The 71,619-nt window shown below is 35.9% G+C and overlaps 7 protein-coding genes across 8 annotated transcripts; 2 read left to right on the plus strand and 5 right to left on the minus strand.

Annotated features, from left to right (window-relative positions):
* The first annotated feature begins 15,637 nt into the window (after window positions 1-15,637).
* LOC141666342 (uncharacterized) lies at window positions 15,638-17,638 on the plus strand. The gene is made up of 4 exons (XM_074472333.1): window positions 15,638-15,951; window positions 16,262-16,424; window positions 16,718-16,861; window positions 17,540-17,638. The coding sequence occupies exons 1-4, from the start codon at window positions 15,638-15,640 to the stop codon at window positions 17,636-17,638; spliced, it is 720 nt and encodes a 239-aa protein (XP_074328434.1).
* Window positions 17,639-17,797: 159 nt separating this feature from the next.
* Window positions 17,798-20,061, minus strand: LOC141666343 (protein NRT1/ PTR FAMILY 4.5-like). Its single transcript, XM_074472334.1, has 5 exons — window positions 19,953-20,061; window positions 19,604-19,821; window positions 19,036-19,464; window positions 18,809-18,936; window positions 17,798-18,698 (listed from the first exon to the last, which is right to left on the minus strand). Exons 1-5 carry the CDS (start codon window positions 20,059-20,061, stop codon window positions 17,798-17,800), a joined length of 1,785 nt encoding a protein of 594 aa, XP_074328435.1.
* Window positions 20,062-21,435: 1,374 nt separating this feature from the next.
* LOC141668614 (germin-like protein subfamily 2 member 1) lies at window positions 21,436-23,676 on the minus strand. The gene is made up of 2 exons (XM_074475567.1): window positions 23,465-23,676; window positions 21,436-22,144 (listed from the first exon to the last, which is right to left on the minus strand). Exons 1-2 carry the CDS (start codon window positions 23,580-23,582, stop codon window positions 21,609-21,611), a joined length of 654 nt encoding a protein of 217 aa, XP_074331668.1. The 5' UTR covers window positions 23,583-23,676; the 3' UTR covers window positions 21,436-21,608.
* Window positions 23,677-27,106: 3,430 nt separating this feature from the next.
* Window positions 27,107-33,438, minus strand: LOC141668613 (phytochrome A). The gene is made up of 5 exons (XM_074475566.1): window positions 33,078-33,438; window positions 30,201-32,277; window positions 29,160-29,976; window positions 28,284-28,574; window positions 27,107-27,516 (listed from the first exon to the last, which is right to left on the minus strand). The coding sequence occupies exons 2-5, from the start codon at window positions 32,269-32,271 to the stop codon at window positions 27,306-27,308; spliced, it is 3,390 nt and encodes a 1,129-aa protein (XP_074331667.1). The 5' UTR covers window positions 32,272-32,277; window positions 33,078-33,438; the 3' UTR covers window positions 27,107-27,305.
* An 8,749-nt stretch (window positions 33,439-42,187) lies between these two features.
* LOC141666344 (uncharacterized) lies at window positions 42,188-43,852 on the plus strand. Its single transcript, XM_074472335.1, has 2 exons — window positions 42,188-42,965; window positions 43,071-43,852. The coding sequence occupies exons 1-2, from the start codon at window positions 42,188-42,190 to the stop codon at window positions 43,850-43,852; spliced, it is 1,560 nt and encodes a 519-aa protein (XP_074328436.1).
* Window positions 43,853-49,068: 5,216 nt separating this feature from the next.
* On the minus strand, window positions 49,069-49,714 carry LOC141667776 (uncharacterized). Its single transcript, XM_074474393.1, has one exon. The coding sequence runs from the start codon at window positions 49,573-49,575 to the stop codon at window positions 49,249-49,251; it is 327 nt and encodes a 108-aa protein (XP_074330494.1). The 5' UTR covers window positions 49,576-49,714; the 3' UTR covers window positions 49,069-49,248.
* Window positions 49,715-52,838: 3,124 nt separating this feature from the next.
* On the minus strand, window positions 52,839-59,190 carry LOC141668615 (uncharacterized). 2 transcript variants are annotated; one of them, XM_074475569.1, is made up of 8 exons: window positions 59,061-59,190; window positions 58,917-58,975; window positions 58,668-58,816; window positions 56,486-56,562; window positions 55,460-55,609; window positions 54,341-54,626; window positions 53,644-53,877; window positions 52,839-53,525 (listed from the first exon to the last, which is right to left on the minus strand). In XM_074475569.1, the coding sequence occupies exons 3-8, from the start codon at window positions 58,812-58,814 to the stop codon at window positions 53,151-53,153; spliced, it is 1,269 nt and encodes a 422-aa protein (XP_074331670.1). In that variant the 5' UTR covers window positions 58,815-58,816; window positions 58,917-58,975; window positions 59,061-59,190; the 3' UTR covers window positions 52,839-53,150. The 2 variants fall into 2 exon arrangements, with proteins under 2 accessions (XP_074331670.1, XP_074331669.1); XM_074475568.1 differs by having other exon boundaries at window positions 58,668-58,819.
* Window positions 59,191-71,619: the final 12,429 nt, after the last annotated feature.

Here is a 71,619-nt window from a genome sequence, read left to right on the forward strand (position 1 = left end):
GAAACTTCATTGATGTCTTGACTTATTGACAACTCTGAGTTCTCTAGTGAATTTTGGTTTATCGATAACTCAGAGTTCTCTAGTGGACTTTGCCTTATCGATAACTCAGAGTTCTCTAATGAATGTATACTTGTCGATATCTCTGAGTTCTCGAATGGGTATCTGACTTATCGATATCTCCAATAGCGTTTCCTGAGTTCTCGATAGACAATTCATGAGTTCTCGATAGGTCTTTCTGAGTTCTCGATAGGTCTTTCTGAGTTCTCGAATGACTTCTCTATAACACTAATTCCGTGACTTGTAGAGATCTTAACTTAGAATATTTTTCACCAAACAGATTTATTCAACTCCAAGCTTCTTCATAATTCTTCTGAGGCATGACCATCTTGATCTTCTTCCAGAAAGAATTCTTAGGCTTGACACTGTCTAGAGAAAAATGCTCCACTCTGCTCCATTTACATTTTACAGACATTAAATGTTACAAGTATGAATTACAGATTAAGGTTACAATACAACTAATCTTAGGGTTGTCAGTATGACTTAGTCTTGTTATGATACACGCATGTCTTGCACAACAATCTTCCCCAATTTGTGAGAAGATTGCTTATCACAAATTCATGCATGTTAACAAGACTAACCCTAAGTTAAAAAATGAAAGTAAAACAATACAAAAGCTGATACAACACTTGTATATTGAATATTTGACAGTTTACAATAATTAAGTAAAGACTGAGCTGTCTGATCCTTTCTCAATTATGTTCTTAATCTGCACAAGTATTTCCAATTCTTCTAGGATGGGGGTGTCAGTTAGAGCCTCTGTTAGTTTCTGCAAATCTGGATAAGGATAACCAGCTAACATCCCTATCATGTATCTTGACAAAGAGCCAGCTTTTACATACAGAAATTTTCCATCCTTTGATATTCTGCTCTTGCCTGCTGCCTTCAATTCTTCTGATCTTCTGATATACTCATCAATGTCATGCTCATACTTTCTCCTCTTTTCAGCTAGCAAATCTCTATGCTTATCCCTCATTTCCTCTCTGTTAACCACAAATACTGCTAATACTGTTCTCCATGCCTTAGTGGCTGAATCTTTACCATTCATCAAGCTTATCACCCTTTTTAGTTCAACAATTGAGAGGGAATCCATTAGTCTGTTTCCAAGCTTTTCAAAGGACCCATCACTGTAATAGATTCTAACTTCTTTGATGTGAACAACCCAAACTCTGACAATTCTTTCAGCTAGCTGTTGGAAGTAGTCTTCATCTGAATCCACAACATTTAGAGGTTGAAAATCATTTTGATCATATCTGTTCCAGATGGCCTTTTCACCAAATCCATGATCATTGAGAAATTCAGCTGTCAGTTGTCTTCTTTGTCTTCTGATTCTTCTCTTGACCTTGGCTTCTTTTGGACCTATTCCAACTGTTTTGAAGTGTGTTTTATGGGGTGGCTTGAATGAAGGTATAGTTTTGAGTCTTTTCAGAGAAGTATGGTTGTGAGTGATTTGAGTTTTGAGGAGAGATTTTGCAGTGAGCTTGTAGAAATATTTAGGCTTAGAGGTTTGAGGTTGAGCAGTTTTTGATGAGATTGAATGTGAAGGTTTAGCAATTGGTATTTGGATATTTAGGGTTTGGATAGGTTGTGAGGTATCATTCTTTTGTCTTTGTCTCCTTCCACCCCTCCTTTGAGTCTCAGATCCACTTTTCTTCTCCTTCTCTTTCTCACTATCACCTTTTCCACCAATTGCCTTGCTAGATTGACTTGAGTTTGAGCCAGAAGGATTTTGACCATCTTTCTTCTGCTCATCATCACCCAAGTCATCTGTGTTGATTTGAGTTTTAGGCAAATTGGCTTCAGGGTTATCAATGTATCTCCTCAGAATCTTGATCATAGCTTCATCTTCACCAGTCTTCAATTTCTTACTTTTCAGCTCAGACTCAAGCACCATTATCAGTCTTCTGTTGGCCATGACACAATTTTTGGGTACTTGGAAATGTTTCAGTTGCTTGGTTGTAGAGCAGATATAGTGCACACCTTTGCTTGGGTGTAGATAGGCTTCTGGGAATGCAGCTTCTTGAGCCTTCTTCAACTCTGCTAGTAACATTTTCTCTTCATTGTTGATTATCCTGACTTTGTTAATCAAAATATCTACTTCAGATGCTCTTCTGGAAATTAGATAATTGAAGTTGACTTGCATACATCTGTCTACACCAGAATCATTAAGATTGATCGCTATTCTTTTCTCCAAAAACTGGTCATTGACTGGAATCTGCAGCACCCTGATGTAATTGATAGTCTTTTCCAAGGTCTTTCTGTAAGTGAAGAAGTTGTTGTTGAGAGAGTTCCTTAATCCAGTGAGCAAGTTGTCAAACTCTTGTGTCATTCCTGGACCTTGAGCAGCCATAAGGAGCCTCTCTTGTTCTAGACCTTGTTCTTGACTTTTGAGTGTTGATTGTGCTAGCCTTGCATCTATCTCCCCCTTAGTCTTGGTGACAGGCATGAGTAGGGGAGTAGGAATCTCAGGTCTTATAGCTTCAGGAAATGCTGGCAGTGGTATGTTGAGTTTTCCTATAATGGCTCCCAAAGCAACTGTATTCTGCATTTGTAGATGCTTATGGGACTCCACTAGGGCCTGAATATCATGTTGTTGACTCTCAACCAATGTGGCTAGAGCTCTGACTTGTGAAGATAAATCTGAGTTGGAAGCTTGAAGTGAAGAAATTTGATCTTGAAGTTCTTGTATCTGAGGAGTAGAGGTTTTGGCTGAGAGGGACCCAAGGTGTTCATCAACAGCTTTTCTGACACCCTCCATAAGAAGAAATGAAGGCTCATACCTAGCAGTATACATTTGATTTAGCTTGACCCTGGTATCATTTGAATTTTTCATATGAGTTTGAACTTGATCAAACAGGGCCTTGAAAGAACTCTTCATTTTTTATACTTCCTTCTCAATGGAGGCCAGATCCATTCTTAAAATTTGCTCAGAGAAAGACTGGAATTGATTCTTGATGTCCTTTTGAGAAAGCACAATGTCATCCATCTTTTCCTTGATCAGCTTCCTGATTTTATCTTCATGTCCAGTTAATTTTACTTCAAGGGCCTTTCCAAAGAGGTGGAAAGCCTTGAGTTGAGCTTTGTGCACATCTATGATGGCATCATAGACTTTAGGAGGAGTGAGAGATTTAGCATTGCTTCCCATGATAGTTATGTACTCCCTCCTGAATCTAGCCAAAACTTCATCCATTTCTGCCACATGGTCATCAGACAATCAGGTATCTACATTTCCATCTTCTTCAGCCTCATCTACTATCTTCTCCTTCTGTTGTTCAACCTCTTCATTGAAGCATAGTAGTGTAGCTTGATAGTCCTGGTTCCCCATGTCTGAAGTGAGCAATTGCTGAGAGAGATTGGCCAAGCCTGATATTTGATCTACCAACATGTCATCAACTGTAGAAGGCTGAGCTTCCATATCTTGTAGCCATTGAGCCATGACATGTGGTTGACTGGATTGAGATGTGGATGGCTGCTGAGAAATGTCCAGATTACCACATGTGACTGAGGTCATAGTTTGACTCACAGACAAGTCTGTGGTTTTGACAGTTTGTTGTTCACCACATGTAGTAGGAACCTCCATTGGAATTGAAGAGGATTTGACTGGGTTACTGTCATGTACACCAGCCTCAAACCTTTGTGCAGCTTGCAGAGCACTGTCACATAAATGTGATGAAATTGCCTCTCCCATAATAGGATCATTGGCAATTATACTCCTAGCTTCAACTGTGGAGGCAATTTCAGCTAGAGTTTTGAGGGGAGTTGTTCCTTCTAGAAGAACCTCCAATTGAATTGGAGAGGATTTAGATAGCTCTCCCTCAAGAGTACTACCCTCAAACCTAGTCATCTGTGTAGATGATTGTGCACATGAAGGTGCAAGAGTGACCATGGGGTCTTCAGTAAAAACTGATGAAACCCTCATGTTTGTGATGGTGTCATCAAGGTCTACCCCAGCTAGTAGCCTCTCACCATCTAGATGTTGGTTCTGGGTGGTGAGCACAGTTTCATGAACCATGTCACTTGAGTGTTGGTGCACTTGAGAATCAGATTCAAGTGCTCTATATGATGAAGAAATTTGGGAGATTAGAGAAGTTTGCTCAGTTGTGAGTGTTGGCAGCTCCCCCTGAATGGATGAGGGAGCTTCAAGTGATGTGCCCTCACTGTGTGTACCATCCTTATTTCTTCTAACATACACTCTAGGTACAGGATGTGCTGACTCAGTACAGGATGCATTGGGGTGAATGCTCTTTTCAATAGATACACCCTGTTGAGAGGATGCATCTAGTAACTGTTTACTCCCCATTTGTTCAACTGTGCCCTTTTGGGAGGACACGGAGGTGTCTAGAGTGGTCAACTCTGGTAACTTACTCTTCTTTGGTTTCTTGACCAAGGGTGACTCTGGTTCAGTTTGAAATGTTTCACTCTCATTTACAACAGCAAGGGTTGGTTCCTTTCTCTTATTTTTACTCACTTCAGTCTTTTGAGAGACTAAAGTGGTTGGTTTGCTAACATCTAATGGTTTAAAAGAAAGGGTTGTAGCCTTGGAAGGTCCCTGTTGGTGTGCCTGTATTTGTGCTTCCACAGGATCAGGAACCATAGCTGAACTAGCAAATTTAGGAGCCCTCATGTCTGGCATAGGGTAAGGATAAGTCCTGAATCTATCCAACATAAATGGAGTGATTCTGAGACTTACACTCACCTTATTCTTTGAAGTAAGTGAGCCAAATATGATTTTGGACACTTGCTTGCAATTGCTAATTCTACTACTATCAATACCAGCTAACAAATGTATGTCATTTACTCTATGAGATAAAGTAGACATAATAAACCTTGGCAAAAAGATTTCTTTACCTCTATTCTTCAAAGTCATAGTAAGCCTGGTAGCCAGCTCCTCCAGAGTTAGAGCCCCAACATTCAGATGCCTGTTGTGAGCTATTGAGAACACCAGCTTCTGCACCACACTTGAGATGTTGTCAAAGCCAGTTTTTCTGCAAGTGAAAGCTCGCACTACAGAATCAAACACAAAGGACCATTCATTCCTAAGGTTTGTTATGTTCAGGCTTGCCAAGTTGATTGAGCTACTGTAGTTGATGAAGTCCATGAATTCACTCATCTCATCTGCAGTTGGCATCTCTCCATAATTCTCAGTTGGCAATCTCAAGGCTATATTCACATCAGCAGCTGAAAACTCAATTTTATGGCCTCCAATTGTGCATGTGACCACCATAGAAGTGACATTCTCTAGAACAACTGTCCTAGTTATAGCTGATGTCCAAAATTCATGAAGAACGTCCAAATACAGCACAGGACTTGCAGTTAAAGCACCTGCAATATAGGATTCAGAAAGAAACTTCACAAACCCCTTGAAACTATCAGGGGCTTGGTTAGCATCAAGAAAAACAATAAAGTTAGTTCCCTTCTCTGTAATGATAGCTCTAACAATGTTTTGTGCCATTGTAATGTTTAAAAGTAGTGGGTAAGAAAAAGTTTTGAGAAAGGAGCAAAAACGAGAGAGAAATCGCCTTTTGTCTGAAAGCTAGGTCACTTGAGATCTCGAGAAGGTGTAAGTACAATGTATGTATCGAGAAGTCTGGGTATTTATAGAAAAAGTAAAATACTTATCGAGAAGTCAAATAAACGTTTGATATTAAACTTATCGAGAAGTCAAAGATGACTTATCGAGAACTCTGATAAATACCCAGTTTGTCCGAAAATGAACTAAAATAATTCTAATTTATTTGAATTGAATCAAATTAAAATCAGAGTAAATTTTCCAAAAGTATTTGTCTAAAATAATTTATTGAATTAAATTATTTTAGTTCTGAGTTATTGATAAGTCTCAAAATATCCTTGTCGAGAACTCTGTGAATTAACACTATTAGAGAACTCTTTATGGTCTTATCGATAAGTCATAATAGAGCTTATCGAGAAGTCATTCGAGAAGTCTGTAAATAGACTTATCGAGGACTCACTCGAGAACTCTAAAATGACTTGTCGATAAGTCATTTTGACTTATCGAGAACTCAGTTCTCTATACCTTTGAGTACTGTTTTTCTGCCTTGTGTTAATTTTACATATTTAAGATGTAAATTAACAGCTAAGCAGTTTACTTAGAATTTTGAAATATTCTAAGTTAATTTATGAGTTTTTAAGAAAGATAAATATACATAATTTCTGAAATATTTATAATTCATATTTCAGTTAATTTCCAATTAAATCAAACTAGGTTGATTTATTAAAAATTAATCTGCTGCAACACATTAGCTGAGTTCTTGCCTTAGGATGAAGAATTGATCATTTCAATTTCACTCACAAGTCTAGTGAAGGTTGCTTCATCCAAAGGTTTAGTAAAAATGGTAGCTAATTGTTTCTCTGTTGGAACAAAAATGAGCTCAATGGTACCATTTGCAGCATGTCCCTGATAAAATGGTACATAACATCAATGTGCTTTGTTCTAGAATGATTAACTGGATTAACTACTATAGATATGACACTAGTATTGTCACACATAATAGGAATTTTGTGTAACACTAGACCATAGTCTATTAGCTGATTTCTAATCCAAAGCACCTGAGCACAACAACTTCCAGCAACTATATATTCAGCCTCAGCTGTAGAAGTTGACACAGATTGCTGTTTCTTACTATACCAGGACACAAGTCTTTGACCAAGAAATTGACAGCTTCCACTTGTACTTTTTATATCAACCCTGCATCCAGCAAAATCTGCATATGTGTATCCAACAGCTTCAAAACCAGTTCTCTTAGGATACCATAATCCCAAGTTTGGAGTTCCCTTTAAGTATCTGAAAATCCTTTTTACAGCCATCAAATGTGATTCCTTTGGATTGGCTTGAAATCTGGCACATAGAAAAGTAGCAAATATGATGTCTGGTCTACTAGCAGTCAAATAAAGCAATGATCCAATCATCCCTCTATAGCTTGAAATATCTACACTCTTGCCTTTCTTGTCTTCATCCAACTTGGTTGCAGTAGACATTGGTGTTTATGCTGGTGAGCTATCCACCATACCAAATTTCTTCAATAAGTCATTCACATATTTGGTTTGGCTGATGAAAATACCATCACTTCTTTGACTAACTTGAAGGCCAAGGAAGTAACTCAATTCTCCCATCATGCTCATTTCATACTCACTCTGCATTAGCCTAGAGAATCTTTGACAAAGTTTTTCATTAGTAGATCCAAAGATGATATCATCCACATAGATTTGAACTAGGATCATATCTTCACCATGCTTCTTGTAGAAGAGAGTCTTATCAATAGTACCTCTGGTAAAACCATGTTTGAGTAGAAATTCTGACAGTGTGTCATACCAGGCTCTAGGTGCCTGTTTTAGTCCATATAGAGCCTTAAGTAATTTGTAAACAAAGTTAGGGAATTCTGGATCTTCAAAGCCAGGTGGCTGTTGCACATAAACTTCTTCTTCTAGTTCACCTTTAAGAAAGGCACTCTTGACATCCATTTGATACACCTTGAAATTTGAGTGTGCAACAAATGTCAGAAAAAATCTTATTACTTATAGTCGTGCAACAGGAGCAAAAGTCTCATCATAGTAAATTCCCTCTTCTTGTGAGTAGCCTTTAGCAACCAGCCTTGCTTTATTTCTTGTAACAATTCCATTTTCATCCATTTTGTTCCTGTACACCCACTTAGTTCCAATTATGCTTCTATTCTTTGGTGCAGGAACTAATTTCCAAACTTTGTTTCTCTCAAACTGACTCAGCTCCTCCTGCATAGCACATATCCAATCAGGATCCAATAGGGCTCTACTTGAGATAGAAAACATGCATGTAGGCATTCATTAGCAGTCGCACTTCTAGTTCTCACACCAGCTGAGGGATCACCAATAATAGCTTCTACAGTATGACTCTTATCCCACTTTCTAGTGTGTGTCTATTGACTAGTGCCTTCATCATTTTCTTCAGTATTACCATGATTGTCATTTCCATTCTCTCCTTCTCCCCCTGAGTTTGTGCCATCAAATTCAGGTGTCTGAAGAGAGCTTTCATTTCCATGATTTTGTTCAGAGGTTTCTTCATTTGTCACTTGTTGTGTCACAACTTCATCTTCCTCATCAGAATCACTATCAATGGTTAGATTTTCAAATGAAAGGACTTCAGCATCATTTACATCAAGGCATTCCAAGCCTGGACACTTGCCATCATCAAAAGTCACATCTGTGCTTTCCATAATTTTCTTTTGATCAATCACATAAACTTTGTAGGCTGTTCTTTCCAATGAATATCCCATAAAAATTGCTTCAAAAACTTTAGAGTCAAATTTTCCCACATATTCAGAGTTGTCTTTTAAAATATAACACCTGCTTCAAAACACATGTAGATGCTTCACTGTAGGCTTCCTGTTAGACATGATTGAGTAGGGTGATTTGTCATGAGCTTTGTTGATGAGATATCTATTTTGGGTGTAGCATGCAGTATTAACAGCCTCTTCCCAAAAACTAGTTGGCAACTGAGCATCTTGTAGCAAAGTTCTAGCAGCTTCAACCAATGTTCTATTTTTCCTCTCAACTACTCCATTCTGTTGAGGTGTTCTAGCTGCTGAAAATTCTTGAACAATGCCTTTGCTTTTGCAGAATTCACTTAATGTTTAGTTTCTGAATTCTGTTCCATTATCACTTCTCAATCTTTTCACACTAACTTTTTCTTCAGCTTGCTTCTCAATTTTCTTGATGTGCTCAATTATAATGTTTGGAGTTTCATCTTTAGAGTACATGAACTCAACCCAAGTGTATCTTGAAAAATCATCAACCATGACAAGGGCATATTTGTTCCTTAAAATGGACAAGACATTTACTGGCCCAAACAAATCCATGTGAATAAGTTGCAGATGTGCACTTATGGAATTCACAGATTTTGACTTGTGACTTGATCTTTTCATCTTTCCTTTCTGACAAGCTTCACAAACTTCCAATTGAGCAAATTCCAGACTGGGCATGTCTCTCACAAGCTCCTTCTTGACTAAGGTGTTGATTGCTTTGAAATTCAGGTGAGATAGTTTCTTATGCCATAATTTTCTTTGCTCTTCTGATGCCTTGGTGTAGAAACAGCACACTCCATCCTTATTTGTTGAGTCTAAGTCTGCAACAAACAAGCTTCCCTTTCTTACTCCATTAAGAGCAATTTCACCGGTCTTTTTGCTAATAAAAGCACAATCTTCTTTGTTGAAAATAACGTGAAAACCTCTTTCTGCAAATTGACTAACACTTAGGAGATTTACTTCTAATCCAGCAACTAGTGCTACATCTTCAATGACAACATTTCCAGAAACAATGTTGCCATATCCCATTGTGAATCCTTTGTTGTTGTCTCCAAAGGTCACCAAAGGGCCAGCCATCTCCTCAAATTGTGATAGCAGGGCCTTATCACCTGTCATATGCCTGGAACATTCACTATCAATGATCCATATGACCTTGTTTCCTTTGTCCTGCACACAATGAGGATTAATTATGTTTAGCTACCCAAGCTGTGTTGGGTACTTTCTTCTTGTTAAATGATTTTGCAGAAGAAGAATGAGAATTTTGAGATAAAATAGAATTCATAGAATGTTAAGCATTTTCCATTTCAGATACATAACCATTTTTTGATTCTATGAGATCAATTCTCAATTTGTGGCAACTCTTCATCACTTTCATGTTGCAGGGAATGCAGTCAAACTTGTCACAGAATGAATAGGGATCATTAGCCTTAGCTTCATTGTACTTGCAGACTCCTTTAGGTGAATTGCTAACAGTCTTTTTACAAAAATGAATTATGTGATTCATTGATCCACAATTCTCACACATCTTTCTAGGAGCATCTGTAACATAAGTAAAATTATTGCTTTTGTTTATCCCAATCTTTCAATTTCTATTCTTCTTTTTCTTTTTGACATGTTCATCTTTAATCTCCTTCACAGGCTCCTTAGTTTCTTGATTGGCTTTTGGTGTTTCAACAGAGATGGAAGACTGAGTTGTCTCATCATTTTTCTTTTCCTTGTCCTCATCAGCTATCTCCTGTTTGATGATCAACTCTTCTTCACTGAAGTTCACTTCACATGCCTTAAACAAAGGTGATTCAACTTTATTCAAAATAATTGGAACATCTTCAGTTTCAGTTGATTTTCCTTTGTCACTGACAGACTTCTTTTTGTTGTTCAAACCCTCATAATCATGACCAATGGCAATGTTTGCACATGGCTTGTTCTTTTCATGATATTGGCCAATCAAATCAGAAGCATTTTTGAAGGTATTCAGCTTCACTTCATTCTTATCCAGCCTTTCTCTCAATACTGCTTCAATTTCACTTGCACACTTTAATTTGTTCTTTAAGTATGCATTTTCTTGCCTAGCAGCATCAAGCTCAACCAGCAACATCTCTTGTTTTTCACTCTCAAGTTTTTCATTGATCTTTTTCAATCTGTTAACTTCCTCATTTGCAGCAACCATGCTTGTATGAATGTGGAACATTTATGTGCTCATCTTTTCAACAGTTTCCTTATATTGACTCACATTTAAATCAATTGTGGTAAGAGTTGGTACCTGTGATTTAGATGATGAAGAGTCTCCTTGCTCCAAGGCCATGAGTGCATAGTTTCCAACTTCTTCATCCTCATCATTATCTGAATCATCCCAGCTCTTTCCCTCAGCAATATAAGCTTTCCCTTGTTGCTTCTTTAGAAGAGCATCATACTTTGCTTCCAATTCAAGATAGGCTTTGTCTTTCTTTGCCTTCTTGGGTTTCCTACATTCTGTAGCAAAATGGAACAACTCATCACAATTAAAGCACCTTATGTTTGATTTATCAACAATTCCAGTCTTGTAGCCATTTTTGCTATCAGGAGTGTACTTCCCTTTTCCTTTCCAGCTGCTGTCTTTGTTGAAGGACTGTCCTTTACTCTTGAAAAATCTTGGTTTCTTCACTCTAATGTTAGAGAATTTTCTAGCCAAGTAAGCCATTGATTTGTCTAGCTCATCAAGTTCATCAAGAGTGTAGAATTCATCTTCTTCATCCAATTTCAGTATGACTTGCTCTTTAGTGTCATTGACTCTTTTCTCACTTGTAGAAACTTCTGGAGTTTGGGATATTTGCTCATCATTAGAGGTCTGGCCATCATTCACAATTAGTGCACTTGAGCCGTCCAGTACATATCATTGACCAGCCCTTAATGATTTCTTTTGAATCATTTCAAGTTCATAAGTTTTCAGAACCCCATAGAGCACTTCTAGTGTGATTCTACTCAAATCCCTTCCTTCTCTGATTGCAGAGATCTTTTGTTCCAAATGGTCAGGGAGAGTAAGCAAGAACTTCAAATTCACTTCTTCGACATCATAAAATTTATCATGAAGCTGCAAGTCATTTATCAGCTTATTAAACCTTTCAAACACATCAGTAATACCCTCCTTTGGTTTAGCCATAAAACCCTCATACTGAGAAATCAATATCCTTCTTTGATTTAACCTAACCTCCTCAGTTCCTTCACAAAGTATTTCAATCTTTTCCCAGATCTGTTTAGCAGTGTCACAGTTGACAATGTTATTATACATTACATTGTCAAGTGACTCAATTAGTATCAGTTGCAAAGCACTGTCTAGGGAAACTTTCTCTCTTTCAGGTTCAGTATACTCAGAATGATCCTTGGGAGCTTAATGAGCTGGAATAACCATATCTCCATATGTGGTTTCCTCAACTCTAACTACATGAGTGAAGGGCCCATTCTTGAGGATACCAATGTAAAGATGATTGGCAATTCTTATAAACAGCAACGTTTTCTTTTTCCATAAAGTGTAATTGGCCTTATCAAAGGGAGGAATCTTGATACTACTGATTTTCAATGTATTCATTTTTCCAAGATCTAATCTGTTTACTTTCAGGTTTTGCTCTGATACCACTTGTTAGGTATGAATACAACACAGGGGGGGTGAATGTGTTTTGGCTTAAATGTTTGATTTTTGATCGACTTAGGCTTTAGCAGTTGGTTGTTATCAATGATTTAGTAGAATAGATGTTAAACATAAATAACTGTGCAAATATATATATAAAACAAAGATCTTCAAAACTCACTTAATTTTATATTAAAAATCAAGCAGTGTTTTGCTACAAAATCTCTAAGTTCTTGTTTTAGAACTTAGCTTCTTTCTTGAGAGAGAACACACAATTTTCTATCTAGATTGTTACATTTAACTAGAGGACCAGTGTTAACTTTATAACTCAGTTAACTGCTGGTTTACACAGTGGATAATAAATATGTTGTTAGCTTTTCTAAGCTGTCACTTGTCATTTCTATTTATAGAAAAGCAAATCTTCCATTTCTGGCTTAGCATATCCTTAGCAACCCGTGTTTACTTTAATCTTCCTCTGTCAGTTAATCTTTGCTATTGATCTTGCACATCTCTCAAGCTGCTTTTTGTAGACTTGACAATACAGCTGTGTGAATTGTTTGTTGATCTGCAACCTTAGATATTAAACTGTTCTGCAATTCTGTACTTAGAGAAATTTCTTCACTTCGAGATCCCCAATTAAGCTGTAGAGAACTCGACATCTCGATAGGTATGTTGGCTTGTCGATATCTATGAAACTTCATTGATTTCTTGACTTATCGACAACTCTGAGTTATCTAGTGAATTTTGGTTTATCGATAACTCAGAGTTCTCTACTGGACTTTGGCTTATCGATAACTCAGAGTTCTCTAATGAATGTATACTTGTCGATATCACTGAGTTCTCGAATGGGTATCTGACTTATCGATATCTCCAATAGCGTTTCCTGAGTTCTCGATAGACAATTCATGAGTTCTCGATAGGTCTTTCTGAGTTCTCGATAGGTCTTTCTGAGTTCTCGAATGACTTCTCCATAACACTAATTCTGTGACTTGTAGAGATCTTGACTTAGAATGTTTTTCACCAAACAGATTTATTCAACTCCAAGCTTCTTCATAATTCTTCTGAGGCGTGACCTTCTTGATCTTCTTCCAGATAGAATTCTTAGGCTTGACACTGTTTAGAGAAAAATGCTCCAGTCTGCTCCATTTACATTTTACAGACATTGAGTGTTACAAGTATGAATTACAGATTAAGGTTACAATACAACTAATCTTAGGGTTGTCAGTATGACTTAGTCTTGTTATGATACAGGCATGTCTTGCACAACATTCACTAAAATCAAAACGATTTGGGATGCAGTCAATGATGCAAATCCATTGCCTACTTGTACATGTTTGAAATGCACATGTAATCTGGAACATAGGGTTTTTCAGATGCAGTAAGATCAAAGAATGATTCAATTTATGATGAAACTAAATGAAGAATTTGCATATGTGAGAGGGAATATATTGATGCAATATCCTATGCCTAACATCACTAATGCTTATAGGTTCTTTGCTCAAGAAGAAAGACACAAGGAGTTATCATCTGTGACAAGTCAAACTGAATTTTTAGCCTGTTTTTCAGAGAAGAAAAATTTCAAGAATTTTAAGCCACAGTATACATTAACAGGAATCAGTTTGTATCTAACAAAACTACTGGAGGAGTTCCAGAAGGTGCTACTGGGAGAAAACCTCAATATTTCTGCACTTATTGCAAGATTCCTGGCCATTCTGTCGAAAGATGTTTCAAAATCCATGGTTTTCCACCAGGGTTCAAATCTAATAGGGATAAGAAGGTTGTTGCTACAGTTCAGGCTGATTTGAATAAAGAAGAAGGCTCATCCTCCTCCACTTTTTCTGCTGCTCAATACAATCAATTTCTGAAAATGTTCAACAAACATCAGCAATCTGGTTTTCCTTTTGTCAAGCGAAATGAAGACTCTCAGAACACTCATACTCTTCTAGCAGGTAAAATCTGTCTTATGTCTAAATATGATTAAGGCTGGATTATAGACAGTGGAGCAACATATCATATTTGCTCTAATATTGATCTGTTTGAAGATTACAAATCAATTACTAGTAGAAATAAGTTCAATACTGTTCTAGATGGGATAAAATTTCAGATAACTCATATAGGCAAAATATTCCTAAATAAGGACATCACTTTGTATGATGTACTTTATGTTCATGAGTTTCATTTCAATCTGATTTCGGTTAAGAGGTTATGTAAGGATTTGAGTTGTCAAGTAGTTTTCATTCATGACAAGTGTTATGTTTAGGGCCTTTCACTGAGGAATCAAATGGTTCTTGGTAGTCTTCACAATGGATTGTATCATACTGAACCTGAAGAAACTGAGTCACAAATATGTTGCACAACAGTTGAAGAAGCCCAGTTATGGCATCTAAGGATGGGGCATATACCATTTTCTCAGCTCAAGCTAGTGAATCCACAATGTGATACCAAAAATTGTGCCAATCAATTCATCTGTCAAGTTTGTCCTGCAGCAAGACAGACTAGGAAGTCTTTTTCTTCTAGTTGTATCAAAATAAAAGGTGTATTTGAATTGATCCATTTAGATATCTGGGGACCATATCAAACAAAAACTCCAAATGGTTGTAATCAGTTTTTAACTGTGGTTGATGATTACAGTCGATTTACTTGGGTTCATCTCTTAAAATCTAAATTTGAGGTTGTTTTTGTTTTGTTGAAATTTGCTGTCTATGTTGAAACTCAGTTCAAAACTAAGATTCAAAGTATAAGATCTGACAATGCAAAGGAGTTGTGTGAAGGTGATTTGCAAGTTTTCTGTCAAAAGCAAGGTATTCTACATCAATGAAGTTGTGCATACACACCCTAACAGAATGGGGTAGTAGAAAGAAAGCACAGACACTTGCTTGAAACTGCTCGATATTGGGGTGAATGTATTATTTGTGCAACCTATTTGATTAATCGAATGCCCTTAGCTAGTATCAATAATCGCTCTCCTTATTTCAAACTTTGTAATCAACCTCCAGAATTAGACCATCTTAGAACATTTGGTTGCTTATGTTTTGTTAACACTCCAACTGTCCACAGAACCAAATTTCATCCTCGAGCTATTCCTGGGGTATTTTTAGGATATTCTATACATAGTAAGGGATATAAGGTTTTAGATATTTCTACAAATAAAGTGACTACTTCCAGGGATGTCACATTCTTTGAAAAACATTTTCCCTTCTTAGCTCAAAAAGATAATTCAGCTTCATCTTATCCAACAGTCATTTATCTTCCTTCTGTCACTCCTTTTTCATCTATCATTGATCATGATGAAATGTTTCCTTGTTCTAATGGAAACACTAGTTCAGTTGATACTAACAGTCCAAATTTGAATTCTCACATTGATTTCTCAAATACTCCCAATTCTTCAAATACTCATGATACTGATAGTAATTCTTCCACTGACCCTTCTTTAGTGCATGATATCAGTACTTCTGTTCTTGATACTTATCTGTCTTCTTTAAGACAGTCAACCAGAAATCATAAGCCTCCTGAATACTTAAAAGATTCTTACTGCAAAACAGTTTTGCAGTCTAATCATTGGTGTAATCTAGTACAATTTTCTGACCTTCCTTGTGAAAAGAAATGTTTTATCTCCAAGATATGTGATATAATTGAACCTTCCTCCTATTAAGAAGCTTCACAACATCCTCTTTGGATTGAAGCAATGAACAAAGAATTAGTAGCTTTATCTGCTAACAATACTTGTGAATTGACTGATTTACCTAAAGGAAAAAAGGTAATTGGTTCTAAATGGGTATATAAAGTTAAACTTAAAGCAGATGGAACATTAGAGAGATGCAAGGCCCGTTTAGTAGCCAAGGGTTTTAACCAAAAATATGGTATTGATTATGAGGAGACTTTCTCTCATGTGGTTAAAATGGCTACTATTAGGTGTATTCTAGCTATTGTTGCTTCTTCTGATTGGTTTGTTCATCAACTCGATGTGAACAATGCATTTTTACATGGTGATCTATCCGAGTAAGTGTATATGAAAGTGCCAGATGGTGTTCCTAATCCTTTTAATAAGGTTTGCAGACTCAGGAAATCAATTTATGGGCTTAAGCAGGCTTCCAGAGAGTGGCATTCCAAAGTGACTCATACCCTTATTCTTCAAGGTTTTATTCAATCAAAAAATGATTATAGTCTCTATATCTGAAAGACTGCTGGTTTAATCTGCATTGCGGCAGTATATGTAGATGATGTTATCTTGACAGGTACTGATCAGGAAGCTATTTCTGCACTTAAAGTTTTTTTGCATCAGTCTTTTGGTATTAAAGACCTTGGGCAGATTAAACTATTTTATTGGCATAGAGGTCAGCTATCTCTCTACTAGTATATTTTTGAGTCAAAAGAAGTTTACTCATGAGCTACTTGATAATAGTGCTCTTGATCTTACCAAGAAGGCTACTACTCCATTGCCTTTAAATCCGAAACTTTCAGCTGGTGATGGTGTTTTTTGCCAAATCCTGATGACTATAGGTCTCTTGTTGGGAAATTAAATTTCTTAACAACTACTCGTCCTGATTTAGCCTATGTTGTGCAGTCTCTTAGTCAATTTATGCACAGTCCTTGTACTACTCATTTTGCTACTTTAACACACACTCTTCGATATGTGGCACATACTGTTGGTCAGGGTATTCTGCGTAAAGCAAATACTGATATAAAGCTTCAGCTTTTACTGATTCTGATTGAGCTACTTGTTCTAATTCAAGAAAATCTATTACAGGATATGTTCTTCAATTAGGTAATTCACCAGAAATCCAAGAAACAAAGTACCATTTCTAAGTCCTCTTCCGAGGCTGAATACAGGGCAATGGCGGTTGCTTCTTCTAAGGTCATTTGGCTTATTCGTTTATTGGAAGAATTGGGTGTTTCAGGTCTTACGATGGTTACTCTTCACTGTGACAATCAGTCCGCACTATATATAGCAAAAAATCATGTATTTCATGAACGTACGAAGCATATTGAGATTGACTGTCATTTTACGAGGACAAAGTTATGCAGGGCTTAATTCAACTCACGTATTTATCTACTCTTAGTCAACTTGCTGATGTGTTTACTAAGATTTTGCCTTCTCCACATTTCAAAGAGCTTCTTTTTAAGTTAGGATTTCATGATCCCCAGTCTCCTGCAATACCTAACTTGAGGGGGGTGTTGGTCCTATACGTTCAACCACCTCATCTTTGCCAGCTAATGCCCAGCTCAGCTAATTAAAGCTCAGGCATTCTATTACAATTTCTGTGGATACAATTTGTAGTATATATAATCATTGAGAAAGTGACAAAAGTAGTAGTAGTGTGTATAAGACTCTATTCTTCTTCATCATAAGTAGGTTAAATTGTAGTAGTGTGTATAAGACTCTATTCTTCTTCTTCATAAGTAGGTTAAGTTTGTAAAACAGATTCAAATAATAATAGCTTCTAGTTCTCATTTCCACATCTTCAATGCATTATATTTGCATTATCATCATTTAAATTATGCATTTTTTGCGCATCAGTACATAATCTATTCGATTAAATTGAGAATTCAATAACTAATCTTATTGTAAGAACATCCATAAACTCAGGTCAGTAAGCTTAAAGAACCATTAGGCATGTTCAGAGCATTGCACATTACAAAATTTTACGTTTCAGAGACGAGAAAAATAGAAATTAGACTACCGTAACAACCCTTCTAAATATGGGACTGGTCTACGACAAACATATGTTATAGCATATGCAGCGATAAATTAAAGTTTTTGTTGTAAATACATGAAGCCCGTATTACTGCATGCATTAGTATACGTTTGTCCCGAACCATCCATCGTAAAAGATGCAAACAGCTTTTACTCTTTTCCAGCTTTGCCATCATTCTTTTTTATTAGGAAAGCAGCACTTGTGGATACTGATTCTTGGGCCCTGGGCTCAAACATAACTTGTTCTGTTTTGTACTTGTACCAGTTGGCCCAATAGAGATAATTGATAAAGTTCAAGCAACTAAGAATGGCTAAAAACCAGTAAAAGAGATCCAAGTTGTTAGCATTAAGATCTTGTCCATGCAACCATCCTTTTTTGCTTGGTGTTACTTTCTTTGTGACAGAGTTGATCACATTGACAAAAATGGTGCTCAAGAAGTACCCGAACGACAACGAAATCCATGTAAACGAGGTCGATAAAGACCTCATTTTGATGGGGGCCTCCCTGTAGAAGAACTCCAGAAGGCCTACTAGAGTGAACATATCAGCAATACCGAAAATGCCAAACTGAAGCGAAAGCCAGAAAATGCTGATAGACTCTCCAGGGTGGTCAAGAGCATAGTTTCGTCTTTTTACTTCAACAATGCCTGCTACTGCCATTGATACCACTGATAGAATTAGCCCAACTCCGACACGTTGGAGTTGGGTAATGCCAGTAGGATGGTTGGTAAATTTACGTGCAAATGGCACGAAAACATACTCGTAGAGGGGAATGAGAATGCACATGAAGAAAAGAGGTATGACAGGAATTGTTGGAGCTTCAATTTGGAAAGAGCCCAGAAATCTGTCCATTATGAAGCCTTGTTCAACTGAGAATGTCTGCAGTTGAGCCAAGCATGTGTTCATGATTATGGTACTAAAAATAATAGGCAACATTCTTGTTATAATCTTTACTTCTTCAACTTGTGTCACTGTGCAAATTGTCCATCCAGTTAAGGCTGCAGGATCTTGTTTTGATTCCTTCCTCAGAATTGCAGCCTTGTCTAGCCAGCTGAAAAGACCACATCACAAGTTGAATAAAAACAAAGATATTAACAAGTGCTGTCTGAATTTAGGGTGGCAATCTTGGACAGGACTCGCGAACTCGACTGTTAGGCTTACCTGAATTGTTTGGTGTGTGGTATTCTGGGATCAGCTGAAAGTTCTGATTCTTTTTCACTCACCTCATGTAGTTCACCAGAGTTCTCTGCTAATGACAATTTTCTATTCTTAATGGCCACAACTATAACCTGTGACAAAACAAACATTGCAACTGTTTAATTTGTGAGTTTCTGGTAAAAAAAGATGGAACTTGTTGGATAGTTAAAGCATTTTTAAGAGAAGAAGACCTGTAGGACTTTAACAAGAGGGCTGTCTTCGGGTACTTGGAGGCGATAGAAAGGCTGGCCAATGTAAAGAACAACGAAAGCAATGCAGGAAAGAACGGTGGCCACGAAAAATCCCCAATACCAGTGAACATGCATGCTAAGATACACAACAAAGGTGACTCCAATACATGCACCAGCACTGGTGGCAAGAACAAGATAGTTGAAGTAGGATGCAAGAGCCTCGGCTTTTTTGGGATCCTTGGCGTCGAATTGGTCAGCTCCAAGTGCTGGAAGGGCACCCCTGACACCACCACTACCAAGTGCTAGTAGTGCAAGAGAACCATAAAACATCACAGAAATACCACCTTTTAAACAACTTGATTCTTCAATTTTACAAGAATCAGGTTGTAAACTTTTATAGCGAGCTTGAATGGTCACCAATGCCAAACCCTGCAGTTTATGTATGCAAAAAGATTAAAAAGAAGTCCTTAAATGATAACTATCAAAGCCTTTCTATTTGGAATTATGAGTGACTGTTGAATCAGTAGACTGAAATGCCAGGTACAACAAGCATTTTATGTAAATGTACCAGAACTTCGAGGATGCCAAATAAAAGGCAAGTGTGGAATCTGTTGATGTAAGTGTCCGAGATGAAGCCACCGATGAGAGAGAGCAAGAAAGTACAGCCCATGAAGTTGGTGAGTGTAGTGGATCCACCAGAGAGGTTGAAGTGCATCACTAATGTGAAGTACAGCACCATGCTTACCATGTTCGCGATAAATCCTATATTATCCAGAAACACAAACCCTACAACAACAAAGTAGCAATAACTTAAAACCATCCCTCTTTAGTTCACCTCTTTTCTTGATTCCTCTCTGTCTAACCAAACTGAACAAAAGGGCTACTATGGTAGCTGTTGATGGTTAATAGAAACATACCATAAACGAAGGAGGCGGCTCTGAATCCCCCTTTCTCTTTATTGATGTTCCATGGGCTGAGATACTTGTCTGCAGCTCCCTTGACCTCTTTCTCCGCCTGTTTCCACATTTGTAACACAATTATCAGACAACAAAACACAAAAGCGGAAAATTAAAAAAAGTAATCTAAGCAAACATGTCTTGCCATATCAGCCAAGGAATGATCAAGAGCAATGCAAGGTATAGCTAGCTGATACAAACTAAATACTCATGTCTGCTTTGATATATAGGTGCTGCTACCTTGTGATAAAGGCCAGAAGACACATTGTGTTAAACGAATTTCGCATAGGATCAATCGCCTAAACAACAAATCATCCCTCTCTACAACAATTTTATAAACACACATGCACTGAGATACATTTCAACATATATATGTCATACTGGATTTATACTAATCCAAATTGCTCTAGTACAAAATTTCGAATAAAATATGCATTGGAGGGAAACATTTCTAGTACAATCTACTTATTATACATATGATAAACTTGTTTGTAGAAATATAATATAAGCATTAGTCATTAGACATGAGATAAAGAGAAGAAATTGACATCATTTTTTATGCAAAAGAGGCCAAAAGTTTACTCAATTAGCTGTGTGAGCCTTTCTCAAGATTCTTTAGGTAAACAAACAAGCATATTTGAGTAGGCTGAGAGTACTCCCAGCTAGCACAAAATTATTTATATATATCAGGGAGAGATATTCTTCCCTGTTTTCGAGCTCTTGGCAAGTTAGGGTCGGAGACTCTGGAGTTAAAAAAACCAAATGCCAATCATTGTTGTCGTCTCAAAGTTGTTAAGATCGTTAAACTTTGTCTGTACTTAGTTCTATTAAATGTCATTCCCAGACATGTTTCTTTGATCATCTCCATCCAGAAGCATGTATAGGAGGTTTAATGTGCCAAAGTTGGTCATGAACTCGAAGGCTTTTGTCGTAGAATACTGAAAACAGAATGTTATAAGGGCATTTTACGATATTCCACCTTCAATGTGAATGAAGGATGCTGACATATATAAGATGTTACGCCTCAAATTAGCTTGTGCATTACATTTCCAAGCAAGCTGCATTGTATTTTCAGACATGTTACAATATATAAGGCTTAAACGTCTCTTTTACATGTGAGCTTAGATGCAGGCTCATTAACTTTCACTGTCACTTTTAATTAAATTTAAAAGTCACACTCAATGACAACTCGTGATCTCTCACGTTTCGTTTTGAAAGCGTATATCCACTTCTGGGATCAATGACAACACCCCCTCTGTTGTTATTTGTTTGAAATTTAGCGGAGTCTATACCAAGTCACTTCTCCCACACTACTTCCTTCTGTTAAAGAGTATAAGATCATGTTCGGGCATTTCTCTGACACCTTAAGATTTTAGTGCGACTGGTACTTAACACCTTCTATATGGACATAGTAGTGAGAAATTCACCATGGTTTCTTCACCAAGAACATTAACTTCGCACACTATTATTACTATTAAGAGAAGAAATTTTTTAAACAAGTTAAAGATCTTCAACACACAAGAGATTTTAGTAAACCTCGTCTACTAAACAACTGATATCACGGATCTTTTCAAAAAAACATTAAACTGATTTTGTACTTAAAATGTTAAATCAACATTACTTTGATGCAAATCCTGACTTGATTCTCTGAACATCTTGGGGGCCAACTTGGAATGCTTGTGCCAACACATAATCTGGTACTGGTGGCACTGCAGAAAACAATGTGGCGCCAATGGATTGTGTGCCAGGCAATTGACTACTAAACGCAACAATAGCTGCAGCAGGTACCCTGCCATTGTTCTTTTGGAAGTGGACAAGTCCTCTAGGAAACACAAAGATTTCACCGGTCTTAATGGTCTTGGTGTAGAGGGTATTTGTTGTCGTAATGAATCCAACCTCAAGCTCTCCATACAGCAAGAACGCGATTTCTGTGGCACGAGGGTGAGTGTGAGGCGGGTTCAGGCCACCAGGGGCAAAGTCTATGCGTGAAAGTGAGACACCGAGTGTGTTCAGTCCAGGGATCATTTGCACATTGGCTGCAGTCACCAGTGAACCAAATTTGTTGTTGGTGAGTCCTGGCCTGGACAATCCCGCGAAGAAGAAATCATCAGCTGTGAAGTTCTCTTTGCAGGCAAATCCATTTATCTTAACACCTGTTCAGACAGAAAATTAAATAGCTTGAATATAATCGAAACCTCATGTTAACAATTCATTGTCTATAATGCATAGTAGTTCACAAGTTGAAAAAGTTCCTAACATTCCTAAACAACCATATATGGACATAAGGTTGAGCTGCAAACACATTTGGACAAGGTCGGCCCTGAGTTATACGGGGCCCAAGTCAAATTCAGTTTTCGAGAACCTAACATACATATACTCCGGATATTCTACCAACTTATACCCTTGAGTTTTGAGTACCTATGCGCAAGTTTTACTCGCCTATAACCAGGGCTATAACTGTGTTTAGACCTATGTGCAAGTCTTACTCACCTGTAATCGGGATCATAAGTGCATTTGGACCTAAGTTTGCTTTATCTAACTACCCTTTTAATTAAGAGTTTCAAAATGGATGCTTTAATAGTAGAATGTTAAATACATAAGACCAATACTAACATTAAGAAAGAAACAAGAAAAGTGGATACAGCCTAACTACTAAGTATTAGCTTTGTCAGACTTACAGTTAATATTGGCATAATACATGCAGATATGAACAAAATCCTACTATCTAACTAATTTAAGATGAATAAATTCTTAGGTTAAGTAGATAGAAACATTAATTATTGTTGTTCAAGAAAGAAGAATAGAGATAAGCCATGAACTCATAAATGGCAAAACTGAAACAATAAGAATTTGTAAATGAAATTTGAACAGGCCTAAATCCTCAACAAATTGGCAAAAGAAAAATGCTAGATACCCCAAATTTTTACACCAAAAAATTTCCCAAATCTGATGTGTCATATGAATATTTGGCAACCTTTCTAATAATAATATGAGACCCCGCGTGCATTTATATGCGCTTACGAATCAAAATCAGCCATGTGTCAGCCACGTCATTTGGTAAATTTTTTGGGAAGATATTTGGGGTACCTAGCACTCCTCACAGCAAAAAAGTCTAAAACTCAAAACTAAAAAGATGATGAAATGAGAATCAATAAAACTGAAAGAATCAATGCAAAAAAATTGAGTTCTATGGACTAATTCGAGTTTCAAACGGAACTTGAACATTGCAAAATGTATTATTTTGTATATATGTTATGCAAAAACATATATGACATTCTAGTCAACCTGATAAAATTAGTATTTCATGAGAATTTTGTTATAGAATAACAAATCTCGAATCAAACTGATCGTGAACTACGAAGAAAATAATCATATATATGAGTATGTAAATTTCAAGAAACAATTTCCAAATTAAATAAAAGAAAGAATGAAGAAATGTATTTAAGATGTTAGGCATGTAAAGTTTAAAAAACCTGAGGTAAGATCAGCAACACAAACATCTTGAAGCAACTCAGGATCTGCTGAAACAGAGTTGAACAAAATGGCAGTTGCCACCAACATCACCACAAAAAATTTATCAAAATTACACATGATGATGATGTGTGTGTGTTGAGAAAAGGGGTGATGTAAAGAATGAGACACAAACAAAGAAAAATGTGAAATGTTGAAGTAGAGATGTGTTGAAAGGTGGTAGACTGGTAGGGAAGGTTATTTATAAGGTAAAGGTGATGGGGAAGTAAAGAATTTTGGAGATGGTTGTTTGTTGATGGGTAAAGGGTTAAACTTAAATTAATTTTGTTTAAAATTTTTAAGTTAACATATGTCATATATGTATCTTGTGCATATAACAACATTTTTAGTTCATATGCATGCAATATATGATTGTGAGGTATGGTTTGAATCATGAATTTCAACCCGATTAATGGAATCGGAATAAATTTCTTTACGGTTTATTTTATTTTAACGGAGTTGTATTTCGCATGATTGGAGATGTTTACTAAAATAAGGACTTAATAGCATTTTGATGTAAATTTATAATTGACTCGTCCAACTCAAAAGACTTTCGCTCATATCATTATACCCGGTGATAGAGTCAGACGAGAAATTTAGAGTGTCACTTTTAGCTTATAGTTTTAAAAGTTAAAAAAATAAAGTTTAATTATAAAAAACTATAAAATTAAAAAGAAAATAACTTACATCATTTTATTATGAACGATAAAATTTACTAGAATAATGATTACAAATATAATTATTAGAAATGCAAATAATTTTTAGAGAATGATGTCCCTACAACATGACTTAGGTGAGTATAAAGTGTTTTTTAATGTAAATGCAAGAGGGGTATTATTGTAATTATAGATTTTATTTTAAAAAAAATACATATTTACCATTAAAAATATAGTATTCAGGATTAAAAATATAATATTCAGGTAAGTCCCCTAAATATGTACTTAGGAGTTGAAAAATAGAGAAAAACTACTCCAAGAGTAAACTACTAAGGGCAACTCCAAGAGTTATCATATTTTTTTGCCTAAATCTTGACCTAAATTTGGACCGAAACAATTCTCTATTCTAACAGTTCGGTTTAAATTTTGGTCCAAATTCATATATCAATATTTTATTCTTTCAACAATTAGTATATTGTTATTTTAATATATTGATATTAATTTACATACCTATTAATTTAAGTGGACGCCAAATGAATAAGATCGTCTTAATTTCAAACTAAATAAATTTATTAAATTAGAAAAATATTACACTTAAACGAGAAAAATGAAGAAAAATTAATATTATATTTAATTAACTAAAAGAAAAATAACAAATATAAACTACTCGGAATTAGTATATTGTTCTCACAAATGCTCGATTAATGCATCTCGAAGAGTAATATGAGCTTCTTTATTTTTTATTTTTCGATATCGTCCAAGAAATTGTTGAAATCGAGCATTTTCATCATTTTCAACCGTCTCAACTTCTGGATCTGGAATTTCGATCGGCTCTTGAATTGAAGCACTCAAATCACGTTCATCTTCAATGATCATATTATGCATAATAATGCACGTCGTTATTATATCTTGTAATACATTTTTATTCCAAAATCGTGTGGGCCATGCGACAATTACAAAACTTGATTTTAATCCAAATTTAGGCCAATAGATCACTCTTGCAGATGGCCTAAAATACATTTTGGCCCATTTGATTTGATCTATTTCCCTTCTTCCACATTACTTTTCAAAATTTCGTAATCAACAATACTATACACATAAGATTGATAGAGTATTTGTTTACACTATATAATAAACAAATTTATGTGATGTGCTCATGGACAATCAATAAGAATTGATGTGTCAAATTTTGATTGATCTTTTTATCATAGAAGTTTTTAAACCCCTGCATTAACAACAACTTCATTAATAAAAACACTCGAAATTCATAAAAGTTAGTGCTCAATGTGTGCGCACAGACACACTAGACAACCCGTATAATAAATATTAATTTGAATACCGTAACAATAAATAAGTTATCAAAGTTACCCTTTTAAAGTATAAAAGGACATTCCCATTAGTTTCCGTGTCTCTCTAAAATTTTAACGTGCTAAAGGAAGACGAGTAATTTTCCTGTCTCTCTAAAACCTTAACGTGCTAAAGTAAGATGAGGATCTCAGGAAATAAGGTAAGTGTTGATGGAGGAATTTGTTAATAACAAAATTTGAGGTTCGTCGCCGGAATCAAGATCTACGATGGTGGTTCTTCGACGGAAAAGTGAGCGGAGTGTGGTGGTTGTGATGAATTGGGGGCTGAGATTACTTCGGGTTGGTGGTGGCTCCTTAAGGCTCTCGCTCCCAACCCCTTGTAATTTGCCTGTGTATCCCTATTTACAGGGAATCAAGCCAACGTAGTTTTTGGGAACAAGAAACCTAATAGGAAACCCACTGGAAACCGTCTTCTACTAGGTTTAGGAATGTCAGCCGATGAGGCCAGCCACTAAGGCCCAAGGCTCGTCCGCGGCTTCGAGACTTCGCGGATAAGGCATCTCCCCGGTCGAGGATAACCCTCCACTACCAGTTGTTTCTCTAGTCTGCCAACGCAGGTATAGCCGTGGTTCACCCCATATGTTGGACTCATCCTTGTCCCCCGGATAATGAGCCCCTGCCAGATTGCAGGACAAGTGATCCCAAACTTTTGGGTGCAAAGTGGAGGACACCCGTTGACTACAGAGACAGAGCTCCCAAAGCACATACCAAAATTTACCCTACATCCCCAATGAGGACACTCATTGACTACATGAGGATGTCTTCCGTCCAGGCATACCCCTGGAGGTCTCTGATCACGAACACCGTCTTCCTGGTGGTTGCATTACAGGAAAAAGTTCTTCAATAGAGTACCTGCAAAAAATATGTCAGTAAAATCTTCCATTGTCCTCCTGAAGTATCCAAAGAGTCCGTCCAAGTAGCATGTCAAAGTTGCATTTTGCCAAGTAGAAGTTAAGGGCGCGCCCAAACATTTCTGTATGTTGGCGCCGCTTTATGCCATCATCCTTCGATCTCTTCTTTTATCATTCTACATTATAGGGTGTGCCCTAACTTATTTAAACGGTTAGGACTCGCCTTAACCCCGTCCATGAAAATCCAAGGTATGAATCTGTCAAAATAATTATGTCCGAGAAATTCGTCCAAGAAATCTGTCAATCAAACATTTAGGGCTCGCCCTAACTTGTCCAAAGGTAAGTTCTTGCCCTGTCCAAGGGTTTTGGCGCGAGCCAAGCTGTCCAAGGAGTTTGGCTGGCGCCAGCCCGTCCACGAAAATCCATTTCCTTGGCATCCGTCCAAATTAAGTTATATTGACCCGAATTTGACCCGAATATTGCTTGTACTAAATTTTGGGCATAACATTAAGAAAGGGTCCAACAAAATCTTATGCTATTATGTTATTCAACACTCGGACGCTATGATCATTGTAGGGGCAGGAGTATATTATGACTAAAATTATGTTTATTTCCAGTCAAAGAAACAGAGCGTCGGAGAACTCAAAAAACACTATGTCAAGTGTCAACCAAGTTCCCAACCTGCTGGCTCGAAAGACTTGAAAAATTTAACAAAATGCAACTCATGATGATACTATTTAAAGATATTCATTCAAAGAAAGTTCTTCATGTTAATCTACCAATTATTCAGCATATACACAAACCCTCAACTGGCTTCAATTCAAAAGTACATAACAAAGCACAACATAGAGTAGCGTATGGCACAGCATTAAGCTACCACTACTCACTGCAATTGGGATTCGAAGAAAACTCGTTTCTCTGGTTCTAATTTTAAGATTCGCGCTTACTAGTTGCAGCAAGTTCAACGGTGATTATGAAAGTGGACTTCCCGGCCTCCCTCAGATAATGAACATCTCCATTCATGAGCTTCACCAATTTTCTGCTAATCAGCAAACTTATGCCCTCCTCAGATGTTTCAGACTCACTTCCGAACATCTGGCTCAACAAGTCTTCTGGTACCCCAGCTCCAGCATGCGTTATCCTGCATCAAGAAAGGAAATACTAATAAGTGATGACATGTTTTCAAAGGCATAAATATATCTCAGTATAGAAGGCAAACCCAATTTTAAAAGCTTTATAGATTGATTAATGACATAAAATTTTTACATTTTTTTTGTTGGAAAAAGGGGAGAGGGGAGGTATACACATTTGGAACCCTATCAGCACTTCAATGCTTTTAACGAACCAAAAGAAAAAACAACCGAATGTGTTGCATTGTCAATTACGTGTTAGAACTTCCGACAAAAAGATAAAAATAAATTACTTGTAAGAACTTATCAGATATGCATTTATTGGTCGGTTTCACAGTAAAAAAGCACACCCAGTTGTCTTTCAAAATTCTGAATAGTATCAGGATTACTAGTTAATGGAGAGGCCCCTACAAATCTGTGAAAAAGTTGGTTACTCCACATTTTAAAATTCATGCTTTTTTTGGCGAAACTGTGTAAAAGCTTCATTTTCAACCTTGTCTCTACTGTAAACATAAACCATATTTTCCTAATGGACCAACGTGCTTCTCTGTTTGAAACAGATGTTAGGTCAAAGATGACTTAAGTAACAAGAGACTTTCACAATTTTATTTTACGAAGTATGTGAATTTATGGAAATTAGGAACGGCTCTTTTCTTTATCTATATATTCTATATAAATTTACTTAAGGACCAACACTCAGTAAATATGCCAAAATATTGAAAAGAGGTGTGCGTATTATTAAGCAGTTCAATATATACAAGATATCAGATATATATACCTGAATTCCAAACGCACAAGTTGAACAGATTGCCCCAAATTATCCTTCGTTAGAGTGACTGAAATGCCAAGGTGACCACCAACTGGAGTAAGATTCACACAAACCGACATGAAATCAGCAAGGACTTGCTGAAGCCTGAGACTATCTCCGTACAAAGTTTCAGACATCATCTCTTTAGAGAAATTATCAACTACTTGAATAGCCTTTCCATTGCTCCTCATCAAAACTTGACTCCTAGATGCAACGTATACATCATGAAGCCTGAACTCTGACATTTCCAGGTCCAAATACCTGTCGAAGTTGGAGTATAAAAGTATAAGTTAAGAATGATAGAACTCGTGACACTTCTTTGTACCTAATGAGCAACTACATAATGTACCTAATGAGCAACTACATAATGTAGTTCCACAATGAAAGATAGTTAAATAGGAACTAACACGACAAGGCACATGAAAATCCATTTGAGCACAAGTATTTAGGTTCTGAAGCATCAAGTTCAAACTAGTACTCCTTGAGTATCTATTCAATTTAAACTATAACAACATCTAAACTGAAATTTACACCATTTACATTGCCAGTTATATTTAACAACCTTTACGACAGTTCAAGTCAGAGGGGTTCATGTCAACCCCATCTATCCAAATGTAACTCCTTCATGCAGGATTTTTTGAGCAATTTGCGGAGATCTGTGCTAGATACTGTTTTTGGTGTATGTTTAGTGATGCATATATACATATAAATGTTTGTGTTGAAAGTGTATGGTCCACATAATGTCTCCTCTCAACTCTTTACAGATTTGGGAGAGCAGTTCATGAGTTCATCTAACAGATTTATATGGCAAATCTACTCATTGCAACAAAGTCAAATAGAACGTACCCGTCAATGATGCTATCAAGATCAGTGTCGTCAAGTATTTTGTTGAGTTGACGCTGGCAATGGACACTCGTACGCAGAAGTTTCGTTTGCTCTTCTCCCATGCCAATCTCTTCCAACTTTTCCCGAATAAAATTGATACCACAAAGAGGATTTTTAGCTTGCCTTCTCAAATAAGCTAATGTTTTCAGTCTCTTCACAGCAGTCTGTTCTGTTAAGCGTTGTATATGAAGTGCTTGCTGAAGCTCTTGGCTTGCTAATTGCAAAAAGCAAAAGATCCCAGTAACTGTACCCTCTCCATCTAACTTTTTGCTTGCACAGAGCAGGCACTCTACATACTTCCCGTCCCGTGCAAAGAAGCTGAAACAAATCTTTTCAGATGTCTGACCCATCAAAGCATTGTTTAATACAACCCCGAGATTCACGAACGCCTCCTTACTTTTCAGATGACAACATGAAGTTTGAATTCCAAATATCTCCCCAAGAAGCATTTTATTCATAACATCCTCTCTACGCCATCCAGACAATTCTGTCATAGCTTGATTCCACTCAGAACACCAGCCAAATTCATCTGTGCCGAATATTGGGGGAATTAATGGATTTGGATTTTGCACTATAGCTTTATAATCTCCTTGAATCCGTGTAAATTTATCCATGATGGTCTTATGACTGGTAACATCTTGGGCCACAAAACATACACCAACAACATTGTCGTGGAGACCCCTACTCGCACAAGCATTAACAACTAGACTAATTGGAACCGAGTCTTCCCTAGATCCATGGGTTTTGAATTCAAATTGTATACCCTGCTCTTCTTTACCTGAAAAACACATAACAAAAATAAAACAATATGATATCTGATAAGGAGGAGATCTATATGTTTTGTTTTTTTTTCCCGAGTCTTGACTAAAGATGCGATTCTTTTAGAATATTCAATAACTACCATTTGCATACATTTATGCAAAAACATATACAAACACTTAGATAAATATTTAACTACCAGCCAAAGAAGTTGATTAATAATGAAATACTGATATATCATACCCTGCAGTGCAAATGCCAACATTTTTTCCACTGTTTCAACTGAAGAATCTTCAACAAGGGAGAGTAAATGCTTTCCCATGGCTTGATCCACAGGAAGACCAGTCAATTCAGCAATTTTTGTGTTCCAGCCATTGACTATTTCATCTGCATCGACCGCAAATATTGGCACTGTGGCTGTTTCAATCAGCCTGACCATTTCATTTGTGACTGCTTCTAGCTCCTGTATCCCTTCAATTTTAAGGTCATTGAGCTTTGTATGAATTACATCTGTGTTTGAACGGAATTCGTCGCCATTTAAAACCATTGCTTTTTCATCACTGAGTGCTTTCCGCAGGATAAGCTGCAGGGAATGGATTGCATCCATCTCAAATTCCTTCCAAGTTGTACTCCTTGTCTTTACAACTTCCAGAAAAGCTTTAAAGGATGACCTTGGGTGCATCTTTCTACCATCATCCTTCTCGTCAGGCTCGTGCTTTGCACCACCCCATCGGATATGACCAGCAGCATGAGACCTGAACCAGAAAAGCATGTCATGGGAAGTAATCTTCACAACTGCCATTCCACATACTACATCCCCAAGGGCAAGAGCTCCAGGGTACCCAGCATCAAACAGGCTGTCTGTACTCAAACCCGTTGAATCCGTATGGTACTCAGTGATCCATGAAACGATATCCCGAAGTTGGTAGTCACTCGGCGTAGCACCCAATCTATAAACCTTATTTTTATATAGTAGGACAGCACCATCACATTTTACAAGATCCATCATGTTTGGACTCTGTGATACAATACCTAGAGGAGCATCTCGCATCAGCAAATCACACAACAGAGTCTGAGTGCGAAGTATGTTCTTCTCCACTATCTGATTTTCCAATTCTAACTCTTTGCTAACGTGAATAGCAAAAACTTGAGCAAGAAATTCACAAGCATACCTAAGAGGAAAAGGTACAAACCTTGGACTTGTGTTATGGCATACCACTAAGCCCCAAAGTTTCTTACTCTTCACACTATTCCGATCTGAGCTCTCATGTACGTCATCCGAATCATTAATTACAACTGCCATGACTAGTGAAGCAATAGAATTCATGTTTTCCATGTATTGTAGATGGCAACTATGTGGAGCCCTGAGGGTTGACCCACACAAGGTCAGTTCAAAGGGAAGCTTATCATCTTGCAGTACAGGAACATGTTTCGCTCGGCAATCGCAGATCATACGAACCTTATTCTTCAGGAATAAAAATCGTGCAGCCTGGGGGACATCCGTAGCTGGATAATGCAAGCCCAAATAAGGCTCAAGGCCTGGCTTCGTAACCTCAGCTGTCACCTCCCCATGATCATCATCGTGAAACTTATAAGCCATCACCCTGTCGTAACCTGTAAGTTCAAAAACTTCCTGTACCATTGTATCACAAAGCCTTTCCATGCTTCCACCAGGTAAACCCTGTAACCGGTTAACTGCTTTGCTTGCTAGCTTATAGGATTGCAGGGCCCCGGCTGCAGTCATAGGGACTTCGTAGGGCTTAACAGGCTCAAAGTCAATGATCAAACTGCTTGTTACTCTATGAGCAATTGCATAATATGGTTTTCCAGATGTTTTACAGTGAACTAATATCGGATTCAACAGATTGATATCCGCAAATCCTACTGCCTTCTGCAAGGCAGCTGCACTGGGGGCTGTAAAGATTGTTCTCACATCAGTTCCAATGCCAAGAACTGGATGTTCACCGACACTTGGAACAGCGTGACTAACCATCGTCAGCATTTCTGGAGCATTTTCACTATATGCCATAATCTTGAAAGATTTTTCATCTACTGCCAACAAACAGCCAACGGGCTGGATAAGCTTTCCTTTTTGGATATGATGGAGGTAAGCGGTGGTTAACTTGTTAGACTGAATCGATGAATTTTCACCAACTGCACTGGTAACTCGCACAGAGCTTGAGTAGTCAAAGGAATTACCCGACTCCTCATAATCTGCATGGATCTTTGCGTCTAATGTGGTCAGTACGACCCTTGCATTTTGGTTCCCTCTTCCCGGATTGCTGGAAGAGTTTGCAGGTCTTGAAGATGACATTCTTTTCTAGTTTCAATAAAAAGTTAATAAGAAAATTAGAAAAAGAAACATCAAGGCACTTTTTTTTATTAGGGCATTGTTTCTAATAAGAATTCAATTAACTTACCACAGAAGAGCCAAAAAAGCCGTATAAGATAACTACTTATACAGTTCCTAAAATTGCATTTCTTTCCCAAAAGTAGAGACTTGGCGAACAAATTCAACCAAGAACCTAATATCCCTAACATTGTACTCTAGTAGGTACCCCTATTCTTGGTAATAAGAGGTCGAAGGTTCAAGTCTCAGTGCAGTCACACATGTTGAGTGAGTATTTAAATTTCTGTAATCGACAATTAGTCCATTAGACCATTACGAAAAATAATAACAACAAAAGATTCTGATCACAAAGCATTAACAAGAAATTCATCATCTTCTACATTCTGGCAAAATATTTACTGGTATAAAGACATAATTACATACTTTATGCTCATTAAGCTCATCCAGTAAATCAAAATTCACCATAATTACCATTCTTTGTCAACTACTCCATACAAAATCTTGCTGTCTACATTCAAGAATAACAATTTTACACAAAAAAAAATCCAGTAAATCAAGATTCACCATAACTACCATTCTTTGTCAACTTAAAAATCTTGCTGCGTACATTCAAGAACAATATTACTAGCACATAATAACATATTACACATACAAACATCAAGATACACAAATCAAAACACAAACTGAAACTAACAATCTAACAAAATACTTACATAAACAAAGCAAAAATGATACTAAACTAAGAGTAGCAAAAAGACCAAGAAACTAACCTTTGTTGAAGACAAAGTGAAGTTGAAGTTGAAGATGAAGTTGATAGTAACAGCTGGAACAACAACTTAAATACAAAAACTGAAAGTGGGCCCCAATACCATAATGGGAAAGCTCAAATCTCCATTAGTCCATCACACAAATTGCTTCATCAAATTCAAGAACCAGTTTTGATGCTTTCAAGGGCCAAAATTTGCAGTGCCCCACAAAAACCTTAAAATAGTATTATTCTTACTCAATAATACACATGAAGATATATTAAAATATGCAGACATAAGGGAAGTGGAAGACAAAGCAGCTGATTTTTATTTTCCACAACAGGTAAAGGGTGATCAGGATTTTTTGCCTATAATTGTACAAGCACAAGTTATGAATTTTGACAAGTTGGTGGTGATCGGAGACTAGCAAGTACTTAAATGATTATGTTACGTATTATTAAGCTAAATTTAATTTTTTAAAATTATTTTTATTAGATTTTTTGATTTTATCGATATTCAAGTGCTTAAAAATTAGTATTTCAAATATTTAATCTCCAAATTATGATCATATATCACTATAAATAAAACCCAAATATTATAAATCAAATTATTAAAGATTTACTAGAATTATAAGGGCACTTAACATATTTTGCTGGGGGCACTCTATAAATATACATATATATATATATATATATATGTATATCCTAAAATTTAAAAAAAAAACTACTAATTTTTTGTTGTGTGAGAGCACGCGTCTCTGTTGCCTTCAACATGAACCTTTATTTGCATGTATATATATTTATATATGTATTATTTATACAAGTATTGTAAGCGGTGGAATCAGGAAGGAACTATTTCACGCTAAAATTTAAAAAAAAATGTGAAATTTGGAAAAAAAAACTATCTAATTCTAAAATTATGAGATTAAAAATTTACAATTTGATTTATTTCGAATTCCAGTTAATAGTGAAAGACGAATAAATATATATTACAAATATTTTGATACCGAAATATTTTAAATTCTGATTCCGTCAACGCAGAAACGAATATACATACATTACAGAGGGGAGGCGGGTAGAATAAACAAACAAGTGGGGTATGTACAAAATCTCTGCAATGAAAAAGAAAGGTGCTTGGTTTTTACTAAACTATTTCTTCAATAGAAATCATAAAAATGAGATCTTTAGATAAGAAGAAAATGGGATAGATGTAGTGAAGTATGGGGAATCCTGTTGTGCCCAATTGGAGAAGAGAGTGACATGGGAGATCACTGTGAGGACCTCACCCTGGTACAGTGTTATGGAGGGCTTGTGAGTTTGTCAGATTTGAGAAAGAAAAGGATCATTTTTTGAGATGAAAACCAGTACTTCCTGTCCCTAAAAACGTTTTCTATTTGTGTTCTAAAAACATGTTATATTTGTTTTGAATACGTTTGTCAATGCACATTTTTAATTGTTAATATTTTTAATTTCGTATTAATATTAAATATAAAAACTTTATTATATTAAAATATTCATAAATACAAATCCAACAAAATCACTCATTATTATGTTTGATCTTATAGTTTATACGTAAATTAGGACTCAGTTCCTTATATGAACAGTAGGAAAAGTCAAAACAGGAAGAATATTACGGTGGAGAGGGAGCACGTAGAAATGGTTATGGGCATTTGTCGAGTTGATTGATTCCAAGTTTACACCCATTTTTTGTGCTCATGTTTCTTTGTTTCATAGCTGAGTTTCTTTGTTCGGATGTATGCGGATACCTGCTCGCAGAATGACAAGTTTAGTATATTTTTATATAAAATTAATAAAAATAATTAATTTCTAAAAAATTTGTTAATTTTAATCGATAAATTACCCAATTCTTACTAAAATATTTTATATGAGATATCCAATTGTTAACGGAGTATCATATATATTAAATATCCAACTACTAATAAAGTATTTTATATAAATTGAAATACCAAACACATAATAGTATTCAATCCATTAAAATTGACCATTTTTCTCAAAATAGTTATTTTGGTCAATTTTAAAAAAGAAAATTGGCTATTTTTGTCATTTTTTCTACCTGCTTTCTCTAATACGGGATTTTTAGTTATTGTTCTAAAACAATTTTTTAGTTATTTTTCGGGAAAATACTCAATATCAAATATGACTTTAGTTAATGTTGTAAAACTCGAAAATTAGATCGTGTTGCTAGTGTTTTTTTTGTTTCATTAGGTTCTATTTTTAAAATAGCTGTATACACATAATTTTCATTTTCCGATTTACGGAAAAACACTTATTCTAGAAATGTCGTTCTTATATATTATTTGCGAAATTTGACAATTTGGGATTTTTGGTTGCAATGATAGAGTTTAGTATGGGAATTTTTGTACTTCATTGAAGATGGGGGACAATGATAAGAGATGTAACATCATACAGGAAATAATGTAACCATAGTGGTAGTTTGTACCCATATGACTATACACAAAAAAATTATAATTTTATAGTGCCCGAAAATCATTTTTATCGGCAAAATAATTATTCATTATTGTTAAAAAAAATCATATTTAATAAACAATACAAAAATAATATATTTTAAGACTAGAATGCGTTTTAAATCGTTTTTATAAATCGCGACAAAGCGCGCTCTTCATAGAACGCGACACGAACATGAGACTTGGCAAATAGGATAATCAGATCGAATAAATTTCGGTCAAGTTGACTTTTGGATGTGATATATTTGGAGACTATTCAGTTCGGATTGGATTTAATTCGATTCGAGTCTATCGAATTAAATTCAGAGTAGGATCGGACAAAATCGTGTTCGAATTAAATTCGATTAACCTAATTTTGGTTCATAACTTGTTTATTTTTTCAACGTATGAGACTTAAAGAAATATTTTTTTATTAAAAGTAGTATTTCTAATAAGATACTATGTACTTTTATAAAAACTTACGATTAAATAATTATGTCATTACAAACATAAATATTGTTTTAACTATAACTTTTGCTTATTTCAGATCATATTCAGTTCGAATAATACATTTTTCGATTTTCATTGGTTCCAAATAATAATCAAATATAATTTTCGGACTAAATCGGTTAAATTTTCGATTCAAATAATTTTTCCAATCAATTTAAATGGGATTTCAAATAATATCAAATCATGTAATTTGAATTATAATTTTATGAATTTGAATTTGATTTTTCGAATCCAGACCCATTTTACCGAGTCCGGGATCATATAACTGTTGAGTCCGTGGCAAGTTGTTTGGATTACGAACAAAACTTGCATATATCACGTTACTGAGACACACAACGGCCGAACTTGCAGTGTCTCCTGCCAACTATAATTTCACGTGAACTTGTCCCCACTTCACGTGAACTGTTGTTTCATTGTTTTGTGGTTGACACGTGCCACTGCTGACTCGGACTGGGACCACATTTCTACTTTTTTACTAGTACAATTTACACACTTGGTAGTAACTAAAGTATTGAAAAGGTTAAAAAGAGGTTACTAAGAAAATAGGGATCAGCTTTTAATGTTGTCCTTGTTTAGCTACATTAATGATTCAGTCGCATTATTAAGGTTGACTAATCATGCTAAAACCAACTTGTCCCCCACTTAATTAATCGGTTAGTCCCCTCGGTACTCTATCTATTTTTTTTTAATATTAGTATGTATATACCTCGTGCGAAACACGGTCATTTTTATTACTCCATCCGTCCCTAAAAACGTTTCTTATTTGTGTTGAACACGCTTGTCAATGCACACTTTTGATTGTTAATATCTTTAAATTCGTATTAATATTAAATATAAAAATTTCACGGTATTAAAGTACTGATAAATACGAATCAACGAGATCACTCATGACTATGTTTGATATTATAGATTATACGTAAATTAGGAGTCAATCGCTTACCGTGCACAGTACCGAAAGTCAAAAGAGGAAAAACAAAATGGGACGGAGGGAGTATTATATATTATAAATTTTAATTTTAATAAGATGTTGTTTGTAGAATTCGATCTTATATCACTTGAATAATAATTTTTAACATTATATCTAACGGCTTTCATCTGTTTGATATGACCGTTCTTGATTGAGTGATAAGATCTACAACCAAATTTTGAATGCTTCGTTTTTAATATAATAATATTGATATGATGTTTGATTTGTTGAGAGACATTTTTACGAGGTTTGACTATACACGTAAAATTATTTTTTTTAAAAAAAATTCTTTTTGAATAAAAATTTTGATCTAATTTTTTACTCAAAACAAAACCTTTTAAATATAATGATTTTTATATGCTCAGACTTTCTAAACATGTGTTCACGAAATTAAAATGTGATATATTAAAAAAAGAGGTAGTATAATATTTAACTTTGAATTAAATAACATGTGTTTTAAACATAAAAATTGAAAAAACAATATGAAATTTTAAATAAACGCTGCTTTTGATGCTATTGAGTGTCATAGAAAGTAAAATATTATATGAACAATAATGTAATGACAATAGAATCTGTTTAATATTCCATCCGTTCCTTTTTAGTTGTCACATTTGACTTTGAATCAGTTAAATTGACTAGACTAAAATTTGACTGAAATTTATAAATATTTTATAATTGAACAAAATAAAAAAATTACATTACCGGAAAGTAGATTTAATCTATTTTAATATATAAATTCTAGTTTTTTTTAAATAGTATAAGAGTAATGTTTAATGTTTGATCAAAAATTGGTCAATTTGACTTCTATAAAAAGAACGTGACAACACCGAGGGAGTACATATTTTAAAAAATCTGGCGACACAATTTATTATCCGCTCAACTCAAATAATTTTTAACTTAAATGCCGGTACTAACACCTTGCTCCCGAGTTTTAAAAGGGAAGGAAAGCAAATGAAGGATAAGTAAATTAGTTTCAGTTCCCTTCGTAATCTTGCTCCTGAATTTTTAAAAGGAGCGAAAGTAACTGTTAATGAATGTAAATTTAAGAATCTTGCACTCTTAAACTTTCACTCTAAAAATGGGATAAAAATACTTTACTTTCTAAACACTTCCTTCCTTTACATTAAAAAACTCGGGAGAAAGTCCTAAGTGTTTCATTAGTATTATTTTATTATTAAAATTAGTTAGAAATTACATTTTCAATTAATTCATTATATATCGGTGTGGGTAGTTGCAGGCTTGCAGCCTTGCAGGCCTTGAGCAGGGAACCATTAACATGCATTGCATGAATATGTGCAATAAGTGTTTGCAATGAAAAGCAATAGCTCTTCTGCACTATCCATCTCCAGTTTCCTGCACAAACCATCAATTCAATGCATTCCATGTGAATTTGTCAAGTACTAATCCATCGATATTATCATCGTTCAGTCTATGATTACCATCAAGTTACAATGTGAGGACTCGATCGTAGGTGGTGGCCTTAAAATCACTTTGGGGTTAAAAATTGCCCAAAATGTTAATAATGGTCCTAAATGTCACTTCAAAACGTTAAAGTTTATGAAAAAGGCCCAAAACGTTAAATCGTGTAGCGTTTTGACACTTTGGTTTTTTTTTATATGTACAAAACGTTAGATAAAGTAGCGTTTTGGTTACAAACGGTACATCATGTAGCGTTTTGACCTTAAAACACTACTTCATCTAACGTTTTGGACATTATAAAAATAAAAATAAAAATAAACGCTACACGATGTAGCGTTTTCATATTTGAAAAAAAAAATACAGAACACTAGACAAAGTGCCGTTATGAAATGACATTTCGAGCTATTATTTTCAAAAGTAACATTTTGGGTCATTTAACAGCCAGAAGTGACATTTTGGTCCATTTCTCCTAATCCCTCCGCTTCCATTATATCTATGGTACTCAGACTCTTTATTTTATCTTTGAGTACTTGTGTCAAAATGGACTTGGACACTTATTATTAGGCTAAAAACATGTATATTTTTCATAATGTCGCCGAGTCCGATACTATGACACGTATCCATATCAGACACTTCTAGTAGAGTCCGAGTAACGTAGCATTATATTCTGAACACACACAGCCTGATATTCCATAACGTATCATAAACCAACAAGATCTTTGTTTCTTGCTTGATTCAGATCACCCTCGATTAGTCTTTCGATTGCCTGAGTCGTCAGACTTGAATCCATGATGTTTTCAACGCTCTAAAACTGACGTCCTTATGATGCCAGCACGTTGAAGATCACTCGTTCTCATAAACTTGACATTATTTTTTCAAATATCTACAAAACGATTGTAACTTTTGGAATCATGAGGGATCTTACATGCTAGTTTCGTCATTCTGAAGACCTCTATATTTCCATCCAAAAGCTAACACTTCGGCCTAATGAACTTCTAATCAAAGAATTAATTATAAACATCGATCTAAAGAACTGTACCTTAATACAAAAATCCCAGGGCCTATATATAGCAGTTCTTGCATAAGCAATTTTACTGATTGTCAGTAGCCTATATTCTCGGAGCATGTAATTCTGATTAAATTAAGGATGTTCCTTAAAAAATCATCTCTAACATGGTACTTTATCCAGACAAAGCCATCCTTCAGGTGTCTGTTAACAAGTCCTGGTTCAAGGCCTCTTCTGTTTCAATTGCTTCAACTTTTAAATGGCATCGCCCTGGCTTAAATTCAACGGTATCTCTCCCAGAAAATGTTGAAGATGCAGTTGACATTTAAAGAAATATTCAGGACCGTCTATGCTTGGCCTTTCTAAAAGTCGACAAAAACTTATCTAATGAAGTGGTTCTGCAGAGATTTAGATTTTGAATTCAGGTTGTTATCATATGCTAGGCTTTATCCGATAATATGGTGCCTTTGTAATTTCCTGACATTGTTAGGTTAACGTACTCCTGCAGCATTTTCTTCGTTCATAACGTTAGTTCTGAGATTTTAGTGTTTTGAGATTGAAACTCAATGAAAATAGCTCCATAGTAAAACATTATATAAGATGACTTCAAAAGTTTGCTAGTATAAATTTTTCCTGTAATATCGCCAGAGGTACGATCTGGCCAATTAAGGACAATATGATAATCTTTCTGGGTGTGAACAGCAAAAGTGAAAACATACATGCAAGTATTCTCAAACTGTTCCTTCTCATTCAATCCTGGAAACACATGCAACTCCGTCTATATTTTTCTCTTAATTCTCCATTCTCCTTGCAAGTAAACTTGAACTCGTAATACCTTCTCTTTTAAGTATTAATAGGTCGGCTGAGTTTATCCAAATTCAAACATGAAATAAATTGTGTCAGTCAAGACTGAGCTTCATATCTGAACTATTATATTTATCCACAGTTAAAAAATACGAAGATGAGGATGTGAAAATAGTCCTTACTGGCATGGATTACTAGCCGAGAATCTGCAACCTGCATAATTAACACATATATTGCTATTACTAGATAACTTCCTCAGACAAAATGAGAAGGCTGTGCAAAAAGTTTCATGCTCATCAGTACTGCAGTGCAAAAAGTTTCATGCTCATCAGTACTAGATGCCACTGATGACAGGGGATTACTGCAATCTGATTACAAATGTACATAGTTCAATACTGCAGAGCAACAGTGGAACATGCCTGCAACTAATTAAATAAATCTCGTGTTTCTAAGACCAAAGAAGAACTTTTTTTAGCAGTATCTCATGTTCTCGTTCCAGTGTTATGGTGAACGGTTAAATCTAGATTGAGATAAGGGTCCTCTTTACGTCTCTGATAGTAACGAGCCATTTATTGGTTGCTAATGTTATATATCGACATCAGTTGTAACTTGACAGGTCAGAAAGGTTATAATGGACATAGATCTGCAGAAGATTGCACTTGCAGCCTAGTTTGAGGAGTAGTTCTAAATACATGGCTCATGGCTCCTCTTGGTACAACTGTTCACATTGATAAATTGTTAATTTCAGAAATATCTATCAGCTTGTTAACATTTTAGGTGACTGCCAAAGCACATATGTGAAAATTTTCTTTGTGACAATTGCTCAGAAGTTATCAGAAATGTGATCTTCTCAATATGCTCACTGTTAATGTGCTTTATCTAGTAATACTATTAGTTGTAAAGTTTGATTTGTACTGTAATTCATCATACACAGTTGGCCTATTCATACTTAAATTAGAAGGTCTTATTATAGGAAGATTTGCATGTGTTTCCAGGATTGAATGAGAAGAAAAAGTATGAGAATGCTTGCAGGTATGTTTCCACTTGATGTTCACACCCAAAAATTAGAATGAGCAAATTAACTTTATATTCCGAAATCATCTTAAATTAGCAACTCCTGGAAACAAAAACTTAATGTAATATCAAAAAAAATTGCATGCCTTAACATGTAACTGCAAGACATGCAGATGGAGGCGCATCACATTAATAAATCCGAGAAAATATGACAGAAGCTGATATTGTAATGTTTTACTGTCGAGCTCTGTGTCGCGTTTAATCTCAGAAATAAATTTATGAATTGCAACCAAGAAGATGCTGCTCTACCTTTCTTCAGTTTTGAAGTCAGACGATTTTGGCTAGTCGAGGTTTTGGCGGAGTTTGTTAACTTAACAATGTCAGAAAACTACAGAGGCACTATACTATCAGATAAAGCCTGGAGTATATTCACAACCAGAATTTAAAAATTGAATCTCAGAATCACTTCATCAGTAAAGTTTGTGTCAACTTTTAGAAAGGCTAAGCATAGGCAATCCTGAATAAAAATTTGCAGGTCAACTGCAAGTTCAGTATTTGTGGAGAGAACTTCAGTTGACTTCAAGCCCAAGTGATGCTCTTTAAAGTGTTTAAACAGTTGAAAGAAAAGAAGCTCTGAACCAGGACTAGTAACAGACACTTATGGGGTAGCTTTGCCTGGATAAAGTACCACGTAAACGATGAACTTTCAAGGAACATCCTTAATTTAGTCAAAACTATTTGTTCTGAGAATCTAGGCTACTAACAGTCAGTAAGGTTGCTCATGCGAGAAATGCTATAAATAGGACTGTAGTTGATGTCAATTCATATCAAGAGTTGAAACTCATAGTCTACTAAGATTTCATATCCGGTTCAACTTATATTTTTAGACAGATATGGCCAAGTTCATCACTCAAAATGTTGTTTGTTTGGTCTTTTTGATGTTAGTAGCAATGACTGGGGCACAAACTCCACCAGGAATTGCTAAGAATCCAAGCAATGCAACATGTAAAGATAAAACATACAAAAACTGCTCCAATCTTGTCCATGTGTGTCCTAAGTTTTGCCCTGATTCCTGCACAGTTGAGTGTGCTTCCTGCAAACCTATATGTGGTAACTCAACCACTCCTCCACCAGATTCTGAATCTCCACCTAAATCTCCCAAACCTTCTTCGACGCCAAAACCACCATCAACTAAACCTCACACACCTTCTCCAGCCACTCCAACGCCTAAACCAACACCTCCCACGCCTACTCCAAAACCTCCCACGCCTGCTCCTGTCACTCCTTCGCCAGCACCAAAACCATCTTCGCCTACACCAAAACCTCCTTCTCCATCAACGCCTACACTGACACCTCCCGCGTCTACTCCAAAACCTCCCACACCTGCTCCTGTCAGTCCATTACCAGCACCAAAACCATCTTCGCCTACTCCAAAACCTCCCACCCCATCACCGCCCACAAAAACTCCTTATTCACCTTATCCAACACCTCCAACGCCTGCTCCTGCATCTCCATCAACACCTACTCCTAGCCCTTACCCTACCACTCCTTCAACACCCACACCATCTGCGCCAAGTCCAACGTCTGATTCAGAATCATCAGCATCTTTAGCAAGGGCCAAGTGCAAGAACCAAAACTACCCACAATGTTACAATGTGCAGCATGTATGTCCCAGTGCATGTCCTGGTGGATGTGAAGTTGATTGTGTCACTTGTAAACCAGTATGCAGTAAGTTAAATCAACCTTAAAATTTCTTTAATTCATCACTCTGTAATTCAACATGATTTTTGTCAAATGGTATTCAAATATTTATGGTTTTATGGTAAAATGCAGATTGTGATAAGCCTGGAGCTGTTTGCCAAGACCCTCGATTCGTTGGAGGGGATGGCATAACCTTCTACTTCCACGGAAAAAAAGATCAGGACTTTTGCCTTGTCACTGACTCCAACCTACATATCAATGCTCATTTTATTGGCAAAACAAACCAAAACATGAAGAGGGACTTCACTTGGGTTCAATCAATTGCTATCTTTTTCGACACACACAAGTTTTTCATTGGTGCTCAGAAGACTGCAACATGGGAAGACACTATCAACCACTTACACCTCTCATTTGACAGTGAATCCATTTATTTGCCCGAAACAGAAGGTGCAATGTGGAAATCAGAAACCGTACCACAGGCATCCATTACTAGGATTAGTAACACCGACAATGTTATCATTGAAGTTGACAATATTTTCAAGATTACAGCCAAAGTAGTACCTATCACCAAACATGAATCAGTGGTACACAATTATGGTATAACCGAAGATAATTGCTTTGCTCATCTTGATCTTGGCTTCAAATTTTACTCATTGAGTGATCAAGTGAGCGGAGTTTTAGGCCAAACTTACAGAGATGCTTATGTGAGCAGGGCTCGTATGGGTGCATCAATGCCAGTAATAGGAGGTGATAAAGAGTTTGCAACTTCAAGCCTCTTTGCCACAGACTGTTCTGTAGCTCTATTCAAGGGCAGTCAGAGCAATGATAACGCAGTCTTATCTTCGGGTCTGGAATTGCCAAGCTTGAGATGCAGCAGCAATATCAATGGCAAAGGAGTTATCTGCAAAAAATAAATTTCATGCAGCACAAACAAGAGCATTGCGGCTGCTAAGTTCTACACAAGATTTTTTCTATTACATTTGTTAAAAATTTGTGCTTTTTTAATGCCATTTCAGTTCTGCAATAAGGTTGAAATCGACCAAAGATGTTACCCTCCTGACAAAATCATGTACTACTCAATATGTTAATATATTTACATGCTATTTACTTTTCAATTTCGCGCTCTCTTTTATGCTTCTGATAAGCTCCTCTTGTTTCTCAATATTTTTAACTGTTTGCAAGCTCCTCTGCAGAACATTTTCTCCTGTCTTAACAAGTTACATAATCCTCGATTAGTTTCTAGAGGTTACAACTCCTAATCGATTAAAATTTCAAGTGAAAATGAAACTTATCGATATTAAATATGCAAGCAGGCCTCTTTTTTCTTGGTTTCTTCATCCTTTAAAAGAAAGAATGCATTTAGAGTGAATCTGTCAAAACCAAAACCTGAGTAACATGCTGTAAATACGACATTTGAACAATTTAATTGTCCAAATAATTCAGATCTAAACCTAAGTCTTAACGAGAAGGATCTATCCGAATTGGAACATAGGGAGAAGACTTGTCAGCATGATCTACTACTGATATATTAAGTTCAACATTTTCTGTCTGAGAACTGAGTCAAGTACCACGTACGGATGATGTCTTAGTTTTTAATCATATTATATATGTAACTGATAGTATTTAAACGTTATGGTGATCGGTGACAAGGAACAAGCACTAAACGATGACTGGAAGATTTATATAAAATCACAAGTAGTCAGACAGAGAATCTTAATCAGTGAAATTTGCTTAATATAATTGTACGAGACAATCTTAAGAAAGTGATTGCATGTTTAATATGTTATCCTTCAAGTGGTTAGGCTAATGATTTAGAACTTAGCTACTAAACAAAACACTTAATGATCATACCATGCTGTAAAGAATACAAGTACAATCAATCATTTTAAACAAAAGCTTGCCCCATCTCTCACCTTCTCTACAGCTACTGTTAGAATATAAGATCCTGAAAAGGGTTTCATTCTCTAACACCTCGAGGTTTTAGAGTAACTGGTTCATTGACATGGTATCAGGGCTTAGGCTGGCAGAGGACCTCTTCGACCCATTAATGGGCTCTCGAGTGAGGGGGAATGTTAGAATATAAGATCCTGGAAAGGGCCAAGATCCTGAAAAGGGTCATTCTCTAACATCTTGAGATTTTAGAGTAACTGATTACTTTACAGCTACAAGCCTACAACTGTTTTTTGTTACGTATAATTAAACACACTTGCACACCGACCTGATTTTTGACAGGATCTAAACCCTCGACCTTATATAAAGGGAGCTGGAGATACCATCACACCAAGAGGTCTCTGCAGCTACCAACTTAATTTCACCTTTAAGACTTCTTCATGTCCCGAAATTATATTATTAGCTTCGACTTGGCTTAAGCTGCTTTGCACAGATATCAAATGAGGAGAGGAAGCCGAAAAATGTGGTGGAAAGTGCCTTGTACAAGAAGAAAAAGAAGCTTGTGTGATGAGTTGAGGATGGACATTGAAGACATACTAAAAACTAAGCTTGCTACAATCACAGAAGAGCCAGAGATCATCGATGAAACTGGAAATGTAGTGACAAAACACCAGCCTAATTATGCTAAGACGACGAGAACTAAGAAGATTCATTCAAAGGTTAAGCTAGGAAGCTTGTTTACACCTCATAAGTTCATCTTCAAGTGCTCTTCTGTGCTTTTTATGACTGCCTTCATGACCGAAAATCGCCTTGCTGGACTTCCTCGTTGATTATCTCGATTCAGGTATTTTTTATCGCGTCGTCGATCGTTAGATTTCTTCTTGTAAATAAAATGTAGCATATGTGATCCATTGTCAGCTCCTTGCCAGACTGATCATGATTCCTGAATTTCAACAAGTAGTGGTATAGTAGTAATTTTTTTAAAAAAGTTTGGGCTGTCTTAAATTTGGGCCGTATGGAATATGGGCCCAAATGATTTCTCTTCCACAGTCCAATTTATTTAAACGAGATAGTTCGAAGTTGAAATTTCTGGGCCGGGCCAATATTTCTACTTGGAAAATCTGATAAATGCCTCTAATTTGATAAAATAAATAAATTTATTAATGAATTGTATGCATGATTGTGAATTTCGAAATAGTAAGTAACTGAAAAGTAAATTACAAGAGCACGGTTGGATAGCTCAAGTGCTTATGAGTTTATCCTTTTATCGTTTCAGGTCCTAAGTTCGACCTCGCTCATTGAGAATTTCTTAAAACAGATACTCGTTATAAGGTTATAAGCCATATTTGTCAAAAAAAAAGTAAATTACGAAATTAATTGGAGGTTAGTTAAGGCGTGTTTGTTGTTTGATTTTCCAAAAAATATGTATTTTATTTTATATTAAAAGTCTATATTCCTACTTTTTTAAGAAAATAAGTTATTTAAAAAGGAGAAATTACCAAAAATAATATTTTTTTTAAATTTATTTGCAATTTTACTATCTTTTGAAAATAATTGCAAAAAAACGGTTTGCAACAAAAAATAACTACATTTGCAACTTTGTTTACATTTTCTGAAAAAGTACTAACTCTTTTTATTATATTTGAAATTGCATCAGATTACATTTAAGGTTGTACGTGCTTGCAGCAGGGGCCAAAATTTTATTTTTGCAAAAAAATTAAAAACAATCATATTTTTTACAAATTAAAACTTAAAAAAATCATATTTTTCAAAAAAAAACTTCAAAAAACGTATTTTTTAAAAAATCTCTTTAAAAATAATAAAATAAGTCAAATGACATAAATAAAATCCTTATACAGACGACGACATAAGTTGCAAAATTTTTATATACAATTTTTTCAACTAAAAATTCAACCTATACATAATGCATAATTTGTAAATTAGGTTCTAAAATTATCTGGTGCACATACACTCCCTCCGTCCCGGTGACTTATTTAAGTACACTGTTTGTACGTATTTCGAGATTTCAATAAAGTATAATTTCATAATGTTTTTTTTTAAAAAATTCTAAATAAAAGTCATTTTTTCAGAATTTAAAAAAAAAATTTAATAAAAGTATACTTTAAAAGAGTATTAATAGTATATAGAATTACATTAAAAAAATGTTCAAGATTCAAGGAAAATACGTCATACGAGGAGCTCAGAGCTGTCAGCCTTAAAGTCAACCTGATTTTAACGGTATAAATCTTGGATCTTAAGCAATGTTGTACACATTTAACATTTGGATTATCTTAAATTTAGGAATGTACTAATTTTTCAATCTGAAGACAAGAACAGCGGAACATGAATAAGAAATTTTTAGTTTTTTTTTACTATTTAGAATTATATATTTTACAAATAAGTATTTTTATTAACAGTTAACTATATAATGTTATTGGGGCCTTTCTCTAATCTTAATATCTTAGATGAACGGTTTACTCAACATGATATCAGAGTTAACGTAGTCAAATTCGACTCCTACAAATGAAAGGGGAGTGTTAACTATATAATTTTATTGAACCTTTTTCTGAGTTTTCGAGTGAATAGAAGTGTTAATTATATGATTCTATTAGGGTTTTTTCTGGGCTTTCGAGTGAGGGAAGTGTTAAACTACATGATTTTTTGGGATATTCCTCTAACGTCTTAAAATTTAGATGAACTCTATTCAATATTAACAAATTTTGGGATGATCAAAAATGGAATTCAGAACCTTTAACCAAAAAAATTAATCCCATGAGGCTCAAAATAAGAAACATAACTACTCCCTCTGTTTCTTTTTAATAGTGTTTTGGCTTTTTTGCACTCTTTTCTAAGTGTTTTGACTAAATAGTTAAAATAATACTCCCTCCGTCCAATTTATTTGTCCAGTTTGACTTTTGCACGTAACTTAAGGTGCACTGACCGCATAGTTCCGTTGATTATTTTTCAGTTTTTTTTGTGAATAAATATTAAAATCTTAAATTTTTATACCCAAAAAGAAAATTTGAAAAATAATCAACGAAACTATACGGTAAATGCACCTTAAACTACGTGCAAAAGTCAAACTGGCTGGACAGATAAATTGGGATTGAGGGAGTAATTTTTAAAATTTTATTTTTTTGAATAAAAATATAGAACTTAAATTTTTATTTACCAAAAGAAAATTTTAAAAATAATAATTTGTACTATACAGTCAATGCATCTTTAGATATATGCGGAAAAGTTAAGCGACAAATAAAATGAAACTGAGCGTAGTTAAAGGGCATGTAAATGTGAAAGTGACACACAGCTCAGTGCTAGTTGTCAAGAAAAAGAAGGAAAACTGTCCTTCCACTCCAATACATTTACAGCTTTCCTAATCCCCAGCATGCGACTTTAATTATTTCAACAACAAATACTTTGATTTCTGCGCATTCATAACTCACATGCTACAATTTTCATAGTTTCACATAGCACCTTAATTACTGTTTAACTCGCGGGTGTTCTAGTTGGTTTAGAGTGTGATTTTAAGGACTTACCATGTCAAGCTCACAAGTTCGAACCCTCCGGAAGACACGGAAGTAAGTGGATTGCCATGCTCGGTGGGTATGAGTGTGCTAGCACTCCTCCGAATTAATTGAGATGCGCGAAAGTTGACTTGGACATCGGATTAATGAAAAAAATACTCCCTCCATCCCATTTTAGTTGTCACATTTGAATTTGTGCCGGTCAAATTGACTTAGGTTTGATCGAATTTTATTAATAATTTATAACTGAACAAAATAAAAAAATTATATTACCGGAAAATAGATTTAATCTACTTTAATATATAATTTTCAGTTTTTTGAAATAATATAAAAGTAATGTTTAATTTTTGGTTAAAAATTGGTCATTTTGACTTTTATAAAAAGAAATGTGATAACTAAAATGAGACGGAAGGAGTATTACTTATCAGAGTGTGTTAATCCCCAGGAGTGCATATCAATTTTGAGTTTTTCAAGGTGACAATTTCACGTCAAGGAGATTTGAGATTTTTATTATAAATTATTATAATTTTGACTTATTTTGTATTCGTAATCAGGAATCAGGTTCGCTTTGAATTGTCAAATGTGAATTTTTACATTTTTGCATCGTTTTCGTGCCATTCGTTTAATCGTTTCACTCACAAAATCGATTTCATTTCCTATTTAATCTATATATCACTATCAAAATAGCAAATGTGATATAAAATTGAATTTAAAATTTAATAATTAACAGAACATGAAAATAGCAAAAATACAGAATAAAATATTCTTACTGTAAACTAATTATTATTAGGAACCCTAGCCTAATACATTATTTTATAATCCAAATATATTAACTGCAAATCTTCCTAAAACAATTTCTCCAACAAACTACAAATAAAATCATACTGTTACATTTCCTACCATAAACAAGAAGGCCACGAAGTCCCGCAGGATTTTCGGGTCCAGACTTTTCGTGCATCTGTGGGTTGCAGACGAAGAAACCTCGTCTTCGTCCTACAAGAGTAAAACAAACCATTTTTAAGCCTGAACCACACCATTTTCCTAAACCTTTTCGCAGATCGGAGCCTGACCCTGATGACTTTCTTGACCCTGAAGAATGATTTCTTGAGTTTTTCAGAAAAAGATTGTTTTCTGGAGAAATGGTAACTTCTTAAAAACACTGCTCTCTTCTCCATTTCTGTGTAACTGCCCAGTTCTGTCCTGAATAGTGGAATGTAACTCATTTTATGTGTATGTAAATATGATGGAGTTATGGTTAAGTGTAATGTATGAAATATAGTACAGGAGAGAAGGTTGGAGAAGAGAGGTAGAGAAGAGAGTGGAAGTTGGGAAAGAAGGAGAGTTTGTAATTTTTATATACTCCCTGTTTACAGTTCTAAATTAGTCACTCATAATTTTTTCGGTTTTTTAATGTGTGTCCAAGAGCACATAATAAGCACTAACTCTCATGAGTTTGGTGCATTTTGATTGGTCCTCTGATTATAAATATTCATGGACCCCTGCATTTACAACAACTCCACCAATAAAAATACATCAAACTCATAAAATTTAGTGCTTATTGTGTGCTTTTAGGCACACATTATAAAGACAATTATTTTTTTTTATATTGAGACCTGGTCACTTTTCTTTTTAGGGAATTGATACGAGACAAGATACTCCCTCCGTCTCCCGTATTACGTTTCCCATTTTAACTTTTTATACTATTCATGATAAGCGACTGACTACTAATTTACGCTTAATTTATAAGATCAAATATAGTCATGAGTGATCTTGTTGAATTCGTATTTATGAGTATTTTTATACAATGAAGTTTTTATATTTAGTACTAATACAAAATTAAAGATATTAACAATTAAAAATATACATTGACAAACGTGTACAACACAAATAAAAAACGTTTTTAGAGACGGAGAGAGTACTTAGATATAAAATATCGAGATTATCCCTTTCTTCCATAGATCGGATGCCCAAAATACTTACAATATTAGCTTGTAATAGTGCCCAATATACCGTAAAGGTTGACTCAGTTAGTAAAAGTTGGGACAAATATTTTCTTGGTCACATGTTCGAATCCTACAAAAGGAGAATTTATGATGCAAATTGCCTACGATAAAAATAAATAAAAATAAAATATATTCACATGTATTATTGAACATACTTGCGTAATAGTGTCCAAAATACCTTCACATGTGATATTATATATTTTGATTTTTTTAATATATTTACATATGTCAATCGTATTCTCAAATTTAATTTAAACATATAAGCATGATGTACATGCGTATTCTAAAAATCAAATAAGAGAATACGCATGATATACATATCGATTTTTTGTAAAACTTCAAAAACGACGGGTATATACATAGTCCACATGTATATTTATTTGATATTTTGACACTTTTTTTAGCAGCGTCGATAGAGCATTAGGATATAAATACACACGGAATTCAATATTATTACGAAAAGATAAATATTTATAAAGTATTTGAAAAAAATTTATAAAAATAATTGGGTTTTGCCATTTTTCAATAAACAATATTCGTTCTTATATAAATCTCGTAATAATCAGATTTTGTTTCTAAAAAGGCCATGCATTTCGGGGCAAAAGAGTAGTAGTGACGTACTCATGAGGTGTGTTATTATCCGAATAATGTGACTTTCATAATGGGGCTGCTGTATTATACTTTCACACTTTTTTCTTTATTTATTCCCTTTTCTGGTAGCCAAAAGGAAGAGGGACCTTTCCTTCAAGGGCATAGTGAATAGCCTGGCCCAAAATGATTATCAAAATTGGTTAAGATCAGGGGGCGGTAAGGTTTTTTTGATCAAAACGTAAAATAGACCGCGCGTGCGGTTTAATCAAATTTCCAAACCGCACCCGCACCCGCACCGTATAACTTCAAAAACCGTATAAATCACATCATGAAAATGTAATAAAATATACAAATATAATAATAATTTGGCACACTATTGCGTGAACCCATAGGATTTACCCAGTGCGCAACCGAAGGGTAGCGGCTGCAGGTTAACTACGATAAAAAAATAATAAAATAAAATAAAATATGTTTTTAATTAAAAATAAAAATATGTCGGTAATTTGTAATATGTAAGCTAGTATTTATAACACAAAACAATAGTAAACAAGAAATAAATCTATAATATATAAATATATCTATATGTAAATTATATATTTTATAAATTATAAATAAATTTATATGCATATAAAATTGCGGTGCGGTTTAAACTGCATTGTTAAAATGTCAACCCGCAAATCGTACCGCGTGGTTTGTCAAAAACTTAAACCGCACCACAAAATATTAAAAATCACATTTTGCGGTGCGGTGCGGGGCGGTTTGTGCGGTTTGCTGATCACCCCTAGTTAAGATAAACGGGTTCTCACTTTTTATTTGGTAGTGACATTGCCTTGTGTTTCATGAGTATTACATGATAATGTAAAAATATGCGGAAAAATCTCGTGATAGCAAGATTCGGAGGTTTATCGGAAGGGGATGAACAAAGCGAGGGTGTGGTAAAGATTAGCGATTTAGCGTAATCGATACTCATGGCAAATCGTTCGTGTCGATACTCATGGCAAATCGTTCGTGTCGTGTATTTTCGTGTTTCGTATATTTGAAGGTCAAATACAAAACTGACATGTTTAGGGTTCGTGTACTTTCGTGTTCGTGTTCTTTCGTTTCGTGTCATGTTTTTCATGTACAATTGAATATTAATATTAATTAAAATAAATAAATAAAAATAAGTTTTTAGGTAAAAAATTTATGAAATATATTAAAAATTTATATTTAGATCACGTTTATATACATATTATAAAATTAAGTAATTGTTTTAATAATAAATATGCATATATCTATTATAAATATACATATATTCATTATAAATATTAATATTTAATTATAATATTTATTTATGCTGTATACTTCATGTCGTGTACTCGAAGGGAAAACACAAAACCGACACTAAATTTCGGTCGTGTACTTCCGTGTTCGTGTATTTTCGTGTCGTGTACTAAAAAGGCAAACACAAATGCTAAAATTTCGTGTCGTGCAAGTCATGTCCAAAATTGCCGGGTCTATTATTATTACATGTAGCTTGTTTATACTGACCATCAAACTCCGGTAAAAACACATATTCAGAACCTCCATAATGAAGGGACGAGCGGAGCTCAAAGAAGACAGGAAAATCATCTGCTAAATGATTCCTAGCAATATAACCTAATACTGTAGATACCCAACATTCTCTGTACAGACATGAGAACATGGGCAATGCATGCATTAAAATTAGGCAACTATCTATTACCTTAACAAGAGTGGCAAGATATCTATAAGAAAACTATGTACAAACTCTCTGAACAGTTTATCCTTCAGCTACTCTACTGTATAATATAGCTACCGGAATCTTACACAACTTCTACTCCAATCAATTTAAGACAAGTACCTTAATCCACACAGGCCTTTGCATGCAGAAATATAGAGACAGCCTCGTATTGTATTTAGACAGGAACAGTAATCGGCCTGATTTTTGAATGGTATAGGGAAACCGGAATAACTATAGTTCTGTCTACAATACAAACTGAAACGTACTTTTTGTAACTGAGTAAAACTATTAAGATTTCCGGCTGTTGAGAACAAGTATCCTACATGTATACATGTACAGAATCTAATGACTGTAACAACAAAAAAATATATATATGATCACGACACGAGGGAAAAAATTACAGTTATCAGCATCTAAGAACAACCTTTGGATAGGAAAGTACAATTGAGAAACTATACAATAGTCACCTGGTCTCAAGTTCATCGACTGCAGGTACCTCTTCCGAATAATTGGACATCTCTATGTCATCAAGAGTGATGTTGTAAGGGGCCTCAGGTGAAGCATCCATTAGCAGAGAAGAGTTCATTGCCCCTGATTTCGGGACATCCACGTCCACTAAGACCTGTACGGGGCTCTGGTTACCTGAAGTGCTACTACCAGAAGATGACAAACTAGATAGCTGTATGTCTTCTAACTTGTTTCCAAGCATATGTTTATTTTTCCTGACAGTATCCATCTCTAGTCCAGTAGGGACAAAAGTTCTAGCTCGGTACTTAGTTGATTCCCCCTCGCTGTCACTATGGTTATAGAGTACATAATCATGATAAGTTGGTGCAAACTGCAAATGAAGTTCAAAGAAGGCAAGGAGATGATAAGGAGAGATATGAATAAATAAAAAGTCGTATAAAGAGGTCGAATGGTGCAACATAAGACGAGCCGAATATTTCATGACAAACCTGATGAACAGTGTCATGGTAAAAGTCATTTAACTTGACAGCATGTGCAAGATTTTCTGAAAACCCACGAGAAATGCCGATGTTTGCACCAGCATATTCCTTGTACGGAAATGCATAAAGGTGACCAACAGCGGCAATAAGCATCTCAACACAAATTATAAAATTTTGAAACTCGGCAGCTTCCTTTGTATCTTTTATGAAACCGGACTTTGCCGCTAGAAAAACCAAAACACCCTAAGGAGAAAAAGAAATAACCAATATAAATAGAAGACCAGTTTTACACATCTAACCTTAGAAATAGACCAAAGACATGCAACTAAATAGGTTGCGCTCAACTGAAAAAAAAATGAAGTGATCTGAAACGACAACAAATTACGATAGAAGAAAAAAAATATGCAGCAAAACTGAGGCACATCAGTGATAAGAAATTTGGTAGATGGCAACTGGAAACTGGCAATTAGATATGACACGGAGCCACGGTGGTTCAACAGTAGTCACCCATTTTCTGTACTTCAATTAATTCATTACAAGCACATATTTGATAAAAGTATTAGTAATGGTTATGATCAGATCAAAACCAACACTACCTAAAATATATAAAAAAATAACCAACAAATGTTACTATTAGAGCAGACGGACTACTTTATGTGAAGAATTGGAACGATCTACTGCGACTAAAAGAACAGTCAAACAGTACCTGCCAATAAGTCAGGAAGACAACAGACTTGATGATGATGAACTTTGGAACAGGATTGAAAGGCTGGAGCAAATCCCTGCATGCAACGTAGAACAAGGCCAAGGCATACAATGCCACAGAGTATGAAAATGTATAGATGATAGTCAGATACAAATACGACTGTCCTGCACTGAAATTCCCATCATGATATCTGCCTTTTGCATAAAGGACTAGAGTAACTGCAACTAATATAGGCTTAAGAATCACAAACTGCAAACACCCTTGCTTGCATCTTCGTATAAAACGCCTGCACAGATATAATAGCTTCAGAGACGTAGTTTATCAAGTAGAAAGAGATGTGAACTTCACATGCAAATCAACGTATGAGAAATATTCCAATTTTGAATATCTCAACACTTCAATAAATTTTCTAAAGCATACCAGCTTCTCATAATATACATGAGCCTGATTGACGCATGTAATAACAGCCAAAGGTAAACCAGAATATCCTGTATTTAGTATTTACAATTCTCTATAGTACGAGTGACATTATATGATGTGTGAAGACTAAAATCTACCATTAGGTCCCTACTAAGTATAAACTCCCAACATGTTTTTTCATAATTAACACTTTTATAATTTATAGCCAATTCTATTGATTCCATTACTTTTTGTGTTTGTAATCTTTTTCTTCTTCTTTTCTTTGTTTGGGGGGGGGGGGAGTTGGGATCAGAAAGTAGTTTACTTGTTTCTGTTACTTGGTTCTAATTCATTAATATTTTGGTTAAATAGATAACAAGAGGGGCAAGTTGTCCCTTCCTATAAGTTCTCCCAACCCTCTTGTTCAAGATAAAACTTGGTTACAAGATAGCAAAAGAATTTTCAGATTCGCTTCCTTTCCCTTTAAAACTCCTCACCATTCTTCTTTCTATTCTCCAAAAAGAAAATCAGCAAGTTTTATTCATTTCTTTGTCCAATATAAGAACTCTGTGAAAAAAACAGAAACTCCACCGTCTCTTATCATCTTTTACTTTCTATCTACCGGGAACTCAGCAATGCATAGCAAAGAATCTTAATTCATTGGATGTTCATCACACAAGTAATAATCAGTAGAAAGGCGGGACTAATTCAATAGCTCACCCATCTAGTGGAATGGGAGGGAAGCAACATGTCATCAAACACCAGTTTGACTTCAGAACACGGCCACTAAGACTAATTACAACAGCTCCAGGTCCACCAACCCATGCTAGGCAGAGTGACAAGAAATTGTAAATGACCCATGCTTCATATCTGTAAGTAGCAACAACAATTTAAGTTCAAAATGACTCGTATATTGAATCGCCAGCTTTCTAAGAAACTCTTGGTCTTTATTATGACGTCAAAATCACCCATATCTTAATAATACAATCAAGTAAAGCGGCATCATAATAAAACTTGATGCGAGTGTGTTCTAAACTCATAATGGAGGAAAATTGTAGGTATAAGTTACTTATTGCAATTAGAAAGAAAAAATGCTATAGAGTACTTTGATGAAATTAGAAGAAAAAGTTACTACAGAATCAGCTACAAAAAGAAAAATTCATTTGCCTCAGATCTACTAAAATACACGGCTTGCATAATAACATACCAACTTAATATATATTATCTTAACTAAATCTATACTATATTATTATAACTGAAACATTACAAGTTTGGTAGTCGGCCGGTTGGTTGGTTAGTACATTACTTTTTTGGGTACTCGGGCTTTGTTACTTAATTTTGTTACTTGGGCCCAAAATGAAATATAAACATATCTTAAAAGCCTAGTAGCCTGCTCATTTATTTTTTTATGGGCTTTCTTACAAAACCTCTCATAACAAGCCATATTGTTTTACAAACATATTCTATTATACCAAACACCTAATTACTTCAAAACCTATTTTCATAGATTTAATAATTATAGATAATACAGAGAATATATTCCTGATTAAGAATTATATCCCTTATTAACTAAAATAATAAGTTATATATAGTCTTTCGATGGAAACTACCAAGCAATGCAATACTTACATAGGAAAATATCTCTTAGTTGACTTTTACTTATGCTTCCCATTGCATGTGGAGTTGACACAATGGAATAGATACAGAACATACCATATAAAAAGCTTCGTATAAAAGTATACTCACATTTCCCTGATGGAGTTGAAATATATTGTTGCACTCTCATTTATGACGAGGGACAGGAAAGACATTAATGCGTACACCTGTCACATCACGGGGGAATCTTTGAAAGGATTAGAAACATCACTTTTGATGAGATTGTTAAACAGATTAATTAAAGGAACAAAGAGAACAGATCATACAGTTACCAGATCTTAAAATCGAAAAACTGTTTCTAGAAAAGGGGCTATAACATCCTTAATATGCAAGCTACAGCCTACACGCAAGGCCTTACCACATAGCACATATAGTAGCCTCGCCAAAGATGTTACATATGATAAGCAAGGTCGTCGAAATTTTAATTTTTTATACTGGACCGAGCCAAGTATCTTAGAAGCTAAGTGATTCATACTACAGAACCTACTTCTACCTGTATATAAGGGTACCGCTACTTGTAAAGCTACAAGTTAAACTTAACTAATACCTATCGATCAAGTGCACTCTCGCATATTCTATTCAAAATTAGAAGTTTCTATATAGACTACGAATATAATAACATATTAAAGTCACTAATAACGGGGTAAGGATCTCACTGGAAACGTATAGAAAAAGACGTGAAAAAACAAATATGTATATATATATACATAGAACTTGACTCATATATATATATATATATATATATATATATATATATATATCTAACAATAAATCCCCCAAAGACCCCATATATTCGTGACAGTCCGACAAAAAGCGGGAAAGAAACAGGACAAGTCCCCCACTTTTGTAGCAAAGTTTCAACTTAAAGCAGGCAATAAGTTATAAGTTAAATAAAAAAAATATGAACCCAAGTCGCAACCATAAACCACATATTTGCATATTCCTCGTTTTAAACCCGTAGTCCACTATTCCAGAACACTAATATCAACTAATAAAGAGGAAGAAAGAACTCCGCCAATACAAACATAAATCCAAACAAAGAAACGTAACCAACCAAAGAAGAATAAAAAATTACAATAGATTAATATAAACTAGACAAATTAAAACTCCTCGATAAAGAAAACTCCTGAAAAGACGACAATGAAAACCTAACTATCGCCAACCTAAACACTCTATAGACAACCACCCAAATCATTCTAAAAAGCAGCCGCAATACCTACATTCCATCATATCCACTAGTAAACAAAAAAAACATACCGTAACTTACAAAATTAAAATCATTCCAAAGAGTAGCCGCAATACACATTATACGCATACTCCACAAAATCCGCTAATGAACAAAAAAAACTGAACTAACTAAAACACATTTCCCAACACATTCCACAAACACAAAACAACACCACAACCGCAATCCAAACTTCAACAGAATTAATCAAAATCAGGTTCCGCAAACTCAACTAAAACCAAACCCCTAACATAACCAACTAAAACCAAACCACAACTAAAACACATTTCTAACGAAACAAACAAAGACAATTCAAAATCCAACAGGATTGATCAAAATTAGGTCCCGCAAACGCAACTAAAACGACACCACAACTAAAACACATTTCTAACTACACAACCGCAATCCAAAATTCAACAGGAATAATCAAAATCAAGTTCCGTAAACTCAACTAAAACTAAACCACATTTCCAACACATTCCACAAACACAAAACTTCACAACCGCAATTCAAAATTAAACATGATTAATCAAAATCGGGTTCCGCAAACTCAACTAAAACCAAAGCCCTAACTTAACTACCTAAACCAAACCACAACTAAATCACATTTCTAACTACACAACCGCAATCCAAAATTAAACAGTATCAATCAAAATCAGGTTCCGCAAACTCAACTAAAACTAAAACCAGAGGCATTACGTACGTAACTAACTAAAACCAAACCACAACTAAAACGCATTTCTAACTACACAGCCACAATTCAAAATTCAACAGTATCAATCAAAATCAGGTTCCGCAAACTCAACTAAAACCAAACGCATTACGTAACTAAAACCAAATCACAACTAAAACGCATTTCTAACTACACAGCCGTAATTCAAAATTCAACAGGAATAATCAAAATCAGGTTACGCAAACTAAACTAAAACCAAAGGCATTACGTACGTAACTAACTAAAACCAAACCACAACTAAACCACATTTCTAACTACACAACCGCAATCCAAAATTAAACAGCATTAATCAAAATCAGGTTCCGTAAACTCACAGGAACCATGAAGATAATCCGAACAATATACCGCTGATAAGTCGGTTCCGTATAATTCAACAAATGCCTGTAAATATGAAACAACGCCAACACAATCGCTCCGATCGTACACGGAAACGCCACAACTATATAGTACACGTGTCCCATAGCTTCTGTACACAAACAATCACTCAATCATCAACAAAACAACATCAATTAACACAATTAATCAACAATTAATTAATTAATAAGCAGTTAATTATAACATACCTGAGATAATTATAATTTTCAACAATACATTGAAATAAACGGTAAATTATTCAATTAATCTGCAGTAAAAATGAAGTGATTAGTTGAATTAATGAAGTATAGTTGAAAAGTGAGTTGAAATTGTGTGTATATGAGTTGAATTACCGATCTGATTGTTGAAGAAGTGTTGAGCTTGGGGGTTTTATACGTACAAGTATATGGAGAGATTGTGTGTGTTCAGATATTGTGACCTGTCATTGACATCAAAAACTGGAATTTCATAATCCAGAGGGTTCTGAAAAGCGGAAATCGTTATTAATTGGAAATAATTTAATTAAATAATACATATACACATGTTTCTATTTATATTTTATTAGGTTTCTATAAGATTTAAAAAAGAATTTAAATGCCTCCCTCCTTTCCTCCCATCTCCTAGAATTTGTCCATTTTTAAGTAAATCGAGGGGTTTTCACCGGTTTTCTGCGGTGGAAAGCCCCAACCCCTTCATTTTCTTTTATTCTCATTAATTTCCTTTCAATAAAACCCAATATTTTGGGATTTTGTGTGTCTCTCCTCTTTGAGTGTGTGTTTTGTCCTACTTGTTTGTTATGTTTTTGTTTAGTCATGCTTGGGTTTATCTGGTGTTGAATCTGTTGAGTACGAATTTATGGATATTTTTGGTGATCTGCAAAGCCCGCATCGAATCTGAGACGATTGCAAGAGCTCACCTTTCGCAACCAAAGATTGTTCATCTTTTATAGGTTTACACTTTCGGCATGTCTATAGCTGGTATCCGACATGTAGATAGCCGGGGTGCCTTCGGCATGTTTATAGTTGGTGTCCGACATGTAGATAGCTGTTGTGCCGCTTCTCCAATCTCATTTTATGCGATTGGTGTTTCTGAACATTGGGCTAACCATAGTTTTTATGTGATATGGTCAATTGCGATGTTGTTATTTTCAGAGATGCTGATGCAATTTGGATTGCTTGGGATGTCTTTGATTTCGTTTTTAGCTTCAAGAATTTTTAAATTATATGTGTTAAACGATCAAGAAACAAATCATCTAATTGTTTTTAGTATGTTACTTATTTTACCACCTGGTTGTATCGACAATTTAGGGTTTGTCCCGGCTGTACTATATTCAATTTAATGAAAACTTTCTACATTTGTCAAAAAAAAAGAATTTAAATTGTTAGCAGATCTTTCAATAAGTTTCTAGGGTTATACTCTAGAAATGACTGCATATACACTAAACCGAGTTCCAACTAAATTGGTTCAAAAGACTCCATATGAGATATGGACTAAAAAACATCATAGCTTGTCATTTATGAAAGTATGGGGATGCGAAGCGTTTGTGAAATGCTTGGTGTCTCACAAGCTAGGACCAAAATCAGATAAATGTAATTTTGTGGGACATCCTGAAGAAACAAAAGGGTATAATTTCTATAATCCTACTGATAACAAAGTGTTTGTTGCTCGGATCACTGTATTTCTTGAAAGAGAGTTACTTTCCAAGAAAAATGGTGGGAGGACTATAGATCTAGATGAAGATCAAGATGTACAAAATAACATTGAACCAGAGTTGGAAAAAGGGCAGGATAAACATCACGATGTTCATGTTCCAGAAACACAGGTTGTTCGTAGATCTAGTAGGGCTCGTCAGGAGCCAGAGAGATATTATAGATTTCTCTTGACTCAAGATGATGATGTGATGCTTGTTATAGGGAGAATTTCATATAACAGTGTTGTGGAGGTTGATGGTCAGAACAAGGATCAAGGATGGTATTTTAAGGCGGAGGAAGGTTGTATATGGTGGTGGCTGAGCTTGTATGTTGACTCCTCAAGAAAGAATAGGGTTTTTGTTATTCTTTATTAAGTGTCGACTCATGTCTCATACAAGTGCCTACGTACCCTATTTATAGGGATCAAGCCTCACGTAATTCTTGTGGAACAAGTCACATAGGCTAGGGTTAGGGTTCTTCGACCCATACAGCCCGAACCCATGATAAAGTCAGGCCTTCAGTCAATTAGTCACGTAAATCTCGACCGGCTCCACACGCTTCCTACAATCTCGCGGCATCTCCGCATTTCTTCCCGTGATTGCAGGAATACCCCGTGTCGGCCCCGAAAGTCACAAGCAACTCAGTCATCTATGAGTCACTTTCCATTATACACAAATTCCTCAAACGCAGGTCGTCCTGGTCATCTCGGCACGCACCGCTTTTTCTCTAAATCAATAAATAAGACGTTTCATTTATTTTCCATAAGATGTGGGCTTATGGGCCCAGCTCGCATATGAGCAGATGAGCTCAGCCCGCATATGGGCACCTGAGCCCAGCTCGCACGTCGCGAGCCCAGCTCACATATAAAGCCCATCTCGCACATGAGAGCTCAGCCCACATGTGTTATCCCAACTCACATATGAATCCACAATTCTGGCTCACATGTGTGAGCGCAGTTCTTCAATGCACCCACAGGGACCTGTTAAAGGCCCATGACCGAAAGCGAGCATAACAACTACCCCCAAAATTCCTGGTCGCATCTAGAGGCTAGGAATTTTCTAATATTTAGCTTTTCTAAACCCGCGAGTGTGAGCCCATGAGGTTGCACCTGGCCGCCTCACATGCCTTCCAACGGTCATGAATTTTGAACCCATGACAACTGTAGGACAGCTGGCGTAGGGATCCGTGTCATCCTCTGAGATGATGACACGTGTCACTTCCTCTTTCTCTCTCCTATCCCCTATAAATATGTGGAACTTCAACCTCATTTCTTCACATTGCCAAGAACACTAACAAATTGCTGCCCATTTTGCTCAAGAATCTAACACGACAAAAACTATCATCACTAGTCGACCGACGACGTTATTCTCCGGCCACAGATTCTTCAGGATCTTCGTTTGAATCTTATACGTGTACCATTTTGATCCACAATCATTCATTTTCATTCTTGTTTGTTCTTATGCACCATGCGAGCACACACCACCTGCTCGACGCGAGCTCACACACAATCACCAACTACGATGCGAGCCCATCTGCTCGCGTAGACATATAAGTGCGACCCCGTGTGTGACATGAGGACACTTACGTGCGATCCCATATTATATATATATATAAATATATTTTAAGGCCACACACTAACTTTCACTATCTCTTACAGATGTCGAGTGTGTCTTCTGCTCACTCCTACGGGTCGTCTCGTTCATCCTCCAACCCGGCTCGCTCTTCAGCTACTCCATCTCCTCTGAACCAATATCCACCTGAGCAGCTAGGCTCGAAGGACTTCCAATATGAGCTGACCTCTCTCTTTGGCCGCCTCAGTCAACCTATTTCTCCCAGCTCTGTTATCACCCCCAAGGGGCCCTAAACATTGCTCAAGTTGAGAACTCGATGCAAGCCAGTGGCTCCGACTCGTTGAACATCCACCTCGATCCTAACCCTGAAGACTACACCAGGGAGACTAATAATTATGATTGGAGAAATAGACCTTTAGACCTTTCCCAGATACCTGCATATCTCGGGGTAGAGGAACCACTATAGCGCGAGCCCGCTCCTATAGACAAAGAGCGAGTAGAGGAAATTCTAAGGGAAATGGCTCGGAATAGAGAGGCTCGCCGTATGCAGGTTGTAGTTAATGACCTCGACCCCATTTGTCTTGAATCTGAATCTACTGACAGCAATCTGGGCAGCGCTTACTATGACACCAATAAAGGGAAGAAGCTTGTTGCCGCAGAATATCCCATCCTAGGGCTCGAGGGTGAAGAGGACGGATCGTATTGGTCTTATGACTCTCAAATGAGCGAGGAGGTAGCTGATGTTACAAGCCAGGTCAACGTATTCAACTATGCCTATGTCCCCGCTGCTTTTCCTGAACCATATGTACCTCCTGCCCAGCCCGAACTTGAGGGTGAAATCATCTTTAGGAAGAAATTATTCCAGATGGGGTGGAGAGTTCCACATCGGCCCATGAAAAGGTAAAAGTGCTCGCTTATCGCGACCTAGCCACCTCGATTACCCAGAAGCATCTGGCCGATATCGTTGACCAGTTCCAGCTCGAAGGTTATGTGGTACTTCCCAGGATGTATATGCGATGCTATAGATTCAACCATCATGAAAATGGAGGCAGGGTGCCTCACATAGTTTTGTCCACCTTCCTGCCGAGGCTAGGAATTTCTTCACCTCTCCACCCTTTTATTAGAGACGTGTGCGAGTACTACCAGCTTGCCCCGCTTCAGATTAATCCAAATGGATATCGGTCCGCTCTCGCTTTGTATATTATGTACCACAAGTGCGGGTTCCCTTCCCTCACCGCGAGGCAGTTGGGGTACTTTCTCAATCTGAAACATTCGCCAAATGACTTTGGATATTTTTATCTATCTGTATGGCCATGTTATAATAAGAAGAACCTCATCCACAATGGGTCGAGCAACTCAGGAAAGTGGAAGAGTCCTTACTTCTACGTTTACGAAGTGCCTCGAGTCCAAACTCACTTCTACTACAATCCATGTAAGACGTCCTATCTGGCTGCACTTTTTTATGTATAATATTCCTTCTTTTTTTAATAATCGACCTTTGTTATGCTATCTCCAGCCACCCCGCCTCGCAATGTCCTTCAAGGGCGCGAAAAAATAAATGCAGACAGCCTTTAAGGGCTTCCCAAAGCGGACAGAGATATCTGTAAACTCATAACGACCTCGATCCTGGTCGCGTGCGTGTTCTTGAAGGAAGGAGTGAGACTCACTCCTCAAAAGAAAAAGCAAAAGATGAGATCCAGGAAAGGTAAGGGTGTTGGGATCGCACGTGCGAGCTGATGGGCTCGCACCTTGTATTTTCAGCACATATTTTACTTTAGCATGTATATCTACATTGTATTTTTATTTCTTGCATCTCTTATCTGCTCATATTTAGCTCTAACTAATATATTATTTATCGTTCATTTTCAGAAATGTCCATCACGCTTATTCCCTTCATGGAGGAAGCTGAGCAAGCTGTGACCTCAGGCCCTGTGCAGCCCGCTGCTGCGACCACGGCGGCTCGTACCCAAGTAATTCCTCCAGCTCGCATGACAACCCTCACCGAACATCTCAAGAGTGGAGGGCCCTCTCATCGGCTAAAAAGACATCGCAGCTCGAAGGAAGGGAGGACAGGAGAGGCTAAGCTTAAAAGGAAAGTCATTTCGGCTCCTGTTGATGTCCCTCTCCCATCTTCCTCTTCTGCTAGCGCAGTCGCGACCACCTTTGGCCGGATCGCACAAGCCAACATCAGTGATCAGGATATTAATGACTGGACTTCCACTTCTTTTGAGGCTAACAATGATGCCTTGGGCCGCTGCCGAAGTGTATTTCCACTAGCTCTCCAGGACCTGGAAAATTCGAGATATTGGCCAGGCTAGCGTGAGGTTAGATGCTAAAGTCAAATCCTTTCAAAATCAGGTCAATGAGCACGGGCATGAGAAGGTTAAACTTGTAAATAACTATAAGCAAAAGCTACTTGACTTGTCTTCTGCTCATGAGAAGGCGTTGAGGGAGCAAAAGGAAGCCCACGACCTGGCCGCGGATGAATGGAAGAAAGAAAATGAAGCCCTCGAGGAGAAGGTGGTGGAGCTTGAGGGGTCGTTGTCTGCCATGACTGCGAGCCGGGAGGCCACCCTCGCGGATGCCAGGAACTTATGGGCCAGAAACTTCATGAAAATCTTTATTGGAAAGGTCCCTGATTTCGAATGGGGTCTCCTAGGCGTAGGCACGGCCATGCACGCTGAAAAGCTGAAATTGGAGATGGAAATGGATTCCCAAATGGCGGAGGAGACTCATGTCGTAGCCGAGCAGGCCCGGCTCGCAGCTGAGCAGGCCTAGAAGGAGGCAGAAGCCAACAAGTCTTAGTTTAATTTAATCTGATAAACTTTTGAATGGGTAAGCGGGCACTCTATTTGCCTCGCGTATGTATTTGAAATTTTTCGCCTTCGGGCTCAACTATTTATAACTGTTGTATAAATTATGAAGTCTTTTGTACCCGCATATGTTGGTCGGTTTTTATTTGCTCTTTTCTTTTATTCACAACTTGAATGTGCCCACATTATTCATAACCTTCGCCCCTTACTGGCATAGAGCTATTCTAACTCTGGCCGTGTATGGCGGATATTTCCTCTAAAAACGGGTCGGGCTCACCAGCGTAGAACCAAATCTCCCACGTTGAAAGCTCGACCTCGAACCTTGCTGTTGTAGTGGCGAGCTGTTCTCTGTTGATATGCCGCTATCCTGATCTGAGCGTCCTCTCAAGTCTCCTCGATCATGTCCAAGTAGAGTCGGTGGTTAACTTCATTTGCCTCTTAGTCATAATTATCTCTCTGAAAATAACCTGCTCCCACTTCTACCGACATCATGGCCTCATACCCATATACCAAAGAGAAAGGGGTTTCCCCAGTTGTAGTCCTAGGGGTCGTGTTGTAAGACCACAGGACCTGTGCGAGCTCATCTGGCCATGCTCCTTTCTTCTCCTCAAGCTTTGCCTTCAAGGTGTGTTTATGATTTTATTAACAGCCTCCGTTTGCCCATTACTTTGGGGGTGACAAAGTGCACCAAAACTCTTCTGAATTCCCAGCTGCTCACAAAACTCCCGCATCTCCTTGCTATCAAACTGCTTCCCGTTATCAGATACCAACTTGTAAGGGATGCCATAGCGGCATACAATGGTTCTGTACACAAACTCCTTGAGCTTCTTTGTTATGATGGTGACCAAAGGCTCGGCCTCTGCCCATTTAGTGAAGTAATTCACCCCAACAACTACATACTTGACACCCCCTTTTGCCTTCGAGAGTTCTCCAATCAGATCGATTTCCCATATAGCAGAGGGCCAAGGGCTCATGATGGATATGAGAGGAGCTACGGGGCTGTTGTAATAATTGGCATATATCGTTGACACTTATCACAAGCTCGAGAGAATTCAAAGGCATCTTTCTTCAGCGTTGGCCAATAGTAACCCTGGCGAAGGATTTTCTGAGCTAAAGAGCTACCCCCCGAGTGATTGCCACAAATGCCTTCGTTCACCTCCCTTAGGATATAGTTGCATTCATCTCTGTCTATGCACTTGAGAAGGGGCGCGCTAAACCCTCTTCTATATAAGATCCCATCATATATCACATAACGAGCTGCCTTGTAATTTACTCTCCTCGCCTCATTCTTTTCGTCCGGAAGCATTCCTTCTTTTAGATAAGCCAAGATAAGGGTCATCCATGTCAAGCCAGGGTTACCTCTAATGTTATTAACCTCGTGCTCGGGCACACTAGGCCGCCTCTGTATGTCAAGGGTGTAATATCCAGGATATGATGTGTAATTATTTTTATCAATAAATAAATATTTTGTGATTATTATGTGAATCTTGGTGAATTATCTGTTGATTGGTAATTGTGTTTGGATGTTTAAATGTGGTAAAATTTGAGTATTTTAATTTTTATATGTCTAAAATAAAGTATAGATAATTTTGATATTTTTCTATTAATTTTTATGTTGTTATATGATTTTATAAAGGATTTATGAATTTAATAAATTATTTTTCTAAGTATTTATAAATTATTTTGTATAATCAAGAATCGACCGACTTCAATCGTTTTTACGTTTTTAAAAGCCGTAAGTCTCGGGAAAACTCCTTTATAACCTACTTTGAATATTCCGAGCATTTTCCATGTTTTGACTTTTTTGATCCGGAGTACGGTTTTACCCGTGCGGATCCCGGCGCAAATTTTACGATACAACTTTCATTTTGGTAAATCGATAAAACCCGTATTTTCGAGAAACAAGATATTTTGATTAAAATACTATATTATCTTCTCATAATTCGTGTAACCAAAGCGCTGAGACGAAGCCCGTATTTACAAAAAGGCCGGTTTTGATAATTATCCTAAGACCGGTACCAAATTGGATCAGCTTTATCGATACTTAATGATTAAGTATTCTATTTTTATATCCGATAGGATCCAACGGGGTACCAATATTCCGTAAATATAAATAGCCCTCACCGTATTTTATTTTGTACATGTAATCATTTGCAAACAGTAAAATATATAATTTTCAGAGAAAATCATAATATTCATAGTGTTCTTGAGAATCAAACGAACATTTGAAGGTGTTATTGATATCGGATTTTGGAGTTCGAGTAACCAAAATGAAGGTATTGAAGAGTACTATCAGATTCCACCATCCATACTACTACAGAATTAACCGGTAATTTTCTATAAATTAAAATTCGAATTATTTTGGGATTAATTATTAATTTTTGATTTTGATGTTGTTTGTAAAATTTGATGATTGTATGCTATAAATAATTTGATTATGGGCATTTTGGTATATCATATGTTGAATTTGGAGTTCAATCACATATAAAAAAAGGTGTTTGATTTTTGAATTGCAAAATTAGGGTTTATAACCCGTATGAATGTTCTTAATTGAAATTTGGGGGTTTCTTCCCCAGGGGTTATTGATGAATTTGGTTGATACCATCGTGTTTAGTATGACGCCTTCCAAACCTGGTCAGAAGTTTGGGGTTCACAACACACACACACCCAATATATAAACATGTTTATGAAAGTAATATATGCAATGACCCTACTTACCATAACCACGGATCGCAACAGATTAAAGTATGAAAACAAGCCACCATCTTGGCTTTTATTACATCGTACCAAATACCAACTAATTCAACTTACAACTGAAAGTGAAAACATTCTTACAAGCTTACATAACTCAAAACTAAACGTAAAGCTCCTGCTATCTCGATCCAACTTAACCTGGAATCCTAGCTCGCACACTACTCTGGGAATCCTCGTTACCAACCATTTCCTTTTTAACTGTGAATAACATAAACAGATTTTCAAGAGAGAGCTAACTAGCTCAGCAAGTCATAATAGCAACAACTGAGGTTAAACAATGATCAATTGAAATGATTCAGAAGAATCAAGTTTCTGGATAAGCAATGATTAGAATTGGATATTCACTTTTCATTTTAAAAACCAAGGTTAGGCTGCTTATCGGTCATGCACTAACCCCGAGCAAGGCACACATCTCTGCACTCTATACTGGATCCAAGGCACGCATTGGCCTAATATGATCATGAATCTGGTCTGACCACGAATCTCGTCCATATTTATAAAACCATCCAATTCTAAAATGATTCAATATGATAACCATTGTAATTCAATAAAATAAAATCATAATTAACATTGATAAAACATTTATCTCGGAGCATAAGACATTTCATAAGTATCACCAGGGTATATCAAGGTATATATATGAAGAACAGCCTCAAGCCTGTTAAAAAATCAGGTATCTGATGAACAATGGTTCAATGATAAAACAAGGTATAGATCTTTGATGTCATAGGGTATTATAGGGTATATAAGTTTCTGTATGCTCAAGTAATTTTGTTTCAGTATTTGGTTTATGGTGTCTATGTATTTGTGGAGTAGTATTGTATTTGTATGGTTTAATATCTGGGAAATCAACCGTTGGTGGTTTACAAGAAATAACGCTTACAGCTCAAGTTCAATGATATGATCAGGGTTCAAGGTTGAATAGTTTAAAGTGCTTGCAATATAAAACATGACTTATTTTGAATACTAGCAACATGTTATGAGAAAGTTTAGAAATATTTGCAATATATCTCGAGAAAGGTTCAGAAGTACTTGCCTTATCACAGATGATTTCCAACTTTACTTGTATTCATCTAACAGTTCTACTCATTAATCACTTTCATTCTTTTTCTATGCTTCGCTTCTACTCACTGATCACTTGTTTTCTTTTTCTACGCCTTGATTCTATTCACTGATCACTTGTTCTTCTTTCTTATGCCATACTTTTCTATGTTTGGTATCACGAGTATCTATAAATACTCAATCTCATATTATTTTAAATCATCATATAGACGTTACAAGCTCTTATCTACCCTTCATTTCACCCAAATCCGACTTACGGATTGAAAGTTATGACCAAAACAGTCAAACAATAACCACATAGGCATATAACACATCAATCAGATAGCACGTAGCACATAGCACGCAAGATATTCAATCAAAATAATTTTTTAAAGAAGATTCGGGGTTAAAATGATCTTTCAGAAATTTGATACGAATTTTTGAACATTTTTCGAAATTAAAACGTGTCTCTGAATCATTTTATAATTAAATAATAAGATTCGAACACCCGAATCTGACTTTAAAATTATTTAATAATAATTATCGAGCCTTTAAAATAATTTAAAATAATATTTTAAAACTCGAAACTATTTTTTAGAATTTCTAAATCAAAAATAAATAATTAAATCTAATTAAATAATCAATTAAAATTAATTAATAACTAATTAAATTAATTAATCAATTAATATTTAAATTAATTAATTAACTAATTAAATAATTAATTATCAACTAAAATTAATTAAATAAATAATTAATATTTATTTTTAAATTGAAAAATAATTTTCAGAATAATAAATAATGAATTTTTGGAATTTTTAATAAATAAAAATAATTTTCTGAAAATAATTATAAAAGAAATACTACTTTTGAAAATAATTAAAACAGAATCCTGTTTTTATAAAAATTTAAAACATAAATCTTATATTTGTAAAATTTTAAATCTGTAGGGACTAGTTCGTAAGTTTTTACAAACTACAGGGGTTGAAATTATAATTTCACCCCTCCTCTTTCTTCGCCACCATGACCGGCCGGAACTCCATGGCCGCCGCCATGGAGCTTTTCCGGTCGCCTTAACTTAACCCAAAACAGCCTCAAATTTATGGCGAATGATCCTAACGCTTCCAGGAACACGATCGTATAAACATAACTTACAAACATCTCCTGAACAAGCCGGAAAAATGGATCGAAATTTACGCCGTCGTCCCTCTGTATCTTCTGGCGAAGCTCGATTAAACCATTCCAGGAATCATTTGTTACAAACGAATACACAAATCGGTTGTAAATCAAATAAGGAACATAACCCAATCCTCAGAATCGACTAATAACCCCTTATGTAAAAACACCTAAATTTCAATTAAGAACATTCAAGCACATAAACCCTAATTTTTAATTTCGAGAATCAAACACAATTTTGAGCATGTTATTGAACTCCAAATTCATCATATAATATACCAAAATGACCAGGACAAAATTATCTACAAGATTCAAGCATCAAATCATCCAAATAACATCAACATCAAAATTTCATAATTTAATCCTTAATTAATTCGATATAAAATAAATAAATAGAGACAACACCTTGATTCCTGCACTGAAATTGATGGTAGATTCTGGTAGAACTTTTCAAGCGCTTCGATTCAGTATATGGCACGCGTGATTCCGAGTTCGGTAACGCTTTCGTTTGTGGGTTTGATTCTCAATAACGCGATGGTGTTACGGGCTTTTCTCTGTAATTTCTATGTTTTTACTATTTGATTATGATTATATGAATAAAATGAAATAATAAGAAGGCTATTTATATTTATGGAATATTAATACATGTTGGATCGTATTGGATCGAAAAATAAGTTACTTAGCCGCTAAGTAACTGCAAAAACGATCCGATTTGATATCAGTTTTGGATTATTATCAAAATCGGGCTTCTTATAAAACACTTTATACTAAAATAACATAATAATATCCCGTCTTTCGGGAATACGGGTTTTATTGATCTTTAAAAATGATTATCGTATCGAAAATTTTGTGTCGGGACTCGTACGGGTCAAACCATACTCCGGATCGAAAAAGTCAAAACACGAAAAATGTCCGGAATAATCAGATTAGGTTAGGAAGGTGTTTTCCAAAAAGTTTCGGGTTGTAAAAACGCAAAAACGGTTGAAGTTGGACGATTCCTGGCATTATAAAATATTTTTATAATTATACATAAAATAATTATTAAATTCATTGTTACATATTGAATTCTCAATGATCAGAAGAAGCTCAAGATCGGGCTCTTCGGGTGTCATCAGTATTTGATGTGTCGTCAGGATTTGACACATCATCAGCATTTGGGTGTCATCAGTATTTGAAGACAGTTAGCTTAGAAGATTTGTTTATTTCCTTGTATTGTGGAGTAGATATCTTTTACGTCTGAGTTATAGGACTTTATCTATTCGGTTGAAGATTTGTATCAGTGCAGTTAGCTTTTGATAATGCATATCTTAGATTGTTTAGTTGTAGCTGTGTAGTATATAAACACAGTTTAGGTCATCACATAGTGTATCGATCTCGAGTATCATTCGACCTAGCAGCTCTCAAGAACATCAGTATTTCTTGAGAGAGTTTTGTAACAGTTTTTATCAGATATATATAAAAGCTGTTATATTTTATTACTTGTTCGAAATATTTATACAATTGTATCCAACCCCCCTTAAACAATTGTATCTTTACTGGGCAACAATTGGTATCAGAGCTCACTGATAAACTTACAATCAGAAATGATCTAAACATGTCTCTGAACAAGTATGAAAGTATTAAAATTCCCATTCTGAAATATACTGAATATCCTACATGGAAGGTGAAGATGCTCATGCACCTAGAAGCTACAGATCCAGTTTATCTCGACGTGATTGATGATGGACCCTACATGCCAACAAAACTGGCGCCTGCAACTCCTACTGTTGCTGAACACTATCAGCTAAAGGAGAAGAGTGAGTGGACACCAGAAGAGAAAGTAGTTGTGCTGAAAGATGCAAAGGTAAGAAACATTTTGCATAATAGTCT

Source organism: Apium graveolens, chromosome 6 (assembly GCF_009905375.1).
Source record: "Apium graveolens cultivar Ventura chromosome 6, ASM990537v1, whole genome shotgun sequence".
Classification (NCBI taxonomy): Eukaryota; Viridiplantae; Streptophyta; class Magnoliopsida; order Apiales; family Apiaceae; genus Apium; species Apium graveolens.

What these genes read in the sequence shown, in the direction of transcription:
- LOC141666343 (XM_074472334.1), bottom strand. Translation starts at nt 20,061, where the DNA reads ATGTGGAAACAGGCGGAGAAAGAGGTCAAGGGAGCTGCAGACAAGTAT. An exon ending in AGCCGCCTCCTTCGTTTATG is followed by an intron (nt 19,822 to 19,952) that starts GTATGTTTCTAT and finishes TTGTTGTTGTAG; the next exon opens with GGTTTGTGTTTCTGGATAAT. An exon ending in CTCTTGTTAAAGTCCTACAG is followed by an intron (nt 18,937 to 19,035) that starts GTCTTCTTCTCT and finishes GTTTTGTCACAG; the next exon opens with GTTATAGTTGTGGCCATTAA.
- LOC141666342 (XM_074472333.1), top strand. Translation starts at nt 15,638, where the DNA reads ATGAACAAAGAATTAGTAGCTTTATCTGCTAACAATACTTGTGAATTG. An exon ending in TTACATGGTGATCTATCCGA is followed by an intron (nt 15,952 to 16,261) that starts GTAAGTGTATAT and finishes GACCTTGGGCAG; the next exon opens with ATTAAACTATTTTATTGGCA. An exon ending in AACTTTCAGCTGGTGATGGT is followed by an intron (nt 16,425 to 16,717) that starts GTTTTTTGCCAA and finishes TTCTTCAATTAG; the next exon opens with GTAATTCACCAGAAATCCAA.
- LOC141668614 (XM_074475567.1), bottom strand. Translation starts at nt 23,582, where the DNA reads ATGTGTAATTTTGATAAATTTTTTGTGGTGATGTTGGTGGCAACTGCC. An exon ending in TGTTGCTGATCTTACCTCAG is followed by an intron (nt 22,145 to 23,464) that starts GTTTTTTAAACT and finishes CTGTCTGAACAG; the next exon opens with GTGTTAAGATAAATGGATTT.
- LOC141666344 (XM_074472335.1), top strand. Translation starts at nt 42,188, where the DNA reads ATGACTGGGGCACAAACTCCACCAGGAATTGCTAAGAATCCAAGCAAT. An exon ending in CACTTGTAAACCAGTATGCA is followed by an intron (nt 42,966 to 43,070) that starts GTAAGTTAAATC and finishes GGTAAAATGCAG; the next exon opens with ATTGTGATAAGCCTGGAGCT.
- LOC141668615 (XM_074475569.1), bottom strand. Translation starts at nt 58,814, where the DNA reads ATGGGACACGTGTACTATATAGTTGTGGCGTTTCCGTGTACGATCGGA. An exon ending in TTCAACTCCATCAGGGAAAT is followed by an intron (nt 55,610 to 56,485) that starts GTGAGTATACTT and finishes TGCTACTTACAG; the next exon opens with ATATGAAGCATGGGTCATTT. An exon ending in CCTCCCATTCCACTAGATGG is followed by an intron (nt 54,627 to 55,459) that starts GTGAGCTATTGA and finishes ATATCTGTGCAG; the next exon opens with GCGTTTTATACGAAGATGCA.
- LOC141668613 (XM_074475566.1), bottom strand. Translation starts at nt 32,271, where the DNA reads ATGTCATCTTCAAGACCTGCAAACTCTTCCAGCAATCCGGGAAGAGGG. An exon ending in CTTGATAGCATCATTGACGG is followed by an intron (nt 28,575 to 29,159) that starts GTACGTTCTATT and finishes CAACTTCGACAG; the next exon opens with GTATTTGGACCTGGAAATGT. An exon ending in CTTGTGCGTTTGGAATTCAG is followed by an intron (nt 27,517 to 28,283) that starts GTATATATATCT and finishes TTCTTGATGCAG; the next exon opens with GATAACGCATGCTGGAGCTG.
- LOC141667776 (XM_074474393.1), bottom strand. Translation starts at nt 49,575, where the DNA reads ATGAGTTACATTCCACTATTCAGGACAGAACTGGGCAGTTACACAGAA.